We start from the raw sequence: 71,507 nt of genomic DNA, 5'->3' as shown, positions 1-71,507 counted from the left end.
TCGACAAACTTTTTCTACAAAGGAACAGTTAGTAAATATTTTTATAAGCTTTGTAGATCCCATATGGTCTCTGTTGTATATTCTTCGTTTTATATTTTAATAACCCTTTAGAAATGTTAACTAGTGTTCCAAAGGCACAAAAACTGCAGGCCACATTTGGCCCCAGGCCATACTTTGGCAACTCCTGATTTTAGGAAAAGTGAATCCAAGCAAAAAATGCAACGTTACAGAATAAAATATCTAAAAGCGCTCTGATGAGACCAGGCTGCACCAATTAACCAGCATACTGCTATTAACATGATTTCATTAGCTATTTTGCACGTGGAAGGAATTTTAATGACAGGATGCACTTTGATCTCCCAACCTGTAACTAGGGACACAAAAGAAAGGGCAAAGGACGGCTATCATATGCAGAGTTATCCCAGGAGAAATTCCTCACAGCAAAGCATAAAGGCAAAATCTAAGTCCTCCCCGGAAAAGGTGGTGACTTGGATTTATGGGGCCGATCAGACTGAGGAGAATTAGCTGCAGCTCAACTGTGAGAAGTCACACAGACTTGAATTGGGGGCTTCACGAGAAGTTCTGCTACAACCAGCTGTGCGATCTGTGTCAACTTAACCTTAGTTTTCCTACTTACAAAATTGGGGCAGAGGTAGAAAGTCGATAATCTCCAACTCTTTCTGCTATCAAACTATGACTATACTAAATAATGAAACCACTCAGGAAATACCCTACCAGGAAGAGGGGGGAGGGCAGGGGAGAGACAGTGAAGGGAAGAGGCTCACGTTGTCCAGTTAGGGCTAGGTTTTCTCTTTCTGTTCTATCAGCACCTTGCTCAGTACAGGCCATTCCAAGGTGTCGGTATGGCCTCATATCAATAGTCAACTGCACCCACATCCCACAGGAAATATAATGCACAGCTGACTGTATTACTGTTTCCTGGCTGTCTTAACATCACATCTTACAGACATTTAAAACATTATGATTATGTAGGAGGTTTGGGGGAGCTCATCGAAAAACTTTTTTTCAGGGGCACCTGGGTGGCTCAGTCGGTTGAGCTCCTGCCTTCGGCTCAGGTCATGATCCCAGGGTCCTGGGATCGAGCCCCGCATCGGGCTCCCTGCTCAGCGGGGAGTCTGCTTCTCCCTCTCTCTCCCTCTGCCCCTCACACCACCCCCCACGCCCACCCCACTGGTGCTCTCTCTCTCTGCTGTCTCTCTCTCTCTCAAATAAAGAAATAAATCTTAAAAAAAAAAAAAAGAAAGAAAAATAGAAAATTTTTTTTCAGTTCTCAAACCTCTGAACTGAAACGCTGGTTGGTCCTAGGCACTAGGCCTATAATTTCAAATGGATACATCATCCCTACTCAATAGTTAACGAATATTACCTGACTGATACACTTCAAGATTCCCAATGGGTTCAGGTGAAAGATAATGCACCCTCCACCACCCCCAAGAGCAGAAAGGAAATGTGGGGAGATGGGATCTCAGAGAAGGTAGCAGAACCTTAGAGAAATGAGAAGAAAGTACTCATGAGACAGCCGTATCTGTAATCAAAATGACTGTCTCCTTCCTTTCATGATGGCCGAATCACTACCAAACAGGATCTAAAGATGGCAGATGCCTTTTTAAAAAAATGACTTAACTTTGACAAAGTAATATTAAGACTAAACATGTATCTGCACGGGAAGAAACAAGCACACATGCATATCTACCAAATCTCACACACACAAACCTCAGGTGTTAAGAAATGGCTTTTTCCTGTGATGCTGACCTTATCAGGTTTAGTGAGCAAGGCTGTGGCAGACTGTCAAAACCCAGTCAGAAAAGCCCAGGAACTTATACACCTAGGTACCTCAAAAAATAATTATGTCTGCGGAGGAGATGGACCACCAACTCTTACCTCAACAACTTCAGATCACCAGCAGACGGGGGAGAGGGTTGTGGGGAGTGAGCATTGCTGCTAGACATGGGGACACTCCAAGCCTACAACTGCGGTTAGTGAACGTGTGGAACTTTTTTTCACTAGAATGGTGTTAATATTCACCTTCTTTTCCCAGCTTAATTTTAAATGCAAAGCATTAGGTTTCAGGTAAAAAAAATTTTCTGCTGTTTGAAGGCAGTACCACTTCCTGTCGGGCTCTGTGGCTAAATAAGACGCATGGATTTCCCCTCCTCCAGGTCAACTGAAGACACAGCTCATAGCCTCTTTTAACCACATCCACCCCACAGAAAATACAAAGACCAAGATCACATTTGAGACTCATCCCAATTAACGTCTACCTTATGTTCCACACAGTTTCAGGACACTGGTTTTCCTGCCTTCATAGCTGCAATCCTTCACGGAACCAATTTCAATTAAAAAAAAAAAAAAATCCCCAAAAAAAAAATTCTAAACCAAAAAAAAAAAAAAAAATTTTAAAAAAAAAATAACAAAAAAAAAAACAGACACCCCCACAGGAAATGTGGGAAAAAAAAAAAGGCCAAAAAAAAAAAAAAAAGGAAACTAATAAAGCTATTTCAAATGAGCAAAAGTCAGCCAAGGAGCTTAACAGAAACTACATCAGCGAGACTCACTCACTTTTGACACAGGAGAATGCTTCTGGGAGGGTCACACGAAGAATGGACAAAAGGCTACCCACTCAACTTGTTAGAAATTGTCCTTTACCATCTGGACTGCACTATGCATTCAACAATGTAAAAGATTTATTCAGGGTTTTGAAATTAGTACCAGCATCCAAAACTAACGTCCTTTAGTTGCTGTGACAGCTCCCACCAAATCTCTTAGGAATATACTTGAGACATGACATTTAAAATCTGCTTCCTCAGAAAAGAAAAAGTCCCACTCAAGAATGACTGCCAAGAACTTGCAACTCAAACTTCCCTAAACCCAGACATCATAACACTGGGGAGGTTTCAGAGCACTCAATCCATCTGAAAGAGGCCAGAACAAACAAACATAGACTTCCCTATTTCTCAATTTTAAGAGCGCTCTATACTCAAATATTCTTTTTTTTAATGGTAAATTATCCTTAAAACACACAATATTCAAATACAATTGTTACCATAGCACCATAATAATCCCAGAAATTCACGGTGAAATAAGCTATAAGAACCATGTGAAAGGTGCTTAAGTGAGCTACTATTAGAAACCACAAACATCACCCAGACAACCAAAAGCTAAGATTCTTAAGGTACTTAACTGCAGCTATTTAACAAAGGAAATGATGTTAAGGTCACTTGTGCAGGCAGCTTAAAACCAGCTTTGATTTGCTCTTCAGTTTATGCTAAGTTACCGATCTCCTTACCTGAACACAAAGTCTGCCAGGACAAAAGTAGAAAGGACAGCTCCCCGCCAAGATCAGGAAAAACGATTAATCAATTCAAAGTAATTGGGGGGTACACTGTATGTTGTGATTCATTTAGCAAGTAATAATTAAAACCAAGGCAAAACGCATAGGGAGGCAGGCAAAATGTAAGATGAATTCCTCCACTGAGAAGTTATTAAACATTCAAGCCCAAGAATTTACAAAGTTGAGAAGTGATGCTTCTCAGGAGATGGTAGTAAAGGAGTGAACCCTATTTTCCTGACCACACCACTCCCAAGAGTCACCAATTCTCTTAACACCGGTTAAGGCTCACAGAACAATTTAATACTCTGTAGACACTATTCCACCATTTGTACGTTTTGCTCTTTCTCCTGCACTTGAGCCAAAGGAAAGGGAGAGAGAAAATGGTAACCAGGGTTCCCAGTTATTGGAGAAAGTCCTGTGCCCCACGCTTCCTTCCACTTCCTCTCCCTTTCCCATTTTCTCTGTCTTCTGGGCTCAACCTCTGGAGTGTATATTCTGCTTCTCTTTTTCCTTTCTATCTCACACCCAGCTTTCCTTTACTTTCTCACCACCTGTCCTCGCTCTGACCTCTGATCCCCTGAACTCTTCTCCCCATCCTGCAATTTTTGTTTTGCCCCTCCCGTGACAAGAGATACAGACCTCTTGTGGCCAGTGCCCCCCATCCCTCACCTCCTGATCACTCATTCCTCTGAATTCCCTTCCGATTGTTGGGTTCTCACCTCTCTTGTCCCTTGTCCTCTGTTCTTTTACTTCACGTTCCTCCCATTCCCCCAAAGCTTCATTTCCCCCTTCGCATTTCCTTCCTCTTTCCTGTCTTTTAATCCATTTCACACCCACTATCCCCTTCTCTTTCTCCATGAGATTTCGTGTCTCCCGTCCCCCACTTTGTCCCGCTAAGACCCTTCCCTGTCACTCTCCCAACCCTCTCATTTTCCTCAATACCCCTAGTCCTTGTTGCTCTGGTTCTCCTTCCCCTTCCTTTGCCCCCAAGTTCCCTCTTCACCCCCCCCAGCCTCACGTCCCCGCCCGCCCCTCTCCCTCACTCCTTCACCCTCTCCTACTGCCCTCGCCGCCCTGCTGTCCCCAGGGTCCCCTCCCTGGGGCTCCCAAGCCCTCCTCCAGCCCGCTCCCCGGCCCGCCTGCACCCGCCCCCCATATCTCCCTCACTCCCCGTCCCCGGCCGCGGCCCCTCCCTCACCGATGGTGGAGATGAAGGTGGTGTTGAAGGCATCCTCGGAGAAGCGGAACAGGAGGCAAGTCTTGCCCACCCCCGAGTCGCCGATCAGCAGCAGCTTGAAGAGATAATCGTACGTCTTCGCCATCTTCTCGCTCCGGCCCTCTGACCCGGGAGCGAGAGAAGCGGCGGAGAGAGGCGGGGAGGGGGCCGCGGGCGAGGGGGCGTGTCCGCCTAGCCACGGCCGCTCGCCCCGCCCTGCGCCCCGCCCCTTCCCTTGGAGAAGGCCTGCGCGCCCCGCCCCGCGCGGCCAATCCGCGGGAGCTTCGTCATCATCGCCCGCGTCCCAGGGTTAGATGGGACTTGTAGTTCCTTGGAGGAGCCTCGGGCGTGCCCGGCGTCGGCTGTCCGAGCAGCCCCAGGGGATAAAAGAAGATCCGCGCCTTGCTGGGTGAGCGGGTGGATTAGACGTTTCCACCGCTGCTGGGAAGGAAGACTCGGTTTCGAACTCTGCGCGTCGTGCCGCGGGAACTCAACTTCAAGGTTTCTTTGTCTGTGGGCGCCTTTCAAATCCAGACCTCGGAATCTGAGTCCCACGACTCCCGCATCTCTTCCGCCCGGACCCGGAGCAGAGATGCTTTCTTTGCTTCACGCTGCTGTGGCGCAGCCTGTGGACTCTCTGCAGGGTGTATTATCTGGCTTCTCCTCCAGTTCTTGCCCAGCACCACCTCTGTGCCCCCTCCCGCAGCCCCTCAGTTACAGATCTCGAAAAGAATGATTGCCGTTCTAACTTAAACCCCAGTCATGTTCTCTTCACGCCCCACACAGACCAGAGCCAAATACGCTTGGTATTTTAGAGGATCTGCTATGCAGACCACTCCCCTCCCCCTGCAAGACGATGGATAAAAAATCTGGGAATTGAAAATATTAAGGCTTGTGCTACAGGTCTGTGTCCTATAAAGTGGCAAGCATTATGTGAGACAGGAACTATGACCGTGGGAATCTAGAGAATAAGATTTGGATTTTGTGTTGGCTGAGCGGCTTAACGGCTCCATCTCGGCGCCCCAGTTTTCTCATCTGTAAAATGGGTATAAAACAAGCTGTTTCATAGGGTTGTAGAGAACATTGAATGAGATACTTAATATGAAAGCACTTTGAAATCCATAGGCACTGTAGAAATGTTAGTGGTGGTGGTTACCTTCTTAAGCCCTCTGCAGGCTCTCAATGGATGACAAATGAAAGGGGGTGCATCATTGTTATACTCACTCTACTCCTTTATTTACTGGTTTAAACTATTCTTTGTTTTGTGGATATAGTGTTCAGGCCTCTTTCATTTCCTAGTGGCAGAAACCCAACCAGATCAAGTTCTCTGGAAGGGAGATTTCTGGCTCAAGTAAAGCCAAAGGGCAGGGAATGGCTACGCAGGTCTAGGACCAGAAGCTCTATCCAGTCAGGGCTCTGTCTCTCATCTCTTCTCCCTTCTCAGTTTTAATTTCTAATATGCCAAATACTGATTGATAAGACCAACATGAACAAAAGCTCTTCAGAGTCCTCAATAATTTTTAAGAGGATTTTTAAAGGTGTCCTGAAGTAAAAATATTTGAGAATCACTGGCCTAGGCATTTACCTTAGATCTAAGGAAATACCTTCTGGAAGGTTAGAGGAGGTTATTAAGGGAGCCAGTGGACTCAACCATTAGTGGAATAAGGAAAAAACTTGGGACAGTTAGTTAAACAAGACAGGCTTTTCTAAAACACATCTTGAGTGCCTTGTGACTTCATGTATGGTGCCAGTGATATTCCATTCTTGGTCTTGTTGTGGCAGAAGATTCAGTTGGTCTTAGTATTGGCCTTCACCTTCTATGTGGAAAGAAGATGAAATGTGTCATTGACTCACACTTATTGATAATACAGTACCCAGAAAGTTGCTGCTAATCGAATGTCTAATTCCTGGAGCCCACTAGATGGGAACAAAGCTCCTAAGGATGTCAGTGTCAGTTTCTGTCCCCTCAAGAGAAGGGCCCTGCCCTCTGACCCTTTGCCCCAGCCAATTCTTGGACAAGCCTGTAAATTTGGCCTCAACCGGGGCTGAACAAGCGTGAACAGCTCAGTTCTATACCTTCACCTTCATTCTGGAAAAGAAGAGGGAAAAAAATCTTCTGAGACCAGTGAAATCTTTCTTTTATAAAATGTGTACTGATTAGAAGAAATTTCAGCCCCACTATCTGCATGTAACTGTTGGCATTCGTTTTCTGTATGAGTAAGAACACACTGATGTGGTATAGAACTTAAGTTCAGAAAGAAGTTAGAGTTAGGAATTTTAAAGTCCCTAAATTTCCTTAGGGGAATTTTGTTAATTGATGGGAATTAAAAAAAACAACAACAACTGTGTCTTATTTTCACTTCCCTGGTTTTTCTCTACCACCAAGTGTATATAATATTGGGACTTTCTAGGTGGTAAGTCTGTGTATCACTGTTGAACCATTTAAGAATTTTGATATATGGACACTATTTCAAGAAGAATCCAAATTTTTCCCTTTATGCATTATTAATTTTTATATTTGTACAACAGTGTTCTTAGAGATCAGATTTGGTGGTGGTAGCAATACCATTAAATCAAGGTACTTTGCTCAAAGGACTGGACAATAAGTATATTTGTAGAGCTGACGGTACCACACGGAACAGGTTGCTGGTTGCCACCTTCCTTTCTCCAAGTGGCATTGGTGGACCCCCTTTCTAAAAATCCATGCTACTGTGCTCTGAGGAAAACACATCAGTATTTTTTTGCTAGTTGCCCAAACCCATCTTTGAAATGCTACATCACTGCAGAGCACTAGGAAGACCAGAACATTCTGATTCTGTAAATGTTTATTGAAGCCTTTGATAGGGTTAACGTGGACATAGCAGCTTGACTTACAGAAATCTAGATGTTCAGTCGTTAAGCGTCTGCCTTTGGCTCAGGTCATGATCCCAGGGTCCTGGGATCGAGCCCCGCATCGGGCTCCCTGCTCCGCGGGAAGCCTGCTTCTCCCTCTCCCACTCCCCCTGCTTGTGTTCCCTCTCTAGCTGTGTCTCTCTTTGTCAAATAAATAAATTAAATCTTTAAAAAAAAAAAAAGAAATCTAGATGTTCAAGGAGTTGACCCTCTGTGGTTTTTGTCAGGCCAGCACTCTTTCTTCTTGCTTTTGGGAAAGGCTGTGAATCGTGGTACTTTACTCCTCCAGCCAAAGCGATGGACATAGGACCAGGCTGCGTCAATCTGAGTTCTTCCCTGTGAATCTTCTAATGAGGAGCAGTAATGATGCTGAAAGGAGGTCTGAATGGTGGGAGGTTTGTGTGAGCTTCAGGCTGGTTTTGATCAGAGCTTTAGTTCATTTTCCTGTATTCTCTTTCCCTGCCCTCCTCTGCATGTTTACTTTGTTCTCAAGCTGGCTTTCCTTTGCCATGTTGCACAGCTCCAAGGGCATTATTCACTTCTTAGAGTTTATTCATTTGGGGATCAAAGACATCCCCCCAAGAATCTACACATATTCTTGAGAGTCTGTGTGTTCTCTAGGCAAATTTTCAAATTAATTCAAGCATTCTCCAACTGTATTAAATTGCTCTATAAAACTTGCATGTAAGAAAAGTTACCTTTCTTAACTGCTTATATGAAATTAAATTTGGCTGAGACCCCTACTTGTCAAGGGCTGGCAAAACTGGTTATCTATCATTACTGGGGCTTTTCTTCCTCGTAACTGCATCCTATAAGAATCTGGGAGCTTACATGGTCCTGAAAAATTAGGGGCAAAGCAGCTTCTGGTCATCAGCCTGCACCCGTCAGTGTTGACATTTCTGTCCAAACACTCTTGGGTTCTGGTCCTCTGCCATCTGTTGAGCACAGCTGTCCCGGTGGGCTACAAAGATGTCCTTCATGGTGATTATTTTCACTGACTGATGACTCAGCCATCAAATAAGTTCTCTGTTATCTAATAGTTTGTGTACTTCTTTGTCTTCTCCCTTAAAACTTGAGCTCTTTGAGGAAAAAGACATTGCTAATTTCTCACTGTGCCCCCAGCATGCCTAGCATGATGACTTAATTGAGCAGGTACTCAATTAAGTTGTCAAATAAATGAATGAACATCTGACTATCGTGCCGGTTTTCTAGTTTTTTAAATAGCTGGGACACCTTCAGTTTATTATTCGCTGTAGGACCTAGGTATTTTTGACCTCACAAATACCTTTCTGTTTTTTACCTATCTTGTATTTATATGTTATTCATTCTGTAAGTATACTATTCATTATTGTGTTTAAGAAATCAGTGTGATTATATCTTATTTCTCTAGCTTGTTAAGATCATATTGAATGATAATTCCTCAAAAAATACCAATTTCTCTTATCACCTGTGTGTTATCCAAAAACATGCTATTTGTTTAGTGATATTCCAGTGGGATAATTCTATAATCATCTTCATCAGAGAGGGACAAACTGTACTCTTTCCACCCACTGATGTTTCCTGAGTAATCATGGGATGAATAATGTCCTCTCAAACAAATATCCATTAAGCTCACTATGAAGCCAGCTCAGCAAGGCCACTTGGAGAATACAAAGAGATCTATCATGTGGTCCCCTGCCCTCAGTTTGCTTCCCAGTTAATTGAGAGGAGAATCCACAAGTGAAAAGGTCAATGATAAATGGGAGACAGGTATTTGGTTGTATACATTTCATTTGTCCTGATGGGTCAGGTGTTCATTCTGATTGGTTGGCTTTTAATTCAGATTGGTCAGGCATCCATTTTGATTGGTTGGGTGTCCATTTTGATTATTTGGGCATACATTCTGATTGGTCAGGCTTCCAAACTGATTGATCAAATGCTCATGCCAAACAGATTGTTAAATATTTTGCATATCACGACTAGATGCAAAAGTTAAATGACAAATGATATAATACCAAAAATTGCTGCCATAAGTATAGTATCTGCTTGATTAACACATTTCTGTAAACCTAGCTTCTTAGAACAGAGTCAGTAGGTGTGTAACAAAGGTGTGGAGGGGATGAGAGGACATTCTGCATCCTTCAGGCCTGAGTTAATAAACATGACTGAATGGGAGGGCCATCTATAGCATAAGCCCTTAGAATACGGGCAAGGACCATGGCCAATGCTCAGATGAAAGCAAAACTCTTTCTTGGGTGTCAGGAGTGAATACCTAATCATCTAGAATGTGGAGGAAGCCACCCAAGTTGCAACAATTCTGAGTGGCTCCATTTCTGGGTAGGGTCCAGCCGGCAGAAAGGGGAGGTCAAGCTTAGCCTGCATAGAGAGTTGGGATCAATATTTTACTCTACTCGGGGGTAGGCTGTAAGGAATCCATTTGAATACGTCTTGTATTATTTCTTTCTCTGATACAAAGTTTCTGACAATAAAATATTTTACAAAAAATAAGATAAAATATTTTAGTAAAATCCATTCCTTTCATTAACCTAGACATTGCTATGCAGGATTTTGTGTCACATAAGGCATATGCAGTAACTACTATGCATTTTGGGTAGAGTTTCTTATAAGCGTGAGTGATTAAAGAAAGCATTTTGGGACCAAATTTAAAATGGACTCTGATCCATTGGCAAAATGAAGATATGCTGAAACTCACAATCATAACAGATCTGAGATGTTTATGGCAGTAAATAATAGAACACTGGATGGCTTAAATAATGAAAATATTTATTTAATCACGTACTAAAATAATCAGATATAAAACTAATGACAGGTGAGTCATCCAGTGGTTCAAATGACATGCCTGGGACATGGGGTTTCTCTCTCTCATTTTCTTAGCAATGCTTCCTCAAAGTAACACTTATTTCAACAGGCCCGCCCAATGTGGTTGCAAAATGTCTTCCTGAAACTCCCCAAACTCCTTGCTTCCACATTCAACAAAGCAGAATACAGAGAATCCTCTTCCTCAAAAGTTTAAATAAATCCCCTAAAATTGAGTTCCCTGGGACCTGACTGCCCTGCCATGAAATAATCCTAATGTCCAAGAGACTGGCCTAGACCAACTGGGTGGGGCTGAGTGAACGGTCAAGCTCAACCTAAATCATGGGGTCCATTAAAACAGAGAAAACAGGAGACAAGACTACAGAAGCAACAAATGAATACTAGCACGTTTCTGTGTCAAGTACATATCAATATTTGTATTGAGTACTGCTAGGTGGTTGTTTATGTTGGAATTTCTGGAGAAGTCATGGAGCTGATCCAGGAAAATTCTGACTTGTTCTCTTAAACAGGTGGGTTGATGTTGAACTGGGAAGAAGAGCAAGAAGCAAATAACTGCTTAAAGAGGGGCTGGGTGGTCCAAAGCTAGAATTAACATAGGCACTTATACACCTGACTCCTCTCTATTCTACCTCAACTCAAAGCAAGTAGCGAAGGTCAACGATTTCGGCAGCCTTGAACTTTCTTTTTTCTTTTTTTAAAAGATTATTGTATTTATTTGAAAGAGAGAGAGAGAGACTGGGAGGGGAGGGGCAGAGGGAGAGAGAGAATGTCAAGCAGACTACCTGCTGAGCAAGGAGCCTGACAGGGGCTCAATCTCACAACCCTGAGGTCATAACCTGAGCTGAAATCAGAGTTGGACGCTCAATGGACTGAGCCACCCAGATGTCCCAGCCTTGAACTTTCTAAGTTTTGGGGTTTTGTAATGGAGAGAGGACTGGACTAAGCACCAGGTGACCTGAGTTTTGTTCCCAGCTCTGCCACTAACTAGCTCTGCTCTGTGACCTTAAACAAGGACAACAACCTTTCTATGCCTCAGTTTCCTCAACTGTAAAATGAGGGGGGCTGGGTTAGATAATCCCTTCCTGACTATAGAATCCTTTGGCTCTTGAATCCAAACCCCCATAACAGGTGACCCTCCCAGGCGAACCAAGCACCCTGGTGAATCGAGATTTACCCCAACAGCCTCGAGGCCTAGTAGGTCTCTTGGAGGCCAGGCAGGGTGTGGTGCTGGGAAAGGAGCGCAAGACACCTAGTTCCTTGTTCCAAATAGCATTCAGTCCACCCTATGACTCAGTTATCAGTACTTCTCTCTTTCCAAGGAGTGCAACGTTTCAGTCCTCTCTGTGGTGGTGACAACAATTTATGAGGGTGCCAGTCTAAAAGGTTCAGAGAAAAATGAGACTCTGCTTTGTATTTTGAGCCATATCCAGTCATATTCCTGCTTCCAATTCCCACTTAATATGGATAATCATTTCCTGAATAAACATAGACTTTTTTTCTAATTTAACAGCAGCAAGGCTTATTAAATGGAGTTAATCAGGGAACATGTTGAATGCTCTAGAACCTATGATAAAACATCCGATCTCTCTTGAAATTCCTCACTCTCACTGTTCAGACAGAACCGAAGCAGTTAATATGAAATCAAGCAGAATTCTTTGACTACTCATTTTTAAGATTTACAATTATAAGTGATGGTTGCAACATAACAGAATGCTGAAGAAATAGGCTGAATAGGTGATTTTTCGGTGCCAGGATGAAAATTCAGATTAAGAAAAACTGCTAATGAAATCCTAATCACATAGTAATTTCCCACGTATTACTCTATGAAACTCAAGTAGCTATATGGCCTAATTAGGCCTGTTTGGGAGATTATCACAACATCTTATTTTTGCAATGAATGCCATTATTCAGCGTTTAATATTCATTGAGGCTTTTAAAACAGAGAGGTTTCCATATGTCTCTAGAGCAAAACATTTGTGTTTGCCATCTGCTACTCAAGAGTAGTTTTGTAGGAAAAGAATGCAAATTGCTCGGTTCTTTAATTACTTTGGGGTTGGGCTATACTATAGTTGGGACTGTGGGACAGCCAATTCACCGCTAGGAGCATACAGTTGTTTACTTAGCCACCAACTTACAGAATTCTTTACAAGCAAACTGCCTGAAAAGAAAGTGAAGCTTAAAACTATCTTTGTCCTCTAAGCTCAAGGCAAAGTCCATTATGAAGTGATGTGTGAGACTTCTTTTAAGTTAGCATTAAGGAGACACTATCTAGGACACTGGACTTTGAGGTTGGTATAGCAAATATCAGTTCTCTTTTCTTAATCCTGACACCAAAGGAAAATATGACTCAATACTTTAAAAAAAAAAAAAATCAAAGGATCTCCTTGAACTCAGTATTAAAAAAAAAAAAGGAATTTACTTTTAGTTACCCAGGAGATAATTACTTGGGCTTTGGACTCTGTGCTGTTTGTTTCGCTTTCCCCCCTTCTCATTAATTTCTTGAATTGTGGATAATTCTCTGCTTGGTAACATCTCCCCAGCCTATGGATATGCACCATTAGTTTTGCTTAATCAGGAGTCACTTCAACCAAGAATTTAACCCAAAGTGGAAACCCTGGAGCTTAGTGAAAAATCTGCAAATTTCAATTACTGAGGCTCTTTGGAGCCCTGCTCACAGTAAAATTTCATTCACTGGGGTTATTGGCATATGGAATGTGAGAAATTGACAAATGAAAGGGACCTAGTTTGGCCGCTGACTAGCTATGAGATCCTAACCTTATGGACCTCTATCTTCTAAGACTATTTTCTGCTTTAAGATACTATAAAACCAATGAGTGTAGAGATCATTTATTGTTTCCAAAGTTTGTACCTCAGAACATTAAGTGAATCGGTGGGTGAAGCTAGAAGAATGGGTTTCATGCCAAATGCTTTTGAGAAATGCTGCTCTCACAGTGTTTTGATGATACGGTTTCTCCGAATCCTCAATGTGCTGATGTGCTTTGTGACTGACTCTTCACAGTCGGGTGCAGAGTTCAGGCTTCCTCACACTTGTGCTCCGAGGCACCTTTTTGATGGAGCATCTTCTGGGACCTGTGTTTCGCAGAATATATGTTGGGAAACTGATTGCATCTAAACCCTTAGTTTTAGATATGAAGATTGAATTGTAAAGTCCTACTGTCATGATGAAAATCAGCGTGTTTACAGGAAGCTGACAAACTGGACTGGTTTCTCCTGAATCCCAGGGCAGGGCTCCCTCCTGCCGCCTCTCTCGCGACTGCACCCACAGAAAGATTGGCCAGAGGGGAGGGGTGCTGTGATGGCTCCTTTCTCCCCACTTGGGGCAGCTGCCTTGCCCCCAAGTCCTGGGGGACAGACATGGTACTCAATGGAAATGAAAATCACCTCATGTCCAGAAGCTAACTTACCCAGCATTCAAAAAGTGTAAAAAACTAGATTCTTAAATGAACATTCTGGAGGCTGAGTTTTTCAGGGGGAAAAAAAAAGACTAGTGTCAATAATTAAGTTAACATTTGCATTTTTTCTTTTGTATTATTCTGTATTTTTAGTGAGTTATAGGACCTGTTAGAGGGTCACATCACACCCAGGCTAATTTTCTACAGTGATATCTAAAGTTCTGTAAAATGATCCGTATAATAAAATGCTCTTAAAGATAAATTATTTAAATTTCTTGAGGGTATGAATTATATTCATATTGTATCCCTAATGACTAACACAGGGCTTGGCATATATTAGGTGCATAGCGATAAATATGTTTGCATTCATTAAATTATAATCCGATGATTAGACTTTAATAAAATAACTGTTATAATACATTAATAGTACTAATGACATCCTACCTTTTCAAAAATCTCAAAGATAAATTCCTTGACCTGGTGAAGGTTTAAAAGCAGAAGCTAGCTGATACTCTTTATTTGAAATCTTCTATGGGATGTGGTATTTCTTTCAGGGAATAATGAGTGGGATCACTTCTGTGTTTGACTTTTAAATACAGGCACATAGACATAGAAGTGGAATGAATCGGTAGATACCCAGTACTGTCTTCCAGTCATTGTAGAATTCCCCTGTCAGCCAGTTGGTCTGTATTAAACATCCCCAGAGATAACACATGTAATAATAAGCCTGAACCCTGGAGGGCCTGAGTCATCAGAGAAGGATTAAGTCAGTGTTGGCAAATTATAGTTTGTGTTCTATATTTTCATTCATTTAACAAAACCTTTTTTTTTTTTTTTTTAGCACCTACAATATATAAAGCAACCCACTAGGTACTATAAGGGGAATAAAGACGAAACTGGTACTGACCATCCCTTAAGAAGCCTGTGGTCTTGCAGGAGAAGTGGGGTACATGCATACGTAATTACAATGCTGGGTAAAATTATGATATGCCAGTGATGTGCTGTTTTGTTAATTTATAGTTCTTTCCTAATTAGTTTATTTTTCTTTCAAAACTGGTAGTCTATAGGTCAGCATATTCCCCAGTGTATTAGAATGCCCCATTCCCGGACTATTCTGGATGAACAGCATCCAGGACATCAAGTTTTATGAATGGTCATCAGCATCATCTGAAAGCCATGCTTCTTATTAGAGAGCAGGATGGGGCCACCCCAGCAAGATCTTATTGACCAGCACTAAGTCACTTACTTGGACATATGATTCACTTGAACTGGCTGGGTGAGGAGGCTGAATCACAATGACGTGGGAGCCTGGACAGGTGGGGAGGCTGAGGGCATGCCTCCAGGAAGGTAGGTACTTTGGGAGGCAACATCATAACCATTGGGTCATCTAGTAATAGTTGGCTCAAGTTGTCAAGTGACAACCAGAAATGGGGTCAATGTAGGTGCACATATTGTCCTTGGCTCACAGAGTGGCTCTGTCTGAACTGAGTGCATCTGTGGGGGAGAAGGCTGGGGGTGGGGGTGAGGGCAGAAGGAGGATCTGTCTGTCCACACCCCAGAAGTGACCACTACCTGATGGTATGAATTGACTCCTTTTTCTGATTCGGGCTGTGTTTTTATCTCTATTAAAAAAAATTTAAGGAATTCATTTATGTAGCCAACATCCAAAGATCATTAAGGAAATATGTCTTTCATACATTAGGAACCATGGTGTTAGAGAAGGCTGAACTAAAGCCTTTGTCTGAGCCAAGAATCCAGAATCCAGTGCTCTTATCATTGAAATACACAACAACAACAAATTAACATCAAAGTATACATCTTATACATTTCACTATTTACATCTTTTGCCTTGAGAATTGATGACTAAAAATACTTTTTATGTGTGGACATAGTTTTTTTAATTAAATGTTGTAAATCATTAAATGAAATAGGGATATGACTTAACAAAGAAGCTCATAATTTTAACTTTTTTGTATGTCAAGCCAGGACTGAGATCATGACTCTGATTCTGAGGGGAATCATGCGGACGGAGGGATTGGTTTTGTCCCATAGCTCCTTGCAACCTTGGCTGACCCAAGGACTGCTACAAAGAGCAGGGCAGCACACACCCAGGGCCCCAGGGAGTCATGCTTTTCTTCTTGGGGAGGCAACAAAAAGGTCACCCATGGGGCGCCTGGGTGCTTAGTTGGTTAAGCGACTGCCTTCGGCTCAGGTCATGATCCTGGAGTCCCTGGATCGAGTCCCGCATCGGGCTCCCTTCTCAGCAGGGGGCCTGCTTCTCCCTCTGACCGCCCCCCCTTCTCATGCTCTCTCTCTGTCTCATTCTTTCTCTGTCAAATAAATAAATAAAATCTTAAAAAAAAAAAAAAGGTCACCCATGCCAAGATCACCACCTAGAGCTCTGGAATCTGGGTGTAACCTCTCAGTAAAATATTTAATTATGGAGTTTATTCATTTGATTTCTGGCCCTTATACCTACTGGACAGCATGGCTACTGCCCAGAATAAGTTATGTGTGGGAGGAGAGCAGGCAAAACACTTGAAACGGCTCATGCCCATGTGTATTATAGTTGAGGTAGCAATTACTTCTGGTATCCAGATTTGTGCAGGCTCCAGTATTAACTCACACTTTTGGCTTATGTATCATTTGGCCAGATATCATTTGCTCTCTTGTCTTCGCAAGAGGGGCCCCTCCCCTCGGGCCCGCTCTTTAGAGAGCCCTACCCTTGTCCTCTTCGGGTCCCCACGCCCCCCTGGGCGAGGAATCCACAGGCCAGGTGGATGTATTCACTCAGAGCCATGCTGCCTTTCTAGAACCCACTCTAGGTTCCCAGACCCCAGAATTCCCTGCCAAAGACCCTGCTTCCGGGAATGGTAGGGGCCTCTTTTCCTGGCCTATCCTTCTGAGGATACACTGTGACATTGGTGTCGCACCACAGGCGTAAGCAATGGCCAAAAGGGGTGCTGATGTGGCCCAGCTTGAACGCATGGTCTGGGATCCTCTTTGTAGGTGTATGAGGCCCTTCATGGTGCAGGCTTTGCCTGGGGTTGAGAAAGCAGGGCGTCAGCCCAGGCCAGGACTGCTCTCCCTGAATCACCACATTCTGGCTTGGAGCTCTGTGGAGCCAAGTATTCTAAATTTCATATCTCTTTTTTAGGTCATTATAAACGTCTCTCTCAAGGTAAGAAACTTACTTGTTATCTTCATTTATAATTTTTAAATATCTAGACACAAGATATGTGGGCCTGTTTTCACTGTTTTGTTTTGTTTTTTTTTAGATTTTATTTATTTATCTGACAGAGAGAGAGCACAAGCAGGGGGAGCTGCAGGCAGAGGGAGACGGAGCAGCAGACTCCCCGCTGAGCAGGGAGCCTGATGCGATGCGGGGCTCGATCCCAGGACCCTGAGATCATGACCTGAACTGAAGGCAGACGCTTAACCAACTGAGCCACCCAGGCGCCCCCTGTTTTCACTGTTTTCTTTGTTTTTGTTTTTGTTATTTCTTGTTGTTGTTTGTTTTCACTTTTTTTCACCTCAAGCCCCACAGATTGCGGGACTAGGCCTGCTCTTGGAATAGGTTTGATTTTGAGTTTGTTTAAAAGCATAACACAAAGGATCGGTAACAGAGAGTGGAAATGCGGGTGGTGGGTGGGCTGCTTTGTCTGTAAGCCGTGTTCCCGCTACGGCCCCATGTCCCGGCCCTGCTCCCCAGCCTGACGGGAGCAATCGTGTGCGCGCACATGTCTGACATCCACAGGGAACCAGCAGAATATGCTTGGCTGTTTTCAAATAATTCAAGCCCCACATTGCTGCTCTGCTCTGCTCCAGATTGCTATCGTTTCCCTGCCAAGAAGCTCTTCCCAGTTGACTTCCTTAAGCTGCTTGGAGTTAAGAGCTGGGCACCGTGAAGGCCTCTTTCCAGGCAAAAAAGAATGAACTAGAAAAAAGAATTGGGCCAAGCTTCCTTGATTGAAACACTTCACTTCAGCAAATCCCTAAGCCCTTCTATCTGTTTTGTCAGGAGTAAAGTGAGCAGACTAATTCAGTCCTACCTCAGAGGGCAATGAGCAGCAGGTTTAATTAATGATGATTGTGACGGGCTTTGTAATGTAAAGTCGTACATAAACGAAAAGGAGCACTAGAGCGACTTTGTCCAAAGTCTGGAGTGCATCCTGCTTTCCACTGCCACGGTGAAGCCTCTCAGTACTGATCACGGACTGCTGCAGACTTCAGGGGGACAGAAATGTGCACGTGAAATTGAGTTACCTGAACAGAGAGCCGGGTTGGCAATGGGAATGGACACCTCAGATTCCTGGATGGCAGGCAGAACCAAGACCCATTGGGCCCGGCTGGTGGCAGATGACAGACTGGTTTCTGCAATCAAAGTACAAAGAACAGGTGTATCCATTTATGTCTGGGACCGTTCTGGAAAGATTCTTGAGATCTAAAGCGTCACATTGAGTAGAGAGCTCTTTCCAAAGATCTCCCCTGCTCTTCTTCTTATTCTCCCTGCCTTGGTTTGTTGACTTACAACAGCTCACATTAGAGGAGTTTTCCTCAGGAAGAGTGTTTACTGAAAATATGCAACAAGGATCAAGCCTGTTGAGGATGCATTTCTTCCTTTAAAGTCATGGTCTTATTTAGAGGGGTCACATTCCATGGTTCACATAAAGACATAGCTACATGATTTACCAGAAGTCATACTAGTCTTGTTAAACATCACACTTCAGAATTGTTGATTACTTTGGTTAACGTGGGATTTCTGTCTCTCTTCTACAATTCATCTAACAATATTCATATGCAACAAATCATAACTTTTTAAAGATTTTATTTATTTGAGAGAGAGAGAGAGCATGAGAGGGGAATGGGTCAGAGGGAGAAGCAGACTCCCTGCTGAGCAGGGAGCCTGATGCAGGACTCGATCCTGGGACCCTGGAATCATGACCTGAGCCAAAGGCAGTCCCTTAACCAACTGAGCCACCCAGGTGCCCTAAATCATAACTTTTATATAGTAAGTGAACATGATTGCACCTTCCCTTAATCTCCTCTAGACTTTGTTTCTAAGATGGTGTATCATATGTTGAAATTATGTTTATATAGCCTCTTCCTTATTATTAGATGACCTTGAGCTTCTTGAAAATCCCAAGAGGGTCTTAATCATTTTTACATCTCCCTTGACATCAGTGCCTTCTTTATAGGAGACACAAAAATACACTTAAACACATTGAAAATGAAAAGACCTAAGGAGTCATGAAAATGATAAGAAAACCTAATGTTCATTAGGGGGCTTCTTCCTTCCTTCCTTCCTTCCTTCCTTCCTTCCTTCCTTCTCTTTCTTTCTTAGGGTGCTTCATTTTCAAATTATTTTTTTTAAGTAGGATCCATGCCCAACATGGAGCCCAATGTGGGGCTTGAACTCATGACCCTGAGATCAAGACCTAAGCTGAGATCAAGAGTCAGATGCTTAACTGACTGAGCCAGCCAGGCACCCCTCAAATATTTTTTTTTTTAGAAAGAGAGTTGGGGGGAGGTGGGGAGGAGGAGAGGGAGATGGAGAATCAGGGCTCAGTCCCACGAACTTGAGACCATGATCTGAGCCAAAATCAAGAGTTGGATGCTTAAGTGACTGAGCCACCCAGGCGCCCCACCCTCAAATAATTTTTTAAAAATTTATTGTTTGAATCTCTAAGTAAATTATATTGGTTAAGATAAAAAGTCTTGAGCTTTGGGGTGCCTGGGTGGCTCAGTTGTTAAGCGTCTGCCTTCGGCTCAGGTCATGATCCCAGAGTCCTGGGATCAAGCCCCACATCGGGCTCCCTGCTCCATGGGAAGCCTGCTTCTCCCTCTCCCACTCCCCTGCTTGTGTTCCCTCTCTCACTGTGTCTCTCTCTGTCAAATAAATAAATAAAATCTTAAAAAAAAAAAATTCTTGAGCTTCAGCTAGACCTAGGCTTACATCTTAGTTTTGCAAGTTACCATTCATGAAGTCTTGGGAATGATACTTAAGCTCTGTGCCTTAGTTTCCTTATCTGTAAAATGGGAATACTACTACTATTTATCTCATAGAGACGTTGAAAAGATTAAATGAGATAATCCATGTAAAGTGCTTAGCACAGTGTCTGACATGAAATAAGCACTCAGATGATATTATTGTCATCACCATTAGAGATTATAGGGTCGGAAGTCTTGGTTGCTTGCAGGGCCTTAGAGGATAGCTTTCAGATTTAACTGCTTACCCCATAGTTCCCCTCAATGCCGTCTTATAAATATGAAGCAGGAACCCACTTAGGTTAGAAACTCAAAATTTTCTGCTTCTAGCCCCTGCTTGCAGATTTTATTCTTTAGATACTTGAAGTATGAGTAAGATAGTTCTCATTCAAACATAATACGAGGACTGTTTACAAGGCACTTTGTTGGTTGTAAAATACATTGCTAGGCAGTGTGGATCCTTGTAAATGGGCTCATTTCCAATGTACTTGGGATGTCTTTAGTTTAACATGGTATCCCTTGGGGCACCTGGGTGGCTCATTTGGTTAAGCTGAAGGTGAAGCCTGCTTAAGATTCTCTCTCTCCCTCTCCCTCTGCCCCCTCCCTGTCCTCTCTCTCTCTCTCTCTCAAAAAAAGAAAAGGGGGGGAGGGTGTGTGCCTGGGTGGCTCAGTTGGTTGGGCATCTGACTCTTGATTTTTGGCTCAGGTCATGACCTCAGGGTCATGGGACTGAGCCTTGAATCAGGCTCCACACTCAGCATGGAATCTGCTGGTCTCTCTCCTGTTCTTCCCCACACTTTTGCTCTCTAGCTCTAAAATAAATAAAATCTTTAAAAAAAAAATGGTATCTCTCCTCAAATGTGGTCCCTAGATTTGATTATTCTACATGAAAAAAAATGTTATTGCATACATTCATCACCAATTTGCTGAAGTTTGTGGAGAAGGTGTTTTTAGTCAACAAACTATGTCCAGCAAATAACCAGATGCTTCAGGGAGAAGACAGAGCAATAGCGAGGCAGCCTGAGAGGAGGACTTAGCGTGGCCAAAGGTGGTAGTGACAATGGTTTGGAGGGAAGAAGCAACATTATGGGGTCTCTGTCCAACCTCTGCCTCCTTCCCTAAGAGCTTCCCTCACCCTCTTCCACTACAGTGTGCCCCAGGAGCCACCATGGTCCCAAGTGCCCACAGGCTACTGGACTCCACGCTCCTGACCCAAGCTGAGAAAACCAGCTTCTCTCGCCAGGGCATCTGGGACTGGGACACAGGCCTTCTGGTCGGTCACTGTTGGCCCTGAAACGAGGACAGCATACAACAAGGGGCTAGCATGGCCACTGTCACTGTGAGCCCTGAGAAGCAGAAAAACTGGGGTGTAGGGAGAGGAGGCTGAAAGAGTATCAGGGAGAAGTAGAGATGAGAAACCAGGTCACCCCTGAGAGAAAAAGGGAGGTGGCAAGAGAAGAGTTGTCTCCATTCCCGGGGCCTCTCAGGGCTTTGTTCTGACCCCCCTGAGGCCCCGCTGCCCTTCCTGCCCTGGCCCATGTCCAGCACTCTCTCCATTGAGCTCAGGCAAGCTTGTATCTGTTACGTGAAACCCAAGGAGTCTTGGCTGCGTGAGTGGTTGGCTGAGAGAGAGAGAGAGACAGAGAGAGAGAGGCTAAGCCAGGGATTCTGGCTGCACAGGCAGAGTCTGCCTGCTGATGCCCACCCGGGAGATCCTATCACACTGGCCTGCCCAAACCAGACATGCACACCAGTAATGTTTGCTGATGACCAAACTGAATGGAACAGATTCACAGCTACTCCTGAAATAACGTTCTTTGTCACTTCCTGATACACTTTCTTGTGTAGTAGGGAAGAAAGTGGAGTCATGGAGGCGCACCCAGAATGTTCTAACCCTGACTACTTCTGCAGGGGTATGTATAACTGCAGCTGTCATTGGTCATGCATGTTGCAGGGAAAAAACCCCACACTGGATAGGCACTTTAACGTTCTGTCAGTCCCCATTCTGGGCCACTGGACATTCATCTATAGCTTTGGCTCTGCCCCAGATTCAGGGACAAATCCTACCTCTAGCTGAAGGTTTCAAGGAGCCCTGGTTCAGGAGTTCAGGGGACACTGTTAGGTCACCCTGTGACTTGTCCTGCTTCACTAAATGCTCTGGTTCTGGCCTCTGGGCTTCAGCCTCATCCTGGGATTCAGTTTGATTCCGTGTCGCAGGACCGGACTCCTGGATGCCCCAGGCTTCAGCCCCTGCCTCTATAACCCAGCCAGGACCCTGGCCCCTTTAAAATCAGCACTCCGATGTGCATACAGCTATTCTTCCTAGGTAACACATCTGGACACAGACCAAGCTGAGACCTTGCTACCAGCACTTCGTCCTATGTGACCCACACTGCCACTCTGGGTCTCTCACAGGGTTATTTCCAACACCTCCCCCAACTCCACCACCCCCACTTTCACCAATCATCATATTTGCTTCACTTTTGGGACACCTTCCTTTTCATGCCTGAATCTAAGTCACCCTATCACCTACTAGTGCTCTGAGGGTCCGCATGGTCCTGCGGCGCTGCTTGCCTGGAAGACCTCCTCCCTCTAACTTCACCTGGGCACCAATCATGGTGCCTAGCACGTAGCACGGTGACAGGGAAGCAGTGTGGTGGAAGGAACATGGGCATCTTGAGCAGACCTGTGTTCAAATCCCTGCTCCCCCACTTACACAAGGCTCTTAGTTCCTCTAGAACGCCAAAGGATTGTTGAAAGGATTATGTGAAATAATGTGTCTGGCAAGATTTAGTCGTTATTTGATAAAACACATCTGCTTTTCTTTCCTGCACTTATATTTTTTAACAGCTTTATTGATATTCACATACCATACAACCCACTGACAAAGAGTGCAATTCACTGGTTTTTAGAATATTCACTAGATGTAGATTTCTTAAAATGCAATTAGAGCATGAGAAATAAGAGGTTTAGTAACACTTAAAAAGACTTAGGGTGTTAGTCACCTACAAGGTTATGTAAATCAACAGTGTGGTGCCATCACATTGCCAAAAAAGCATATGTGATATGAGGCTGAACTGGTACACATGTGATGATCAGAACAAGGCAAGTAACAGTTCCCTGTGATTCAGAGCTGACAATGCGTTCGGTCACTGGGCCTATTTTAAGAGGGATGTGGGCAAATTGGAGCATGTCCAAAGAAATATAAAAAGGGTGATGAGAAACTGCGAATACTAGGATATGCATCCTGGAGAAGTAAATTCTTTTTTTTTTTTTTTTTAAAGATTTTATTTATTCATTTGAGACAGAGGGAGAGGGAGAAGCCGGCTCCCCGGTGAGCCAGGAGCCCGATGTGGGCTTTTTTATTTTATTTTATTTTATTTATTTATTTTTTTATTCTTATGTTAATCCCCATACATTACATCATTAGTTTTAGATGTAGTGTTCCATGATTCATTGTTTGTGCATAACACCCAGTGCTCCATGCAGAATGTGCCCTCCTCAATACCCACCACCAGGCTAACCCATCCTCTCACCCCCCTCCCCTCTAGAACCCTCAGTTTGTTTTTCAGAGTCCATCGTCTCTCATGGTTCGTCTACCCCTCCGATTTCCCCCGCTTCATTCTTCCCCTCCCGCTACCTTCTTCTTCTTTTTTTTTTCTTAACATATATTGCATTATTTGTTTCAGAGGTACAGATCTGAGATTCAACAGTCTTGCACAATTCACAGCGCTTACCAGAGCACATACCCTCCCCAGTGTCTATCACCCAGGCACCCCATCCCTCCCACCCCACCCCCCACTCCAGCAACCCTCAGTTTGTTTCCTGCAATTAAGAATTTGGAGGGGTAAATTCTAAGAGAAGGTGAAACCCTGTCCTCAATTAGCTCAGAGCTGTCGGTTGGAAAATGAATGACATGTGTTTTCTATGTTCCCTTCCTAAGCCAGAAATTCAATGGGTGAATTTAAAAGCAAGCAGACTTCCACACGATAGAAGGAACAATTAGAGCTGTTGAAAATAGGAATGGATTGTCCCTTCCTAACCTGAAATTCCATATTTAATGTGTTACTACATCATTAGCAAGTCTGAGAAGGAAGGCTGGTAGAGCTCTTATTCTGTGTAATGGGCTGTGCTCAGGTGGATAAAATGATCCAGGAGGTCAACTCTTCTTTATTCAAGGCCAACCATCCAGTTTGTGAGTTAGTCTAGTAGTCCCTTCTTTCTTCCATTATTTATTTATTTATTTATTATTTTTTTGTGTGAGTAAAGCCATAGAAGTTTATTAAGTGAAGATACAGAAAAAGCGCTCCAGAGTGAGCGGGGTCCCGACAGGGTTGCCCTCTCCCATTTTTAAAAAAGATCTATTTACTTCACAGAGAAAGAGAGAGTGCAGGGGGAGGGGCAGAGGGCGAGGGAGAGAGAAACTCAAGCATGACTTGGGGCTCGATCCCACAGCCCCAAGATCAAGACCTGAGCTGAAGCCAAGAGTTGGCTGCTCAACCAACTGCGCCACCCAGGCACCCCTCCCATTTTTCATTCCTGCTTTTGGTGTCAGAGAAAAGGGTGCCCCAAAGTGTCAATATGGATATTTTACTAGCAGTTTTGATGACAGTGAAAATATTCCTAAAATAAGACTTTGGCATTACCTGATCAGGAGGATTGTGCTCCTCTCTTCCCCACTCTGTATGAAGTGACTTCATTTTAGTACTTGAAATTGACCCTGATGCAGACATTCGTGGAAATGAGCAAACACTACAGATCAGCAACACAACTCTCCCCTCGCTCCCAGTATCCCACTGCTTTAAAGTCGGTGCTACACAGTGACCACAGAGCTGGCACAATTCTACTAGATTTTCGGACTAAGTATCTCTATGAAAAATATATGTAGAGCCAATGGTATTTAACTTTCACCTAAGGGCAATTTGGAATTTATTTTTTTTTAAAGATTTTATTTATTTGAGAGCGAGAATGAGAGAGAGAGAGAGAGCATGAGAGGGGGAGGGTCAGAGGGAGAAGCAGACTCCCCGCCGAGCAGGGAGCCCGATGCGGGACTCGATCCAGGGACTCCAGGATCATGACCTGAGCCGAAGGCAGTCGCTTAACCAACTGAGCCACCCAGGCGCCCCAGCAATTTGGAATTTAAATAGTTTAAAATAGTTAACTAGTTTCAGACGAATGGAATATTTAGGAGAAAATATTTGGAGATTAGACTCAGTCTTACATTCACAATTCACAATAACCCCGGTCTGTGAATTTGGAGTTTATTACGCACAGCTGCTTAGGGAGTGACCGGGTAACAGATAAGGGAGACGGAGCCAACAGTAAGGCCCTCTGGAAAGGCGAGATAAAGCTCTCTGCTGGCCAGTGCTTGTCCTGCATGTCAAGGGGCTCCTTGTGTCATCTACTGCACTTTGAAAGAACAATCTCTCAGTTTTTGATTCAAAGGTAAGACTCCAGCAAGTATTTCCTGCAGATGGAACGAATTCATGATCTTCCCTAAGTCAGAACTATTCTAGAAACCTAGCATTTTACAAGTCACCACTAGGGAAATCACCATTAGCCCAATATTTCCAGAGCCAACTGATTTCTTTATAATCAAGAAGCTCTAGGAATTATAGTTGGCATTTACTGAGTATCTGCAGTGTACTATGCACTTTACAAGTATTACCTCATTATGTATTCATATAACCTTATGAAATAGACATACAGATTATTTTCATTTAACAGATGGGGAAACAACTTACAAAGGTTAAGTGGCTATTAGACTTAAAAAGTTTCTGTGCTCCCAGGTAACAGGGCTTACAATGTCTACCACTTTGTGTATAGCAGACATTCTACAAATAGTTTTAATACATTTTTAAATGTGAACAAATAGAGCACCATTCTTCTTAATACTCTGAGCGTGCGGACCCATTAGCCTTTTAATCAGCTTTTATCTAATGGGAAATCAGAATGATTTTCATTTATTTTTGCTTGAACACATTTTCCAAGGGAAGAGCTCACTATAATATCTCATTAACCCTATAATGACTTAGCCTTATTTTCCCAGTTTTAGAAACAAGTTAACTTGGGGCGCCTGGGTGGCTCAGTTGGTTAAGGGTCTGCCTTCTGCTCAGGTCATGATCCCAGGGTCCTGGGATCAAGCCCCACATCAGGCTCTCTGCTCAGTGGGGAGTCTGCTTCTCCCTCTCCCTCTGCCACTCCCCCTGCTTGTGCTCTCTCTCTCTCTGTCAAATAAATAAATAAAATCTTAAAAAAAAAAAAAAACTGCTTAAAAAAAAAGTAAACAAACAAATTAACTTGGACTTAGCCAGAATTCTGTGGTCCTTCAGTCTTTTCATCACACCAAGTTGAGGCAGAGGGAGGACCAAAGGCATGCATCCAGAAGGACCTAGAAAGTTGTGACAGGAAAAGCAGGGTTCTGGGTAAACCAGAGGCAGAATAGTTAGTTCTCAAAGAAAGACCAGCACGCCAGTTACACGGAGTATGGCACTCAGGGGACAGATTCCTGCGCCTGCCCTGCTACTTGGGCAAATTGGGGAATGAGAGTCCATCCTGATCTTAAGAAACCTATGGACTTTTAGGGAAGAGAACACATAGACACATGGACATAAGGAGCGTGAAATTGCAGTACAAGAGCGTGAAAAGAAAAGCCACCCGAGACAGCAGTGGTTATTGAGAAAGGATTAACGTAGGCGGTAAGTGCTTACATTTGCATACATTTTTGCTGACCCAGCATCTTTGTAAAATGCATTTACTATGAGCTGGGGGGAGACAGTGAAGTTTGGGAGAGCACCTGGCCTCTGAGTAGCTCACTTCCTTCCGTGGAGACTCAGGCAGGCTATGAGAGGGTTTGCAGGAAAACAGCTGGGGAGACCAGGAGACCTGGCACCTGATCCTCAAGCCAGGTAGCGCAGTGCTGGGATGCCCCGCCTGGTGGAGCTGAACAGCAATGATTTTATCCCCCCTCTGTATTTTCCCCTCTCCCCACCTTTCAGCGGGAGTAGCCTATAGTTCTTCTGGGCTTTGCTTTTGAAAATGTTGAGCCCTCTGAGGAACTGAGAATAGTAGTTCTCAACCTTGGTTCCTCATGGAATAACCTGGGGAGTTTTAGAAACTACTGCGGCGGGGCGGGGGGGCGGGGGAGGGGTGGCGCCTGGGTGGCTCAGTCAGTTAAGCGTTCAGCTTAGGCTCAGGTCACTATCTCAGGGTTGTGAGATCGAGCCCCACATTGGGCTGTGGTGAGTGTGGAGCGTGCTTAAGATTCTCTCTCCCTCTGCCCCTCCCCACCCCACTCCCCCCATAAACAAACAAGCACACACCATCGCCTGGGTACCACCCCCAAATGCTCTAAAACTGACCTAGGATGCTCCTCTGGTGATTCTAACATGCAACCAAGTTTGAGTATCATTGACTTAAAGGTTTCCTCGACATAGTAAGAGAGAATAAGATTTGCTGAAATGGATAAAACATCTTGGAGAAGGAGGTTGGGGGGGGGGTTGGCCTCCGTTCCAATCTAGAGAAATATCCTTGATTTGTTACCTGGAGTAGTGGGAATTTGGGTTCTGGCTTCCTTACAGTCCCACAGGAAGTTAGGAATACTCCAGAGAGAATGCTGGGATGGTAAATCTAGGGCAGTGTTTCTCACACTGGGATGTGAATGCAAATTGCCAGGGTATCTTGTTAAAAGGCAGATTCTGACCCAGGAGGTCTGGGGTTGGGGCCTGAGTCTGCATTTCCAGCAAGTTCCTAGGTGGTCCCAATGCAGCCCATAATGTGGCAAAGATCTTCATGACTAGGATTCTAGGCTGTCTCAAGATTCCTGTTTTCCATCTCAAGCCATAACCTGTTAAACATTAAGGATTCTATAGTTAGGGACAATGGACATCCCTGTAGTGACCTGGTTGGATTGAAGGCTGAAGGGCAGACGGACCCCATCTACAAATCTACGAAGCCTTGCAGGCTAAAGAGGAGCACATCCTGGCAAGGGATCCCCATGTCAGGGTCCTGGCAGATCACAAAGGCCTATTCAAAAGAGATCACTGAAGATAGCTTCATATAGGTATTATTTACAAGGCTGAGACGGGGTTAACAGAAATCAACAAAAGATCATGAGATACCAGCCCTCAGGCAGAAGAACCAAAAGGGAAGGAAGTAATGACTGGAACCCCGTAAGAGTTGTAGGAAAGGGACACCTGAAGCAACTGTTTCCTTCAGAGTAATACAGCCATATGGAAGAAAAGGGCCTGTCAAGGATAGAACCAGGGGAGTAAATACCCCAATATTTCCCTTCGCCCACCTTGTGCTTTCCTACTGATGCATCTCATTGGCCCAACCCAATTAGAAACCAGAGCACAAGGGAACTCAGCAGGTGCAGTCCGTCAAGGTCAGTCTCCTGGGCACAGAGAAGGGTGAAGGATGGAGAGAGAGCAGATCAGGTCAGGGACACATGGAGAAAACCCAGCACAATCTCCAAGAATGAGGTGAAATGTTCTGCCAGGCCAGCCTGCTTAGTCTGTTCAGGCTGCTATAACAAAACCCTATAGACTGGGTGGCTTAAATACAGACAATTTATTTCTCACAATTCTGGAGGGTGGCAAGTCCAAGATCAATGGTGTGGGCAGATTTGGAGCCCACTTCCTAGCTCCGAATGGAAGTCTCATCACTGTGTCCTTACACAGTAGGAGTGAGGGAGCTCTTTTTAAAATGGCGCTAATTCGGGCGCCTGGGTGGCTCAGTTGGTTAAGCGACTGCCTTCGGCTCAGGTCATGATCCTGGAGTCCCGGGATCGAGTCCCGCATCGGTCTCCCTGCTCAGCAGGGAGTCTGCTTCTCCCTCTGACCCGCCCCCCTCTCGTGTGCTCTCTCTCTCATTCTCTCTGTCTCAAATAAATAAATAAAATCTTTAAAAAAAAAAAATGGCGCTAATTCCATTCACGAGGGCTCTACCCTGATGACCTAACTACCTCTCAAAAGCTCACTGCTCAATACCATCACACTGGGGGGTTAGGATTCAACATATGCATTTCAGAGGGACACAAGCATTCAGCCTATAGTACCAGCCCACTAGGGGCTCAGCTTCAGTCAGAAATTAAGGCGGCATGGAAAAGAACATGACAACAGAGTCTGCACCTGGAGACTCTTACATCTTAAAGATGGGAGCTTACCTGAGCGTGTCAAACATCCCCATGAATGACAGATGGATTTCAAACCCCCACAATGGAGCTTTTGGGACAATGGTTGTGACCCTGTGGAGAACTGGTGAGCAGAGACAAGGAGGGCTTTCAGCAGTTGCTGTTGATTTCAGGAATGTGTTGAGAATAAGCCACACATGTTTTGATTCCTGACAACAGGTGGACCACAGAGGAAGAGAAAAAGAATGTAGCCTTGTTATATAGTTTCCTAATGACACAGATTTCTCTGAGTTTCTCAGAAAAATACTCAGAAAGGCAGGAGTGTGAAAAGTTATCATTAGGGCCCCACCTCACACCCTTGAGTTTCTTAAAACTAAATTTCCGACCACCTTTCTGGGAAAAGAAGGGGCACAAGCCAAAGGCATGCCAACCCAGGGGCAAATAGGGATCTGACCTATTTAGAATTGGTCTTGGCTAGCCTGAAATTTAGCACCAGTTAAGTCCCTGGCTTAGCTGGAACACCTGTGAGCTTTCCCAGTGTCTGATGTTGACAAAGGGGGGAGGGAGCAGAGAGGGCTGCATACGTCTCAGGTGAAGGCACTGGTGGGGAACTGGAGAGAACAAAGGACTTTCTCAGATGTGGCCAGATAGAACAGCTGGGGAGTTCTCAGCAGCATACGAACTCCAACTGGAACTTCATGGTTCTTTGGGAAGCCAGGTGGGATTCCCTGACAGCGGGCTGCCAAGGCAAAGTGGCTCTGGGTCCCTTTATATGCCAGCAGTGCAAAGACCCAGGGACACTGTAGGAGACACTGAGCTTTGGAGGAGGAGGGAGAGTTATAGAGCCCAGGTCTTCCTGACCTTGACTTCTATTCCTCCTGTCTTTATAGTGTCTCAGAAGTTGAGGGTTTTGACACCATCCTGGGCATTAGTAAGGAACTGAAGCAATAACTAGGAGTGATCATTAGAAAGTGTTCTGAGTCTTACTATGCATCAAGTGCCAGAATAAATTCCAGGTGAATTAAAAAGTTAAAGGATAAATATAACAAAAGAATGAGAAGAAAGTTTAGCTGATCCTAAGATGGCAAAGGCCTGTCAAAACACAAAAGCAAAACAGGAAACACCAATAGGTTTGAAATATATGTATACGAAATTTAAAAATTCTATATAGTTTTAAAATCACTCCCCAAATTAATAAGATAGAGTTAATAGGAAATAACAAGTTGGGAAAAATATTTGCAGCATATGTGATTACTGGTTAATGGCCTTAATATGAAAGAATACATAATGGGGGAAGTGCCTAGCTGACTCATTCGGTAGAGCATGCGACTCTTCATCTCAGGGTTGTGAGTTCAAGCCTCACACTGGGCGTGGAGCCTACTTAAAAAAAAAAAAAGATACAGGGGCGCCTAGGTGGCTCAGTCTTTATGCGTCTGCCTTTGGCTCAGGTCATGATCCCAGAGTCCTGGGATGGAGCCTCGCATTGGGCTCCCAGCTCAGCGGGAAGCCTGCTTCTCCCTCTCCCACTCCCCCTGCCTGTGTTCCCTCTCTTGCTGTGTCTCTCTCTCTCTCTCAAATAAATAAATACAATCTTTAAAAGAAAAAAAAGGATACATAAGGAAGAAATGGATGATCATCTCAATAGAAATATGCTAGGTGCCAATAAGCACATGAAAAATATTAATTAAAATAACAGTGGTATGATAAAATACCATACAGTTCTTCAAGATGGATGGACATAGGGAAAAACATAATATCCAGTATCGTCAAGGGTACAAAGAAAGGGGCATTCTCAAACATTTACAATTGGAATGTAAATCGGTTTGATTTTTCTGGAGGGTAATTTGGCAGTTTATATTATAAAGCTTAAAATATGCATAACTTTTGACTCAGGAACTTCTCCTCTAGGAATTTATCTTTTTTTAAGATTATTTATTTGAGACACACACAGAGAAAGAGAGAGAGAGAGAGAGCATGCTAGCACAAGCAGGGCAGAAGGGCAGAGGAAGAGAGAGAAGCAAACTCCCCACTAAGCAGGGAGTAGGGGTCGATCCCGGACCCTGGGCTGACCTAAACCAAAGGCAGACACTTAACCGACTGAGCCACCCAGGCGCCCCCTCTAGGAATTTATCTTAAGGAAATAATCAAGGATGTGCACAGAGACTTATCTACAAGAATATTTACTACAGTGTTATTTTTAAAATGACAAATCCTGGGGAGGGGGTATTGAATGGTCAGATTTGACAGAGTTGGGGAGTGGCTACATGGTCTTCATTACTGTATGTGGTTCCTACTGTAACAAATTACCATAAAGTTAGCAGCTTAAAACAACATAAATTTCTGATCTCACAGTTCTGTAGTTCAAAGTCTGACCGGAGTTTTACTGGGTTACAACTGAGGGGCTGGCAGGACGGTGTTCCTTCAGGAGACTCCAGGTCAGAGTCTATTTCTAGCTTCTAGATGCTGTCCACATTCCTTGGCTCTGGCCCCCCTTCTTCCATCTTCACATTCAGCAACATAGCCTCTCTCAGACCTTTTTCATCACTTCATCTCTTTCTCTTACTCTTCTTTCACTGTCTTCCTCTTCCACTTTTAAGGACTCTTTGTGATCACTTTGGGCCTACCCAGATAATACTCATAATTAGCTAATTAGCAACCCTAATTCCAGTTGCCATGTAACTATAGGTCCTGAGGATGAGGGCATTGAAGTCTTTGGGGGTCATTATTCTGCTACACTATTGTATTATTCCATATACTTATCTTTACAAAATATTTAATATTTTGTCATATTTAAAATACTAAACATTAAAAAACCCAAACCCAATTACCACTTTAGTGTATGGATGAAAGGAGGATATATATTCATAGGATGAATGCTATGTCCACATTAAAAGTCATAATGTAGTAAAATATGTAGTAGCATGGAACAATGTTCATTATAGGTAGTGGGGAGATAATCAAGTCTACAAAAGAATACGCACAAGATGATAGCAATTATGTAAAACCCAAATCCCCAACAAACCTAAATCCACGTAAATAAAAAATGTTTGGAAGGTTATCGGTCAAATTGTCAATAATGTTTATCTCTGGATAGTAATTTTAATTTTCTTCATTTTTTCTGCATTTCCCAAAATGTGTGAAATAAAAGGTGATGGAGAATGTCATGTAGGACATTTTTCTGGTCAAGCATTTCCCTGGTTTCCTAGCTTTTTTTTTCTTTTAATTAACATATAATGTATTATTTGTTTCAGGTGTACAGGTCTGTGATTCATCAATCTTACACAATTCACAGCGCTCACCATAGCACATACCCTCCCCAATGTCCATCACCCAGCCACGCCATCCCTCCCACCCCCTCCACTCCAGCAACCCTCAGTTTGTTTCCTGAGATTAAGAGTCTCTTATGGTTTGTCTAAAGGTTTTATTTATTTATTTGTCAGAGAGAGCCTGGTTTCCTAGCTTTTGATCATATTCACACCCATCCCTCAAAGCTCGTCCTCCTCAAGAATATTTCAAGTCTGGCTCTCGACGCCGTTTTTTTTCAGGCCCGAGTTGTCCGCTCTGGAAGGTATAATTCTCAGAGGCAGGAAGGAGCCTTGCGGTGAACCAAGCTTGGTAGCGAATCCGTGCTTCTTAAAAACTTTTTCTGGGCAAAGCAAACCCAAGGCAGAGCCGCATCCCCCGAAGAACTTAACCAGTTTCTTGGAAGCTGGATGCACAAGTATACGAAACTTTCATAATTTCGCGGCCACGGATTAATAGTTTTGATTAATGCTACTGGTTTTAATAAACGAGCGGACACCTGCTGCACCGCAGAACCGCCGCAGAGCTGGGGCCCGGCGGCCGGGACCGTGGAGGGCCGGTCCGAGGCGCCCGCCGGGTCCCGCTACGCGACCGGGGGCGGCCGCCGCCGCTCCCTTCTCCGCGGCCTAAGCCCCAGGCGGCTTCCCAGCCGGGCCACACCGCCTCAGCCTGGTCCCGGGCACCACTTGTCCGAGGCGGAGCCCTAGGGCCGGCGGCCCTCGCCCAGGAGGCCCCTCGGCTCGCACGGTCCGGGCCTTCGGAACGAGGGCGCCCTCAGACACCCCGCCGCCCGCGCTCTGCGGCCCCGGCCGAAGCCGACCCCACCACCGAGAGGAGCGCCTAGAGCGGACGGGCCCGCCTGCCCCGCCGCTCCGCTCCGCCCAGCCTCCTCTATCCCGGAAGTTGATACCGCTCGCCCGATCGCGTGCTGCTCGCTAGGGGTGTCGCCTTAGAGATCGGGACTGGCTGGGATTGCGAAAGATCAACATGCCTGTGAGTTGTTTACTTCTGGCTTTCCGTTTGTTTCGGGCTTCTCTGTCGGGGGCTCGCGGGGGCGCGTTCGCCCGACGCCTCGGCGGGCCCGGGGAGGGGTCCCTGCCGAACACGGCTCGGTGGCTCGCAGCCGCGCAGCTCCTCCGCGCGTGGCGGACTTGTTGGGACTTGCCCGGGCAGCGCGGCGTGTCGGGCCCTGTTCTGGGCGTGGAGCGGGGAGGATCCGGGGCGGCCCTGGGCTCAGGTCTGGAGTCAGTGGCTAGGAGGGGACAGCTCCTCGGGTGACACTCAGCCTTCTTGGGGTTTGGTGGGCGCCCGTGGGACTAATCTTTGGAGTCTTTTTGCTTTTCTTGCGCTGGTTGGTTCTCGCCCCCTCTCGGAAGCGATTTTCTGCGGTTTCCTTTTTAAAAACTGTTTTCGCAGCTGCCTTACATGTTAATTCCGTCAAGGACAGTCACGCTTCAGCCACTCAGAGTTCCTGTCAGATCAGATGTTGAACCCCGGGGGCAGGGAGCAGAAATCACCCCAGCGTTGGCACTCTCGGGTCTACCTCAGCGATTTCTGCTCTCAGCGGGCGCAGGGTTGGGGTCAAGTTCTTACTTAGCACCACAGTGTTGTTTTTATTGGAGACTAGTACTCAGTTGAGTAAAGAACGGGATTACGCGTACCAGAGGCTTCTTGATCGTCATAGAGTTCCTTTACCGGGACTTGGAGAACACAAGCATTATAAAAAGTATTGATTAAAGTTACTTAACAGGCTAAATAGATAACATCTGGCGTGTTGCCTCTGCTGAGTATGACTGTTATCCCTTGTCTTGCATGTATATTTCACATATGGTTAAATCTGCCAGCAGTGTGGATTCCTTCTAGCAATAATAATATGCTTTTTTATTCAGTTGGCTAGAGATTTACTACACCCGTCCTTGGAAGAGGAAAAGAAAAAACATAAAAAGAAACGGCTAGTTCAGAGCCCAAATTCCTATTTTATGGATGTAAAATGTCCAGGTAAAATTTCAAATCTTAATTCCTTTCCCAAGGAAAATTTCTGAAGGGATTGCTAGTGTGGTGTGTATGTTTAGATAGATAAGTTAGGACCTTTTGTGGAGTAGAGGTGGGATCACAGAATTGGAAATGTCAAAAAGGATATTTTCCTAATAAACTATCCAAACCACTGTAGAAACATTTGGGGGGAGGGGTTGCTGAAGATGAGACTCCAAAGGGGATAAGACATTTGACTTACTAAGTCGTTAAGCTGTTCAGATGATTAGTTTTCTTTTTTATGGTGCAGTGAGAAGTATGTTGATTCTTTAGTGTTAAGCTGTGCTGCCCAGTGTGGTGGCCATTAGCTATACGTAGCTACTGAGCACTTGAAATGTGGCTAGTCAAAGTGGAAAATATTCTTAAAGTGTAAAATATACACTGGATTTTTAAGATGTAGCACACACATAAAAACCATATTGATTACATGTTGAAATGGTAATAATATTTTGGAAATACTAAGTTCAATAAGATATATTATTAATTTCACCTGTTGGATTTTTAAAACTTTTTATGTGACGACTGGAAAAGTTTAAGTTAAATATGTGGCTTGTTATTGTACAGCACTAATGTTCTTCATCTATTACAAGGTCTTTACTAGAAATATGGTGAACAATAGGCTTTATTTTCTTCTGCTTTTCACTTTTAACGTTGTCCTTTTTCTAGGTTGCTACAAGATTACCACGGTTTTCAGCCATGCTCAGACGGTGGTTCTTTGTGTAGGCTGTTCAACAGTGTTGTGCCAGCCAACAGGAGGAAAGGCCAGACTCACAGAGGGTATTCGTTTGGCATTTTCTAACCCAGTGATGAGGTTTTAGGATTATAAATGTCCACCTTATTAAAAACCAGTTTAAAAGAAATCATAAATTCATTATTACCAAAATAATTTTATCTTTTGTTGTATGCTCTTTCAGTAAAGAGTGCCCTGCTCAAATGGATAAGTTTATACCTTTGATTTTGCAAAGAACTCCTTTAACTATTGTTTTTCTTGGTCTGGAACACCTAATTCTGTGTAGTTATTTAGGCTGCTTAATTTGGAATATTAAACATAAGTCAGAATGGAGCAAAAGAATAAGTACATACAATAGGACATAAGGGATTTCTAAAACCATAGAATTTTTAAAATTCTCTTGTAAATATTTTGTTTCATATGTATTTGACACATTTGACTGAAGACAGTTTTTATCATTGCTAGCTAGGCAACAGATAACTAAGGTATAAATTAAAATGCCAGCAGTTTGATTTCTCAGAGCACCTACTTAATGGTTAAATAAAAATCCCATTTTATTTATTTTTTAAAAAGATTTTATTTTTAAGTAATCTCTACACCCAACATGAGGCTCAAACTTAAAATCCCTGAGATCAAGAGTCGCATGCTCTACCAACTGAGCCAGCCAGATGCCTCTAAAAATCCCATTTTAATTCCTCTTTCACTTTTGTGCAGTAAGAAAAAAACAGTAATTATGTATATTGTTTTCCATAGTAGTACTTACAGATTTGTAATTCCGTAATGATATTTGAAATTTGCTTGTGATATTTTGGGGGTGTTGTGAATTCCATGTTGTTCTCACCAGAAGAGTTTTAAGTAGATTGGCAACAAATCCAACATCTATTTTGTGTGACCTGGTGAGATCTAAGTACAAAGTCACTATATGATATTTAAGTGCAGTATTTCTCTCAAAAGTATACTTGTAAGATTTTTTAAACCTTTATATCATGTCATGATCTTGGAGTTTTGTGCCAATGGATGATCAATAGGGTATTAGAGTTTTCCTAATAGATTTGAAGAGAATTCTAATCAAAATCAGTTTCTTAGGAAAGTAATTCAGAATAACTCCTAAAAATTAAGATTGCACTTTCTGACAGCTTGGATTAAAGTCTTAACTGTTGAATTTAGGCTCATGGTCTTACATAGACTCTAATATAGCATTTGAGAAACAGGAATAACAGTTATAGTCACATCAGAATAAATTCAAATATACAAGATTTATTATAGTAAATTTCTGGCATACAAGGATAAATAACCTGTATGTGAATATTATTCTAATATTCCTAAAACTTAGGGTTTTTTTTAACTGAAAAAATACTTTTTGTCATTAAGACTATAGCAGAGATAGTGTACACTTGTGTTTAACATGTTCTCGTGATTCCTTTGCAGGGTGTTCATTTAGAAGAAAGCAACACTAATGATCCACACAACCTCTTGAATTTGTGTTATATCGCAGAAAGCCTTATCAGTTCAGTAATTCCAGTTATCTACCAAGATAATGTAATTATGCTTAATTTTGTAAGGTTTACAACAGTGATGTCCTATTTTGGTGTCAGTTTTTCAATAAAGTTTTGATTATGGGCAAATTTCCCTTCTCTCTTTTTTTTTAGTGTGTGTGAATATGCTGTATGTTTATATATACCGTGTGTGTGAATTTGGTATAAACATTTAAAAAAGTGTATTCTGATTAGTTTGTCTCATTTCAGGAGTAGAAACCGTAAATACTTGATTATCAGTCCTTTTCCAAATTGCTGTGAGTGGGCTAAATAATTAAAAAATGGAAAGAAGTCCGTTATTTGTTCATTCTAAATACAGTTTTGCCATTGTAACTATGGAAACACATGTATAAAAGTACATATTTAATGCAGTAACATTCAGTATAATTAAACAGTAATTACAATGTAATGCCATGGATTTATGTGGCCCTAACATACTGCAAAATTTAGTAGATAACTGCAGCTGGGGTCTTAATTATAGGAAGCACCTTTTGGGGTAGGAAATTTGAGAGGAGGCATCAGGAGTAGCTTGATTTACCCTCAGGATGTCCTGGCTGAGAATGGTAGATGACATGGAATTCTCTGGTCCAGACACATGAGCACTCATGACTACAGATGTGTGTTGAGTGGCTCTGGTGTACTTGCTTTTTATCACAGCAATGGCCCCGAACCCAGCTTCACAGGCATGTGGTGCCATATAATGTAACTGAACTACCTGGAACTAGAATTAGGCATGGTATCCGAAAGGTATCAATTATCAATGTTTTTGCTATGGTGCCCCAACTCACCTCAGCTTGCATAGTTTAGGAACCTTGGCCTCAGGGAGAGCCAGTGGGGATGACAGGCTATTGATAGGGAAAGGGGCAAAACCTATGATGACTAACTTAGAGGGCAAATCCCTGAAAATTTCCTTGGAAATATTAGTGAAAGAGGATTGTACTTGGAAGAGCATATCTAAGGATTAAGTTATGCAGATACTTGCCACTGGGAAGTGAATGGTGTATTGAGTTTTATTTCATTATTAATTTAAACAGTATTACTGGGCTTGAAAAATAATAGTACACTAGGACAAACTTCACAGTCTGCCACACACTTTGTTACTTACTAATTGTTTTTCTTTAATACTATTATTTATACTGATTTTGTTTTTTTCATGTAAACACTTTATTAATATTTTATTTTTAAGTAATCTATGCCCAACGTGGGGCTTGAACTTAAAGCCCTTAGATCAAGAGTCACATGCTCCACCAACCAATCCAGCCAGGCACCCCAGACATAAACATATTTTTAAAGAAAACTTAATCTCTTCTATAAATAGAAAGTCCAGTTACATAAAGATAACTAAAAAATAAAATGGAATTCTTGGCTTCTGACCTGATCAGATGACAAATGGTTTCTTATCTGGTGTTCCTGGAAATCATCAGAAAAGGTTCTTGTTCTTGATCTTGTTCTTATTCCTATTCTTCTTCTTCATATAATGTAGATATCATAAAATTCAACCTTTTACAATGTAAAATGCAGTGGTTTTTAGTATATTCACAGGTTGTGCAAACTGTCACCACTGTCTAATCCCAGACTGTTTTCATTACTCCATAAGGAATCTCCGTATTTGTTAGCATTCACTTCCCCTTCCTTCCTCCTCCCAGCTCCTGGCAACCACTAATATGCTTTCTATCTCAATCAATTTGCCTATTCTGGACACTTTATATAAATAGGGTAATATAATATGTACCCTTTTGTATCTGGCTTCTTCGACTTAGCATAATGTTTAAGATAACCATCACACTGTAGTATGTATCAGTACTTCATTCCTTTTTATGACAATAATACTCTGTTGTAAGAATACACATTTTGTATATCCATTCATCAGTTGATGGATATTGCATTGTTTTCACTTTTTGGCTATTTTGAACATGAGTGTACACTTTTTTATGTAGACATATTTTAAGTTCTCTTGGGTAATATACCTAAAAGTAGAATTGCTAGGTTATAGTAATTCTGTGTTTAGCTTTTTGAGGAATTGCCTATTTTCCAAAGAGGCTGCACCATCTTAAATTCCGACTAGTAATACGCAAGGGTTACAATTTCTCCACTTCCTCACCAACACTTGTTTTTGTCAGTCTTTTTGATCATAACCATCTTAGTATGTGTGAAGAGCTATCTCACTTTGATTTTGATTTGCATTTCCCTGATGATTATGTTGACCACCTTTTTATGTGCTTACTGGCTATTCATACATCTTTGGAGAAATGGATCTATTCAGATCCTTTGCCCATTTTTAATTGGGTTCAGTTTTATTGTTGAGTTGTAAGAATTCTTACATGTTCTAGATACAGCACATATATACGATTTTCTCCCATTCTGTGGGTTGTCTTCATCTTTGTTGAATACCATCCAATGGTATAGAGAAGTGCCATAATTCATTCAGTATTATCCTGTTGATGGGCACTTTGTTTCTGTTTTTTTTCCACTATAATCAATTGTCATAAATATATTTAAATATGTTCTTAATAATGGTGCTTTTATTTCTCTGAGTTAGATTTCTAGGAGTAGGATTGCTTGTTGGAAAGATAAACATGTATCTTTAATTTTGACAGGTAATACCAATTGCTTTCCACCAGCAATATAAGAAACATTCTCCCCTTCCTCCATCTCTTCCATTAATAAATGGAATCTGATTTTTTTTTGCCATTTTGATGACTGTAAGATTATACATCACTGTTACTCTAATTTGTGTATCTGCTTACTGAGTATGTGACTGTAAAGAAGGCAGAATAAGCTGTTATCTTCCTAGAATTCCTTCTCATTTGCTTTTTCTTAACAAAAAATTCTCCATATTAGAAGTATGGCTAAAAATAGTTGGAATATAGTTTCCTGTTGCTGCTGTTAACAGATTAGCACAAATTTAGTGGCTTAAAACAGCATAAACTTAAAGGATCATCTATCTCTCTAAAACAAAACAAAAAATACACACACAAAAAAACAAAGAAACAAGGAAAACAGAAACTTACTATCTTACAGTTCTGGAGATCTGAAGTCCAAAATGGCTAAAATCAAGGTGTCAGTGTGGCCATGTTCCTTCTGGCGGCTCTAGGAGGAGATCTGTTTCCTTCTAAGAAGCTGCCTGCATTCCTTCGTCCGTGACCCCACATCCTCCTACCTCTACTTATGTCTTCACATCTCCTCTGACTCTTGCTTTCTACCTTCCTCTTACTATTTTTTTTTAAAAGATTTACTTATTTATTTTAGAGAGAGAGAGACTGTACACGTGAGCAGGGCGAGGGGCAGAGGGAGAGAAATCCTTAAGCAGACTTGCCACTGAGCACAGAGCCTGACCTGGAGTTCAATCCCAGGGCTGATTTTGGCTCAGTCAACCCTGAGCCAAAATCAAGAGTTGGATGCCCAACCAACTGAGCCACCCAGGCACCCCTTCTTTCCTCTTATCAGGATACTTGTGATTACATTGGGCTCACCCAGAAAATCCAGGACCATTTCCCCATACAGGATCCTTGATTTAATTACATCAGCAATGTCCCTTTTGCTAAGTAAGGTAACCTATTCACAGGTTCTGGGGATTAGGGGGCCATGGTTCTGCCTATCACAGAATACCAAGTTTTAAAATGCTATCCCAGATTTGAAAACTGAGATCCTGAAAATATGAGGTTATTCATTCCCTAATCCATTCCAATGGCTAATGGTTGTGTGACCTCTGGCAAAATAAGAATAATTTCTACCTAATAGGGTTGTTTTGCAGATGAGATAATATACAAGGTGCTTAGCACAATGCCTAACACATAATAAGCAAGTTGTTAATAGTATTTTTTTTTAATAAAAAAGGATACTATTAAATATCAAGTACTTTCAAGTTCTGTTTTTCTTTTCCAAATTATTTACCCATTTCATTACCACACTAGAGGATAGTTAACTATTTTTTTAAAAGAGATTTTACTTTTAAATAATCTCTACACCCAACATGGGGCTCAAGCTCACAACCCTGAGACCAAGAGTCACACGCTCCACCAACTGAGCCAGCCAGGCACCAGTGAGCATAGCTACGTTAACTACGGCTGCAAAGTAAGCCACCCCCTAATGTAATGACTTAAATTAATGGTGATTTATTTTTTCTCATGATTCTGTGGGTTGGTCTCACCTGGGCTCACTCATGCAGCTGCATTCAGCTAGAGGCTCTACTGGTCTGGAAGGTCTAAATGGCTTTAGTCACAGGCCTGGCAGTGGGTGCTGGCTGTCAGCTAGGGCATCTCGGTTCTCCTTTGTGTGGCCTCCTGTGCTCCAGTAAACTAATCTGGCTTCTTTACAAGGCAGTTTTGGGGCAGTATTCTCAGAGGGGAAGCTGGAAGCTGGAAGGGCTCTTAAAGCCTATGTTCTGGAACTTACACAGCATCATTTCCACCATATTCTATAGGTCCAAGCAAATCACAAGGCCAGCCTAGATTCAAGAGAGTCGAGAAACAGGCTTCACCTTTGGCTGGGGAGAAAGGTAAAATCACATTACAAAGGAGTACACACAATGGAACAAGAGGAATTTATGGCCACTGGAAAATTACCACACTTTGGGAGAACTTTGAGGTTACTCATTTCCTAATCCATTAACATGTCCACAATAAATTCTTAAAGAAATGCTTTATTCATTTCCCCTATTCCAGATGAGCACAGAATATAGGTGGGAAATTTCTATTAGAAGAAATCAAAATGGCTCATAATGAGCATATGAAAATATGTCTAACTTCACCAACAATACGTAAATGCAAGTAAAAACAAACAGATACCATTTTCCATTCATCGTATAGTCCAAAATTAAAAGTTACTGTTGGCATACACACAACAGAATTAAGTTCAACCATAAAAAATTGTCCCTACTCAAATATTTTTGACCTACAAAAACAATTTCATATGGTTCAACCAAGAAAAGGATGTTCCTTACAGCATTGCCTACTAAAAAAAAAAAAAAAAAAAAAAATCCGTCAATAAGAAAACAGTATGAGATAGTCCTACAATGTAGTATTTTATAGCAGTAAAATACGCTGACCAGATCACAAAACAATGTTAAATTTAAAATGGAACGTAGGAAACATGTATACTGTGATGCTATTTGTATAAATGTAAATAATACAAATTAATACTATTATTAGATATGGATACATACATGGCTGTGAGAGAACTAAACAAGGAATAGGAAGGGTATACACCAACTCCTGATAGCTATTGCCTGTAAGGCAAAAGGGCTGGAACTTTGGGTGGCAGTTAAAGGGGTCTTCAGCTTTATCTCTTATGTTTTATTTATTATTTTTTAATGGGGAAAATGTAACTAAATGTTAACATTTTAGGGTAGTGAGACTATACTGAGTATGTGCCATGTGAATCTTTTGTGCTTTGTGGTATTTTCTTTTCAATTTCACAAAATAAAAGACCAGTTTGATACAGGAAGGTAAAGCAAAACACTTTGTAGCTAATGATTGCCTTGACAACTTGTAAATTACAGAAAAAAAAAAAAACCCAAACACAAGAAACTTGTGCCAAGTTCTTTCCCCCAATATTAAGGATCAGCCACACCAGAGATACAACTTTGGGAGATACGTAAATTTATCAATACCGTTTCTAACAATATTAAGTGAGAAAAGACGTTATCATGGCAAAAATACCTGAAATGGGAATTCTTAATCTAGGGTCTGTAAATCCCTGACATTTGCCTATCACCTCATTTTGAGAAAGTTCCCAGCTCTTCTCAGAGCTTCAAGAATCCTTAAAAAGATGAAAAACAACGAAAGCAACTGCCTTGTTCATAATACGCATTCACTAAATTTACGGGGCTCTTCACAGTCTGTGGACCCTCCCACACCTATAGTTCAGTCACGGTGCACTTCTCCCTGACACCCAGATAATGCTCTTGCCTCATCTTTTTCTCCCAATTTAAATGTCCCCTCTTTGGAGCCTCCGAGCAGTTCACTCTGTGGTCTGTGCAAAAGTTCAAAGTTTATATTGATATCACATGATCAAATTAGAACCATGGCTCTCTATCAGAAACACTTTTTAAATTATAATTCTAGGGCGCCTGGGTGGCTCAGTTGGTTAAGCGACTGCCTTCGGCTCAGGTCATGATCCTGGAGTCCCGGGATCGAGTCCCGCATCGGGCTCCCTGCTCGGCAGGGAGTCTGCTTCTCCCTCTGATCCTCCTCCCTCTCATGCTGTCTCCCATTCTCTCTGTCTCAAATAAATAAATAAAATCTTTAAAAAAAAATTATAATTCTATTTGCTTTTAGTCAGAATATATTTTAAAATGTAAATACTAAATTTAATCTAATAAATTGAAGCAATGACCTTTTTATGTTTATCAAAAATGGCACGGATGGAAAACTTTGACAAATATGAATACAAGACATAGAGATCAGAAGCCAGAAAGAAATCAGGAGATGAAGTGGATCTGTTTTAGGGAGCTGCTTTCTCTGCACTTCAACCAACTCAGAATTATCCATCCATTTACCTTTATAGATCAAAGTGGAAAGTGAAGAAATAGGCTTAGGGCTCAGAAATACAGGAAACCCCTCCTTCAGAGGAGTGTAGAAAAACTGATTTCTTTTTGAATTTTCCTGAATACAGTATAATCTCCAATATACTCATCTATGGCTGTTACAACAAAATTTCCTAAGTTGTCAACACTCTGACAAGCCATCTGTGGACCAGTCTCCCACACTGAATCAGGGTGGGTCTGTGTGATCACGAGAATTTGGTGTAAGCAATGGTGTATAACTTCCAAGGCTAGAATATAGAAGACATTGTATTTGCCTTGTTCTCTCTTCAATTACTCAATCTGGGGGAAGTTATGGGACAGTCAAGCAGATCTATGGAGAGGTCCATGTGGTAAGAAACTGAGATCTCTTGCATTAAGCCAGCAAGTAATGGAGGCCCATGGGTGAACCATATTAAAATAAGATCCTCCAGCCCTAGGCAAGCCTTCAGATGACTGACATCTTGTCTGCAATCCTAGGAGAGACCTTGAGCTAGAAACATTCAGCTGAGCTGCTTCCAAACTTACGAAACACAGAAATTGTGAGATGGGCTAATTTGTTACACAATAGACTCCTGATGCATACTGTATTAGATGAAAGAAGCCAGACACAAAGGGCCACATACTGTAAGAGTCTATTGATATGAAATTTCCATAATAGGCAAATCCAAAGAGACAAAAAGTAGGTTGGTGGTTTCCAGGGTCTTGAAGGAGAAAGGAACAGGGAACAAAGCCTAATGGGTAGAAGATTGCTTTTTTGGGGTGAAGATGTCCTGGAATTGAATGGATATACACCTTATAAATCTACTAAAAACCACTGAATCATATACTTTAAAGTATATGAATTTTGAATTATATCTGAGACATGTATTTTTTACATTACAGATTTGTTACCTAGAAGTAGAGTGAGGCCATAACAAAAACCTAAAACATGGGGGAATGGATTTGGAACGGAGCAAGTGGTTGGAAGTTGGAGTGAAGTCTTTTGAAGAGAGTATTAGTGAAAGCCCAGGAGCCTTGAAGAAACTGTTTAGAAGTATGATGGCCTTTCTGGAGGCTGCAGGTGTGGACCTAAAGGAGAGTAAGGAAAATCTTATTGGAAACTGGAGGAAAAGGAATTCTAATTTTGTGGTGGTGGAAAGTTTAGCAACATTGTTGCCTGCAGGGACAGGGAAAAGTAGAAAATGTGCCCAATGAACTGGGTGATCCAGCTGAGACGTCCAGTGTTGTGTTCAGTGTGTCTCCTGGATTCTTCCTGCTGCTTATACCAAAATGCACAAGAGACATAAGCTAAAGGAAGGACTACTGGACAAAAAGAATCAATAATGATGGTTTAGAAAATTCCCAGACTCTCCAGATGGTGAATGAAGCTAAAATGGCTTCAAGGCAAAGATAAAATTTAGGGCACTTCCAGGAAGACATGGTCTAAAATGAAGCTGAAAGGGCGCTTGGGTGGCACAGTTGGCTAAGCGTCCGACTCTTGGTTTTGGCTCAGGTCGTGATCTCAGGGTGGTGAGATCGGCCCCACATCGGGCTCCAGGCTCAGTGAGGAGGCTGCTTAAGTTTCTCTCTCCCTCTGCCCCTCCCTGAACTCACACACGCTCTCTCCCTCTGTAAAATAAATAAATCTTTTTTTTTTAAATAAAAAGATAAAATGAAGCTGAGGGTCTGACTAAAATCCTTTGACTGCTGAAATTTCCAAGATGGTGCCTCAGAGAGCAACAGGGTTTATTAGAAACAAGTTTTTTCTCCAATTGTCTTAGCAGAATCCCAAGTTACAGAAGCACTTTCTTTGAAGAGATTTGGTGGTATGCTTTTTGTTTACTAACATGAACCCCAATGAGATCTGTAGGAGCCTCGCCAAGTTTAAACAAATCGTACTGGCAGGAACACTATTCCAACTGAAAGGAGAGAGAGAGTCCCAAAGAGGCCTTTGAACCTCCAAACTTATACAAGCAGAAAGCAGGCTGAGAAAACCGCTCAGCTACAAACACATGCTACCTTTCATGAAAAAATAAGAGGTCAGAGGGCAGAATCAAGGGCCCAGAGAATATAGCCCAAGAGCCAAGAATTATCCCCAGGCCTTGAGTACTAATCAAGGAGCTGCCAACCTGTGTCTGGTTGGATTTCAGAATTGCTAAGATATGTCTTCCATTTCCCCCCTTTCTACAGAGGAGGGTCCGTAGCCATCACTGCGTAGGTTGTGCCATTGTCTGTTGCACATGTGGGGAGCAGATCACTCGCCTTGAGTTCACAGGTCTTCAGATAAAGAAGAACTATACTTAAGGAACTACCCCCAAGGAACCTCATCCACACCTATACTTACGCGATAGTTTTGAGCTGATACTATAATGGAATGAAATTTCTGGAAAACTTGGGAAGAGGGAGGAAGGACATTAATCATTGGTGGACCAGAGGTCAGACTGGTAGATGACACCCAATGATCTCCACCTCCTGATATGCATACCCTGTGTAAGACTGTTATCAGGGTTGGTCTGTGAGATCTAGAGAATATAGCAAATGTGATGGTATGTGATTTCTGAGGCTAGGTTATAAAAGACATTGGCTTCTGCCTGGCTCATGGATCTCCCTCCTGCCCTCCCTCTCTCTGTCCCTCTCTCTCAATGTCTCTTGAAATCACTTGCTCTGGGAAAAGCCAATTAACATGCCACTAAGATACTCAAGCAGTCTTACAGAGAGGCCCACATGGAGGGAAACTGAGACCTCTTGCTACTCACAAGCCAGAGGACTGATACTTGCCACCAGTCAAGTGAGTAAGCCATTTTAGAAGCATTTCCTCCAGCCCCAGAGAAGTCTTTAGATGATCACAACATCTTGTCTGCAACCTCAGAGAAGGGCATCAGATTCACCCAGCCATGCTACTGAATTCCTGAGCCTCAGAAACCATGAGATAATTTTTTCTTCTTTTAAGCTGCAATAGATAACTAATAGACAATTTCTCATAAACTTGTTTCTGGTGTCATATTAAAATAACAATATTTGAAGTTTCCTGTTGAATATTTTCTTTATATTACATATTCAAAAATATATTTTTTATCAGAATATTTTATTTCAAGAATTAACACTTTTTTCAAAAAGTAAAAATAATATAATTACTTCCCTGAGTATAAAGAACTAATCCTACAATAAAAGACAATTACAAAATTAAGCAATTAGAGGTACATAATTCTCTGCATTCAATTACACCCTATTACAAATCTATTTTTAAAAAATCTCATGTATTTTGGGGCTTTAATGTTTCAAACAACAGCAACAACAAGAACAAAACAGCTCATTTTGCACCTGCAATGTTAAGATACGTCAGATCTGTCTTTATCAAATTCCAGAGCAATCTTTAAAGCAGTGCTATTGAGGCCAACAGACTGCATGTTGCAGATGATAGAGACGACTATTCCTCTTGGGGGAACCTTGTTATTTATAGCTTCCGCATCCAGTTCTTCGGGAAGGACCAGCAGCACGCTGCTGGCACCCACCGCACCTCCGGTGTGTGAGGCATAATGCCGCTGCTTTCTACAAGAACCATACGTTTGCTTCTTTTCCACAACACCCCAAGCCATTGCGTATTTACCCTCTTTATCCCAAGACATCTCTGTGTTAGGGACTGGTGTCCAAATCATAACCATTGTTTCTGGCTTGAGATATCCGGGTAAAAGATTTTCATGTGAGTTCTTAAAGAGCCCAACTTGGTAACCATACAGCATCGCATTCCCAAATTTCAGAAGGTCACCCACTGTAGACAGAAATCCACCACCAGCCCATTTATAGGAGTTATCCACGTATGGTGTGTTGACAAGACGTCTCTTTTTATTGTAAACATAAAATCTAAAATGAAATAAGAATGGTCATTAAAAACTTAAAAGTCTATTATGGACTTTACATATGAGAACGAATAGGAAAATATGTACACGAGACAGGTTGTTTCAATGTAGTGATCATACATTCTGAGAAACCATTAATTTTCAGTATGATTCAGATTCTTTTTTTTTTTTTTAAAGATTTTATTTATTTATTTGACAGAGAGAGAGATAGCGAGAGCAGGAACACAAGCAGGGGGAGTGGGAGAGGGAGAAGCAGCCTTCCTGCCGAGCAAGGAGCCCGATGTGGGGCTCGATCCCAGGACCCTGGGATCATGACCTGAGCCGAAGGCAGACGCTTAATGACTGAGCCACTCAGGCGCCCTATGATTCAGATTCTAATAAAACACAGATAATCAAGAAATTAAAGCATAGAAAGTGGGTTTTTTTTTTTCCTACTGGCACGGCTTGCCCATTTTAAGTGTATCAAACTTTTAATACCTGCAAAAGTGAATTGATTAATATTACACATGATACATTTGCCCAGTGCATATGCAGAAACACTTACTGTTTGGTAGATATTCCTAGTCCTTGGGCTCAGTGAATCATGTGTCACATGTGAGTTTTATAATGAAAAGAGTACACATTGAGATGTTTAAGATTAATATTTGTAAGGAGACTACATCTCCTGGTTAAAAATGCCATAGGAATACTATGTGTAATGATGTGATGTGGGACTCCTTGGTGTAGTGAGAGAAGCTGGAGCTCACAAACCCATTTGAATCCTAACTCATCCTTACTAGCTGGTAAAATATGCTTTATTTGATTGACACTTACACAGTTCTTGCTACATGCCAGGCATTGTTCTAAGAACTGTATCAGTATGAACTAATTTATTCTTGTAACACGGTTCATAGGTAGGTACCACTATAATTCCTATTTCACAGATAGAAAACGGAGGCACAGAGAGTAGAAATAACTTGTCCCGGATCATACAGCTTGTAAGTGGCAGAGCTGGATTCAAACCAGGTGCTCTGTTGCCTCTGATTCAGCATCCTAATGTGCGAAGTGGTGACAAAAATATCTACTTTGCAGAGTTAGGAATATTTGTATCAATCACTTTCCATATTTCTGGTAGCTTCCTAATAAATGATAGCTGTTGTTTACTCATGCATTCAACAATTACTGATGGAGCACTTACTATGTGGGAGGCACTGCTTGAAATGCTGGAATAAAGTGTTAAACAAAAGAGACAAAGTGCCTGACCTCATGAGGTTTCTATTCTAATATCAGGAAACTGAAATGAAATCACAAAATAATTAAACCAAAAATGAAACGTGGCCCATGAGAATCCTTTCTTTCAAGATTCATAATAAAATGTGTTCTGAGGTTTTCAGTGTACTGTCCCATCTGTAATGATTGATCATCGTCTTCATCCCACCGTGGGATGTTCATAAGCACTGTCAGACTGAGTCTCACCATCACTTTCAACCGCTTTATGGGTAAGGTCTCAAACTCAGACATTTCTTCCTGGGACTATGATTTCCAATTCTGCCAACTCTCCAACTGAACCTGCTCTCTGCCCTCATTGTAACCTCCATCTAATTCCCCTTGACTCTTCCCAATTTTCCAGGTCTTCTAGTTCCTGATTTCACCCAATGTTCTGTTCTAGCCTCAACTGTTTCAGCTGTGGTCTCACTAGCACTCTTGTGACAGTATACCAATCTGCCAATCCTGAATAAATCTAGGTACCCCTTTCTTTGGCTCCTTATGTGGGGAGAAAAGCTGCAGATAGTCACATAACAAAGAGGACTGGTATCAGTTCATACGCTTGCTAAGGGTCTTCACTGCTGCTACCAAATCTCATTCTTTTCCTGGTTATTCCCTGGTATATTCTTTCCAATATCTATTCCCAGTCTCTTCCAGTCCTCTACCTCACTCTGGCCAAGGGGCAGACAACTATATCCTTTGTTTTACTGAGAAGATTCCAGTGTGCTTTAGATGGCCTCAAACTCCCATATTTATCTTAAAATGTATTTACATTATAATGCATTCTTTTTTCCTTCTCTCCAGTCACTTAAGAAAATTTCCTATTGGGGCACCTGGGCGGCTCAGTCAGTTAAGCGGCTACCTTCAGCTCAGGTCATGATCTCAGGGTCCTGGGATGGAGCCCCATGTCGGGCTCCCTGATCAGCGGGGAGCCTGCTTCTCCCTCTCCCTCTGCCTCTCCCCTGCTCGTTCTCTCAAATAAATAAATAAAATGTTTAAAAAAATTTCCCATTGTTTTTATGACTAATTCTACTAACCTGCATCCCTGACTGCCTTTTTGCCTCTACAACATTCTTCCACCAGTTATACTTCCTAGATCATTTTATCTCCTTGCAGTCCATTCTCCGTGCAGAAGCCTGAGATTGTGTCTTACCCTTCTTCTATTTGAAAACTTCCAATGGTTACCACTGTAATGAGGACAAAACCCAAATTTCTTACGATGGCCTACAACACAATCAATGGTCCTCAACAGAGGCAGTACCAACTCCTTAAGGGAAATTTCTGGAGGCATTTTTTTAGATGTCACAATTATTAGAGATAATGTCTTATGACATTCAGTGGACAGGGGCTCAAGGTTCCTAAATGTCCTATGATGTGTGGAAAAGTCCCACACAGTAGTGTATTCTCCCTTACCGTGGACCACCTTCAACCATCCTACCAGATAATCATTTAAGTAAAATATCTGTTTATAATGAGCTGAGACTAGAACCCTCTCCATTTTATATATAAACACAAAGCACTTTTTGGACATTTTTATTCTACAATAACTTTTTCTTAAAAGTAACCACTGTGAAAACTGAATAAAGACTGCACTTTATTTTGCTCACAACTTTAGCCAGAGGTGGCCACCAAAGGCATGAGTAGAAGCACCAATATGATATATCTGTATTGGTCTGCATTTATAGTTGTTACATTTATGATGCTTTTATGTCTTAAGTCGCATCTGACTTTATCATGTCTTCTAATGTTGTGAGTAAACTTTAACATATTGAAATATCTATAATTTATTATAAATTATATTTCTTTTATTTTTTAAAGATTTTATTTATTTTACAGAGAAAGTGAGAGACAGACAGAACATGAGTAGGAGGCAGAGGGAGAAGGAGAAGCAGACTCCTTGCGGAGCAGGGAGCCTGATGTGGGGCTCGATTCCAGGACCCTGAGATCATGACCTGAGCTAAAGGCAGACCCTTAACCAACTGAGCCACCCATGTGCCCCTTATTTTAGTTAAGAGTAGTGAGTATAAGTTATATGATCTATAACTTTCATTTCAGGAAACTAAAGGAGGTATAAAATATTTGTTAAATTAAGGGGCAGGGGGTCTAATGGCATTGAGATTCACTGTGCAATGCGATTTAGCCCCTACTTACTTCTCTGATCTCATCACTTACAACATCTTGCCTTGCTTCTTTTCATGCCAGACTTATTTCTGTATTTGCAACAAGGCAATTTAGCTTTCCTTATCAGTCGTGTCTAATTTTAAATAGATCCCCTACATCCTCTCCCTGTTACTCTATATAATATTGCTTTGTTTTATTTTATTTTTTTAAAAGATTTTATTTATTTGACAGAGAGAGACACAGCGAGAGAGGGAACACAAACAGGGGGAGTGGGAGAGGGAGAAGCAGGCTTCCTGTGGAGCAGGGAGCCTGATGTGGGGCTGGACCCCAGGACCCTGGGATCATGACCTGAGCCGAAAGCAGATGCTTAACCGACTGAGCCACCCAGGCGCCCCAACTTTGTTTTATTTTCATATCAGTATCTGAAATTCTTAGTCTACATGTTTGTCTCTTTCCATAGAATATAAGTGTCATAAGGGCAGGAACCTTACCTATCTTGCTCTTTGATGATTCCCTACCTAGAACAGTACTTGCCATCCACTAAGCGCTCATTAAACAAGTTTTTGGAGGCGCCTGGGTTAAGTCTCTGATTTCGGCTCAGGTCATGATCTCAGGGTCCTGGGATCAAGCCCCTCGGCAGGCTCCACACTCAGTGGGGAGTCTGCTTCTCCCTCTCCCTTTGCCCCTCCCCCGGCTGGTGCTCTCCGTGTCTCTCCCTCAAATAAATAAATAAAATTAAAAAAAAACCCAAAAAACAAAAACGAAAAAAAATGTTCAATACATGAAAGCATCATTTGTTGGCCAAATATTTAATGGAGACACCTTCCAAGGCACTGGAGAGACTAGTTAAACCATACACTGTAGCTGCTTTCAAGGCACTAACAGTCTTGTCAGACAGTTCTAACTTGCAAAGCACTATATGAATCACCTGGGGATTTTGTTAAAATGCAGATTCTGCTTCAGTAGGTCTGTGAAGCGGGCACGTAATTCTGCAATTGTAACAAGTTCCCAGGTGATGTCAATACTGCTGGACCCTGGACCACATTTTGAGGAACAGGTTGTGGGGTGACTACCAAGATGGGATGGGAGGAATCCTGAGCACTAGTGAGAGTGAGCCTTGTTCAAATGGCAGAGGCCAAGCTGGGGAGCAAAGTAGTTCCATTTGGCTATAGCAGAGAGCTTGAGGGGTAAGTGGTAGAAGGTGATGCTGGAGGAGTGGACAAGGGACAGGTCACAAAGGACTTCCTGTGCCATGCTAGGAGCTTTGACTCCTTCACCTTAGTTAACAAAATGCTCTATGTTTTCTGTATCCTAAGGAAAATAACAACTTTTATCTTTTGATCCTTGTTACAGCTTCCAGCTGCCAGTCCTTTCTCCCATTACTGCCAAACTATACAGAACAGCCCACACCTTCTGTTTCCGGGAACTCACCCTCTCCAGTCATTCAACTCCTTAAAATCTGGCCTCTGGTCCCCCATCACTAAACAGCTCTCTTGTGGGTTTTCAAGGCTCTTCTAATTCCCTTGTATAGTTGAAATCCTATTTGCCTCCTGCAGCACTGTTAACCAGCACTTCCTTGCTACCCAACCTTGGGCCAGTCTGCTGCTCAGAGCTCTCTCTTCTGGATCTCAATCCTATGATTCCCTATATGCCTCCAATCACTGCAGCCCCACCTCCCCAGGTCTTCTCTTCCACAGAGAAAACTATAGGTCTGCATCAGTACCACAACCCCTGTTCCAATTACAATCAGATTTTTTACTAGCATTAATAATTCTCAAATCTGGTTTTGGAGAAGGGCAGGAAAGCTGTTTATCAGAATCACCTGGGGTACTCCTCTCTCTCTCTCTCAAACTGTACCCTTCCCTCAAAATTCATAACTTTGGAGGGCTGTGGGCCTATATAATTTGAAAAATTACTCCTTTCTTCCTTCAAGAATCTTCTATGTCCCCTAAAAGTCCAAGTCATAATACTGGGTGAAGCAAGGGTGGCCAAAGGTATGTGCTTTGAAGATTTAAAAAAAAAAGCAAAAAAAGCACACAGAGAATCTTAATATGCCCTCGAGAACCAATAATTTGATATGTGTGTGGTCTTCTCATTTCTCAAAATAAACTTGTCTGTTTTTGTTGTTGTTGTTGTTGTTTAAGTAGGCTCCATGCAGGGCCTGGACCACATTTTGACTCTCTCTCCTTCTGCCCTTCCCCTCTTTAAAAAAAAAAGTGTAATCAGAGTTCAGGCAGAAAGTAATGACCTAAAATATGGGAGAGGCCATAGGAATGAAGGGAGGGAAAAAGGTAAGTCACAAAGCAATGACATGACTCCAAGATCAAGACCTGAGCTGAGACTGAGTTGGACGCCCAACTGACTGAGCCACCCAGGCGCCCCTCAAAATGAACATGTCTTAAACTAATCTCTTCCAAACGTTCTTCTCTCCATTAAAACCTTGGCTGAGGGCGCCTGGGTGGCTCAGTCAGTTGAGCAACTGCCTTTGGCTTGGGTCATGATTCCAGGGTCCTGGGATAAGGTCCCACATCAGGCTTCTAGCTCAGCAGGGAGCCAGCTTTTCCCTCTGCCTGCCGCTCCCTCTGCTTGTGAGCACACACACACTCACTCTCTCTCTCCCTGGAAATAAATAAATAAATAAATAAAATCTTTAAAAAAAAAATAAAACCTTGGTTGACTCTTTTGCCCTCAACTCTCACATCCATCAAGATACTAAATCCTGGGGCGCCTGGGTGGCTCAGTTGGTTAAGCGACTGCCTTCGGCTCAGGTCATGATCCTGGAGTTCCGGGATCGAGTCCCACATCAGGCTCCCTGCTCAGCAGGGAGTCTGCTTCTCCCTCTGACCCTCCTCCCTCTCATGCTCTCTGTCTCTCATTCTCTGTCTCACAAATAAATAAAAAAAAAAAATCTTAAAAAAAAAAAAGATACTAAATCCTATTATTCAACCTTTGCTTTGTGACTTACCTTTTTCCCTCCCTTCATTCCTATGGCCTCGCCCATATTTTAGGTCATTACTTTCTGCCTGAACTCTGATTACACTTTTTTTTTTTTATTTAAGAGGGAAAGAGCAGGGAAAGGGCAGAGGGAGAGAGAGAATCTTCAGCAGGCTATACACCCAGTGGGGAATCCTATGATGGGCTCAATCTCACAACCCTGAGATCATGACCTGAGCCGAAATCAAGAGTTGAAAGCTTAACTGACTGAGCTACCTAGGTGTGCCCCCATTCTGATTACACTTCTAATTCCAGCCAATCAAATCTAAAAGAAACCACATAATAAAAATACATTTTCTCACTGACAAATATATTTGTTACAGTGAACTCCAAGTTTGCAAACTAGGAGAGAACTACCAGTATATTTTGGCTGATAATCAGCTTTGTGTAAATTTCTTTTAACAGTAAAGCATTCCAGGGGCACCTGGGTGGCTCAGTCATGAAGCGTCTGCCTTTGGCTCAGGTCATGATCCCAGGGTCCTGGGATCCAGCCCCGCATGGGGCTCCCTGCTCCACAGGAAACCTGCTTTTCCCTCTTCCACTCCCCCTGCTTGTGTTCCCTCTCTCGCTGTGTCTCTCTGTCAAATAAATAAAATCTTAAAAAAAACCCCAAAGAGTAAAGCATTCCAAACCACTTATATCAAGGCTGGAAATTAGGACACCCTCAGTCATTCCTCCTTTAAAGTATAAAAATGTGGAGAATTCTAGACTTCAATCTAGAATTTTAAACTTTAAATAAACAAATTATGTGCTTTAATCTCTTGATTCCTTTTCACAGAGGACAAGTTAATGGCTTTTCATGAAAATAATTTTGTTCAGCTAAAAGATAAGTTTACTATTCCAAATTCTTAAGGCATTTCTGCTCTAAAAAGAATGCAATATAGACACGAGTTCTTAAATAAGTTACTGAAACATCTCTGTAACTGAATAACTGATGGAATGATGCCAGATAACAAAGAGCCTCTTACTTATTTAAGAATCTCTAGATTCTGCACAAGAGCACTATATAACTACAGAAATCTACATCTACAAACTTAGAAGTTCAAAATACTTTTATTTTTACAATGCTTCTTAAATGCCTTTAGAAATAATTATGTACTGTTTGTGTTTTATTGTTATGAGAAGTTTAAAAACCCACAGAATTTAAAATGCGTATAATAAAAACCAAGCCCACTTTAACATTTAGCATTAACATTTGGATTGAACCTATTACTATCGAGTCTATCAGCTAATGGCATAGAAAAGAGCTTCATAAAGAACAATGCTTAGGGCACTTGGGTGGCTCAGTTGGTTAAGCATCTGCCTTCGGCTTGGGTCACGGTCCAAGGGTCCTGAGATCAAGCCCCACGTCAGGCTCCCTGCTCAGTGGGGAGCCTGCTTCTCCCTATCCGCCCCCCCCCCATCCATGCACTCTCTCTGTCAAATAAATAAAATCTTTTTTTTTTTTTTTTTAGATTTTATTTATTTGACAGAGAGACACAGTGAGAGAGGGAACACAAGCAGGGGGAGTGGGAGAGGGAGAAGCAGGCTTCCCACAGAGCAGGGAGCCCGATGCGATGCAGGGCTCCATCCCAGGACCCTGGGATCATGACCTGAGCCGAAAGCAGATGCTTAACGATTGAGCCACCCAGGCGACCCTAAATAAAATCTTTAAAAAAAGAACACTGCTTAATTTTAGAAGACACTTTAGCAAATAAAGATAATAAATAATAATCATAATGATAATAATAGAAAGTAAAGACCATATCTGTACTGTCAAAATACAGCAAACACTCCAGGAAACATCCACTGTATTTGCTTTTGGTTCCATCCAATTATAAAAGACATTTTTTTGCAAGTATTGTGCCAAACACAGAAAATATGAACAGAGTCTAAAAATAAGCTGATGCATTGACCAGGGATTCCGCTAACAACAGAGTGTCTTTTAGTGGCAAGAATATTCAGTCCACTCCCCCATGGGTATTTGCTTAAAGGGTTATTTAGTTTACTTGCCTATACAATATACTTGTTACATAGAATCAATATACCTATTTGTGTATACTAAGTCAATTCCTAGTCTTCCATTTAAGAAAATCCCAGTTTTATTCAGGACAACACTGTACCCAGCTACAAACTAATTTCTCTGCATCTCTTAGAGCTAAGTGTGGCCTGTTGCTAAAATTCTGGCCAGAGAAATGTAAGTAGTATTTTGGGTCAGGATTCTAGGGAAATACCTTAAAAAGGTGACAGACATTGGGACACATTGTTTTAAACACAGGCACACATAGAGGAGCAAAAAGATGGTAAGTATTTACTCTTGGGTTACAATAACTCTAAAAAGCCTAGGTTAGGATAATACAAATATATTTAATTTATGATAATTATCAAGGAGTAAGTAGACTAACAAAGCTGCAAACTTTTGCTGGAAATTTTATTTCCTGCAAAATGATGAACATAAACGAATAGAAACATATGTATTTACTAAGTTTTACTTTAAGGTTTTTTTTTTTTTAAATATATGTATCTTTGAAGTTTCCTTTTACTCCCTGAACTCCCTTAAAAAGCTGGCACCTTTAAGCTCTTTTAAAATAATTACTAACAAAAAATCAGAGTTGAGTTTTAGAGGCCCAAGTAGATATTGCATCAAGTAAAATAAAAATGAAGCAACTGGACAGACCATTTTCACAGATAACATTCTTTCTTTCCTTTTTCAGTCACCTTTTCCAGCAGCCCATTTAATGTAACTAAAATGAATTAACTACCCCTTTAGCACCACTGGGTGCTTCTAACAAACTCAGAGCTGATAGGAACCTTTAGCAGAAGAAATGGAAACCCACTGCCTTTTTTTTTTTTTTCTTCAAAGAATGGGAGATAAAATGAAATTAACTCACCATCATATGTCATATTTTGATTTTTGTGCAAGTCATAAATTACTCATTAAGAAAACAGCAAACTGCCTTGCAGTTCTGTACATTCAAAGAGTCTTAATTTTCAATTTAGAAAAGCAGCTCAGTGATTATACCTAATGTTCTTCTCTCCCTTACATGTAAGTGTAGACATCTGCTCTCAAATACCTAGATCTAAATCAAAATAAGGTCATGTATCTATGCCATCTTTACTAAAGAATCTTTTTTAGGTTCAACTGGCAACCTCTGGTATTTGTCAATTTTTCTTATGCTTTCCAGTAGAATGTAATGTTGGGCCTAAAAATAATAAACACTAATTGAGATGGTTTGAGAACTACAGGCCATTTTAAAATTAAAATTCATTGCTTGCTGCTAACCTAATTTCTTTTAGGTCCCCAAAAACTCCTTCAGGCTGATTTGCAATGCATATTTAATCCTTTTAAATAAACTGGTAATTTAAAAATAGTAATTTAACTAAATATAACAGAAGACTGAACAAAACTAACGGGGATAAGAAGATAAAGCTAAATAATAATCCCACCATTATATTTCAAGTACCATTAAGCCATTTGCAAAGCATGTACTACGAAAAATATGCAAAGTAAAAGTAACAGTTGATTTGTTAAATGCCTTACCTTTCTAGTGAAACAAATAATAATGAGTAAAATGGAAAACATAACCATATAACTCATAATTGTCATTAGTCTCAAAATTCTCTCCCAATGCCCGTTTTACAAATCACTAGAAAAAATTATGATAAAATTTTAGTTTGATATATTTCAATGAAATGACTTAAACTTTTACAGGGGGGAAACCTAGCAGGTACCACTTCAACAAAGCAATTAAATCACCACCACAAGTAATGGGACAAATCGACTTCATGTGACTTCTGAGAGACATTACAACTAAATGTACTGTATGATCCTGGACTAGATCCTGAAGCAGAAAATTTTTTTTTTCCTTTTCTTTTGCTATAAAGGACATTATTGGAGGAACTGGTAAATTTGAAGAGGGTCTGTAGATTTGATATAAGTATTGTGCTGATATTAGTTTCCTGAATGTCCTTATTTTTAAAAAACACACATTTAATTATTTATGGGTAAAGGGGTACCATGTCTGCAACTTATGTCCAAATGGCTGAGAAAAAAAATAACAGAGAAAGCAAATGTGGTAAAACAATAACATTTGGGGAATCTGGGTGAAGGCTATATGGGAATTCTTTGTATTTAGTCTTATAATTTAAGTATTAAATCATTTCAAAATTTAAAAAAAAGTTAAAATTAATAAAAGATAAACAAAGTATTAGCTACAATATAAATAAAGGGATGATGGAAGAGCAAATTATAGATACCCATGATAGGAGCAATTCTGGTTTAACCATGCATGAGTTTAAATTATTATTGCTGTCTTTCATCCAAGGATCCTGGAGTGCTTTGTAAATACATTCAATTTCCCTTACTTTATAGATGGGAAAAACAGACATGTAGGAAAGCTCTCAAAATGTGGCAAGTGTAATTTTGGAATGGAGACAAGAAAGTTTGACTTTTAATGTACAACACAGTGTTAAAATGTGATATGGCGAGACACACCAAAGGTATCATTTACCTTGCTCTATTGTAAATCACTGGCTCATTTTCTTCCTGCACAGTTGTCAGCATATCCAAGTCATGGAATATTTTCTGCATATAGTCCAAATATTTATATCCTGAAGCTCTTTCTACTATGGCTGCCAGTAGGGTATAGCCAAAAGTTGAATACAAAAACTGACTACCTTGAGACATCATTGCAAAGGAGGGGAAGAAAAGAAAATGCTTCATTATTATTTAAAAACATGCAAAATATTTCCCACTGAAAATTGACATATCTTTACCTTTTTACTTCAGCATTTAGAAACAGATCATGGATGATATATTAATAAATTTAGTCAACTTTGCAATGGCCCTGCTTATTCCATTATTTAAAGATGATCAGAATGTGAATCTACTCCTTTCCATAATAATGAAATAAGCAAATAAACCCTGCCTCAAAACTAAATTAAAATCCTTCAAACTGGTACCAAAAGAGGAAGGGAAAGAAAAGCAAATTTGATTTCTTGAGTTAATGGTCTTGTTCTTAATATATCTAATACCCAATGTGTAAGGCATAAATTAGTTGTGCACATTCCTATTTTAAAAAAGTGTATGTAGGTAGAAAAACTGTTTCAAATATATATTAAAATACAAATACATATTCAAATATAGATACTATTTCAAATACATACCTGTATATCATTTGGGATTCTGGAAACACAGAGTATATGATGTGTACTAATAACTGGAACCTTATATTTTAAGACAAAATCCATAAATATATTTCTTTGCCCTTATTAATTTTACCTATTATCTATTCATGGTAAAAAACAACTTTTAAAATGAAAATGGAATACAAGTACATAAACCTATGGTAAATTGAAAGATATTAAGTGGTGTTGGTAGCCATCATACCAAAAAAATATGTTTAAAAAATATTTTTCTAGATCAGCTTTTTGGCAAATAAATGGATGAAACCCAATTTCTTTAAGGAATGAAGGCACAAAATAAGTTGAGCAATTTAAATACTAAATTAAACACTAACTAAATACTGGCATATTAGCAATATTTTATCATGCCCTCTTTGGTCCAGATTTTATTTGAAGAACAATTATTACAACATTTCTCCATAATTTTCCACAAATAGCTTGATCCGGAAAATCCACTAGATGAATGATGAGGCTAAATCTAAACAACTGGCTACCTGGATGCTAGACTTCTTCAAAAACTACAGACAAGAAGGCACACATGGGACTGACAACAAAACCCATGCCACAAGCATCAACCACATTCAGTGCCCTCAGACTGGGATCATTTCAGATTTTCTGAAAATTAATACCTCAGTAATGATGACTTTGTTAAGAGAAGGAATTAACACTCACCGGGTTTAAAAAACAAAGGGTCATTTTTAAATAATCTTAGGGATTCAATTGAATTCTCAAACTTTTCTTTCAAATACAATTCGCCTTGTTCAAAATCATTCTTTTTCTTGCCAGGTTTTAAGTTCCGGCCTTTGGCATCAGTATCTTGCTCTATCTTAGCTTTAACAAAGTCACTCTTTTCATTACTTTTGCCTCCTTTTTCTTTGAACTCTTTTTCTTGGTCAGATTCCATTATCCCTCTCATCATCTTCAAGGCTTTGTAAGCTTTCTCTTCTTTCACCTTTTTCATGTCTTTTTCATAATGACGAATTCCACTTAAATGGGAAATCAGTAATCTTGTTGTGACAGAAACCTAATTGTAAAAACATGGAAATTCAATTACAATATTAAACGTTATAGTAAAAAGTTAGTAGGGGCACCTGGGTGGCTCAGTAGGTTAAGCATCTGCTTTCAGCTCAGGTCATGGTCCTCCAGTCCTGGGGTGGATCCCCATGTCAGGCTCCCTGCTCAGGAGGAGTCTGCTTCTCCTTCTCTCTCTGCCCCTCCCTCCCTGCTTGTGCTCACTCTCTCTCTCTCTCTCTCAAATAAATAAAATCTTAAAAAAAATTAAAATAAAAAATTAGTTGCATTGGAATAATGTCTCAGTAATATTTTCCATTTTAAACTGCTGCTGAAAAACATGTCACGTACATATCTTCAGCTTTAAGTTTCAGAGAAATACTCAATCGATTATCACTTGAATTTTAAAAAACCCCTTGAATCCATTAACAACAGTTAAAGACAAACCAAAGACTCTTATGAAACCTTTTAAACCATTTAACATGCTGTTAGTAGAATGAACTGTGAGTTTCGTTACCTTTTCACCTTCATATTCTTTTTCTGGGAATTCAGGAACATAATGTTGTACTGGAATATCAAGATCCAGTTTTCCAGCTTCCCACAGTTTGGCAAGAGCAACCATGGTGAGGCTTTTGCTGATACTGGCAATTCTCATAACTGTCTCTGGTTTGCATGGTACACGGTTCTCAACATCAGCATAACCTAAGCCTTTAGTGAAAGAAAAGCAAAAAATTACTAATAACAAGCTTCATGGTCAAAGGAGTCTTTAAAAACTGAAATAAAACTATCTTAGAACATCCCATGTGTTTGTCGAAAGGAAAAGATATTACACTTTTAATTAAGAGTGGATGAGAGTCTTAGTAACACTGACAACAGCAAGCCTAACAACTTAATCTTTTAACCAAACCGAAATTGCACTCTGTGCACAATAATAATTTTCTATTGGTTCGGATACTAATTTTTCTTAGTTTATCCAGACAATTTAGTTATCCCACATTTTACGTAAGTTATTTTATGTTCTTTAAAGAAAACATCATTATTCTTCAGATTATATTTACTCTTGATTCTTGAGTTTCCACTAGATTCCTTAAAATAACCACCCAATAAAAGTTAATGTGAAAAGGTGTCCTGCACACCCAATCTAGGTAATCATCAGTTTACCTCAGCTGCAAACCAGAAAAAAAAAGTACTATTAATTCAAAGTTCCTAGAGAACTTTTTAAGTCTGGTTTCATCATCTGGAGGCTGAAAGTGTGAAAATCTAAGCGATAAGAACTGAGATCTAAAAAGAACGAAAAGGCATACAATGATTGCTTTTAAACTGTAAATATAGATTATGCTGAAAAATATTTGCAGAAAAACAAAGCCCTCACCTGTAAAGCTGACATTTACATAGTTTTTGATTACAGTTATTTTTCATAAATTGGGTATACTTGGGGGAAGAATCATTTTTCTTTAAATTCAAAACCTTATTGCTCCCATCAACTTCTTTTAAAGGTACTAATTCCTTTAAATGATGCCTGAAACATTTCCTAAAAGTAGGGTTCCTAAAAACCTGGGATGACCAGTTGGACCAATTTGTGTGCAATGGGTAAGTAAATCAAATTATAAAATATGATTTGATAAAATTATCATAAAATGATTAGAAATCTCTTTCCCAAAGCTTCTAACTTTTGGTATGAAAAACATTAATGACACCTCTGCCCGGTAAAAAAAAAAAAAAAAAAAGTAATAAAGGAGATCGTAAACTCATTAAGACAAGGAACCATGAATGGCCCTAGTTCTTGGTACTGTGCATTTAACAGATAGGGGACTCAGTAACTTGTTAATTAAATTGTTAATTAAAAAAGAAAACAAACTTCTGACGTTTTATCTAGTAGTAAGGGTTATCTACAAATATGCAGGTAACAGATTGTTCTATATATAACTTTCAGAACAATAAATGCAGTCCTTAGAAACAAGCCATCTTGAAGACTCCAAGAGTCCCATTTAAATCTTGCTGTTTACAGAAAGCCCGATTCTTTATTCTGTTAGACATGTTTTCTCTACAATACGTACGGCTTCACGAAAACTGAACATTTCAGGGGATCCACTCCTAGCAGTAAAACATCAAAATTTCATTCATCAACTGGCATAAAACAAGCCAGTAAATAACACTTTTCTGAGCCCACCTTCTGACCAGACTTCTTTTCCATCTACAGAGACTCCAACCACTATGCCGGGGGCGCCCACCTCATCCTAAGAACGGAGGGAAAGGACAGACAGTTCAAAGACAAGCCGAAATGCCTCGCCCAGCGCACAGAGCGTGGCTCTGGGGCCTCCCGCCCCTCCGCCGGGCCCCGCCCCCCTCGGCTGCGGCAGGCCCGGCGCTAACGGTGAGGGGCGTGCCCGGTCTGCCCTGAGGGCGAAGGGGAGGTTCCCGACGGTGTGACCTCCGCCCCGACTTGGGCAACCCGCAGGCGCTTCTGACCGTGGCCGGGCGGTTGGGGAACGGGAAGTCCTTCTCGGAAGCCGGCCGCGGGCATCCCACCGCCTGGGGTGGGGTCCGCTCGGGCCCGGGAGATGACCACCAAGTGGCCCCATTCCGAGGGGACGCGGGCAGTGGGGCGCCAGGTTCCCGGCCGCCTACGCCCCCGTCTCCGCACCTTGATCCGGTGCAGCAGGTCGCGGCTGCTGTCGATGGCTCTGGCGAAGCGCCGGGAGGGGGGCGGCATCGGGGTCTGTGCAGACCACGGAGCCAGAGGCTGCTCCTGCGGCGGCAGCTGTTCGGCCTGGGGCGACGCCTCGGGGTCGGGGGCCGCTGGGGGCTGCGCGGGGCCCGCGCCCCTCAGGCCGTCCGCCAGCTTCACCCCGAGTGCCAGCCCCAGCCCCAGCCCGAGACCCCCGACCCAGCCAGGGCCGAGCGGCGGCAGGCCGGCGCGCTGGTGGGCCCCGCGCCCTCCGCGGCCCCAGGCCCAGCCCCCGGGGGTCGCGGCCCGGGTCATCACGGCTGACAGGAGCCGGTACATGGCGTCTGCCGCGAGCCGGCAGCCTCAGAGCTCGCACAGGCCGGGCGGGCGGTGGAGGCGCGGGGAGGGGAGGGGACTAGATGGAAGGGAGTGGGCGGTGACCGCGCGCAGACCTTAGCAGTCGACGCCGCATGCCGGAGCGTCGATCTCATCGAGCCCTTCCTCTTTTCCCTTTCTTTCCTTGCCTTGTCTCATTCTTGATGTTCATTCATCTTACCCCTCACCGCTTTTCTCCCCTCTGCCAATCCTCCGATCAAGTGTCACCTCCTCAAAGAAGGCTTCCCAGTTGCCATCCCAATGGGAGTACTCGCCACACCTTTTTGACCCGCCAGTGCGCACACCTCCTTTTTTTTTTTTTTTTAAGATTTTTTTTATTAATTTGACAGAGAGAGACAGCGAGAGCAGGAACACAATTAGGGGGAGTGGGAGAGGGAGAAGCAGGCCTCCCGCCGAGCAGGGAGCCCGATGCGGGGCTCGATTCCAGGACGCTGGGATCATGACCTGAGGCACCCAGGCGCCCCCGCACACCTCCTCAGTAACACTTTAACACTTCATTTCATTGAACTTACTTGCTTCCTTACCAGACTGTGCCCTCCTTAGAGAGCCGTGACTTTTACTTTTGGATCCTCAGCTCTTGGAACAGCACTGGCACACAGCAGCCTCTGAGCATCTCCTTTTCCCCTAGAACTCCCATCTTGCCATCTCCTTTCCTTATGCCTCGTTTCAGCTCCTTCCATTTCCCTAAGGCCCTTTTAAAATCTCTCACTTCTGGAGGTCCAGTGCCACACCACATCGAACATTAAGGTATATGCAGACTTATATTAAAAACAATTTTTTTTTGCTGTAAACATTTAAAAAATTTTTTGCACTTGAAAATTTTTAATCCAAAAGTAATTAATATAGTTTATAATTAGCTGATTTCTGACATCTGTAGACGATCAGAGATTCTTGTGAAATAAGAAACCTAACCTCGGGGCGCCTGGGTGGCTCAGTTGTTAAGCGTCTGCCTTGGGCTCAGGTCATGATCTCAGGGTCCTGGGATCGAGCCCCGTATCAGTCTCCCTGCTTGACGGGAAGCCTGCTTCACCTTCTCCCATTCCCCCTGCTTGTGTTCCCTCTCTCGCTATGTCTCTCTCTGTCAAATAAATAAATAAAATCTTAAAAAAAAAAAAGAAACCTAACCTCAAATTGCTACAAAATGTAAAATGTGTACAATCCTAACTGAACAATTAATGGCAATGTTAATTTTGAAGATAAACATCCATTCCAATTTTACAACATATATACATACATATATATACATATATATATAGAGAGAGAGAGAGAGAGAGAGATTTTTGAAAGCTTCTAGTCCTTAAGTACAAGAGCAATATACCCAATGTATAAAATGACCCTGTCTTTCCTTGCAGGTGGAATATATACATAGAGAGTTCACAGATTTGAATTGACAAGATATTGTCAGGAGAAGAAGCTGTAAACATCTTGAGTTAATAATTGTTTAATTATTTAAAAGGCAATAATGGTAACCACACCTAGTTGGGAGGTACTGGGGCTAAATAATTATAAGGTGTTCGGGCTGCTAACAAAGCCACATTGGAAGAGATCAGGGTATCCTAAGATTCAGGGGTTTGGCAACTGAAACTCACAGAGGTTTCTGGAGCACCACCTGCAGTTAGAGTGGACAGGTGCATTCTATCAAGATGGTATTGTTGGTTCCCATCCCGGGAGCCCCACTACTCCAAGCTCATGACAGCAAGAGGAAAGTGTAAAAGACATAGCTAGTGGTGGTTACAATGAGTGCTCACTTTATCATTCTTTTAAAAATTGTACATATATATTTTATGTACTCTTCTGTACCTCTCCTTGGATGAAAAAATGGAACAGAAGCACAGAGCCATGCAGAGAGCAAAAACCAAGTTTCTGGTGGACTTCCACCAGTTTAGAAGCAGGTAGAGGCCACCTGAAGTATGGCTTCTGTGAAGGTAATAGAATAAATGTTCTCCATGCAAGCCAAGTACCTAGGAGGCAACCAAACCAACCAGCCGGCAGGTGTATTGGCTGGCTCTTTACTAGCACCATGGGGCAGGAGCCCAGAACTCCACTATTTTAGCTTGCTCTGGACTGGGAGTCACAGAAACCAGACAGAAGAAAAGTAAACAACTACACAGGGAGGGGAAGGGGAAGAAAGGAAGAGAGGAAAAGGACAAGAAAGAAAAGGATGAAGGAAAATATTTCTAAGAAATACTGGCAACAAAATCAATAATCAAAAAGTGAAATCATGGGCAACGCTCTTGGGTCCCCTCCCTCTTCGGGAACTTTGTACTGTCAATAAACTTTGCTTTGCTGTCCACCAAAAAAGAAACAAACAAACAAAAAAAGTGAAATCACCTCAAACAAATGAAAGCAGTAGAACAATCTATAGGAAAAGAGAAAAGAGGCCATTCTCTGGCTTAAAAAGAAAACAACCCCCCCCCCCAAAACACAGTGGGTTGACAGAAAACAAAATATGTGTTTTTTTCAAAGAATCCTCAAAGAAATGAAGGCATAATAGTCACAAAACAAACCAGGGATTATGAAAAAAATAGGAATAAATGAAACAACATAAAGATGTAAAAAAGAATTTATCAGAAATTGTGGAAATAAAACATCATGAGAGATTTAAAAAGACTATCTTTTCTGAAATTGGAAGTATAAATTTGGTGGGCTGTCTCTATCTGAGGTCAGCTTTCGTTTTCCCTTAATGTTTACTTTTGCAGGCTAACCTTCTCCAGCTCCTCTAATCATTCTTCATATCTCAAGGTTTCCAGGCCCCAGATTGGCTCTAAGAACTAGACAGACACAGTGCTTGAGGGTCCACCAGTAAAGTGAGCCCATCACCTCCTCTCCTCTGGACAGTTAGCATTTTTACCAGTTGAATCACAACATTGGTTCATAATGAATATGTGGTCAGCAATCAAGTCTTTTTCTTTTTACATAAACAATATAGTCAAACCCAGCTTCCCTTCCATATCATGTATTTGCAAGATTGATTAACCTTTCTCTTACCTGTTTTGGCTTAGTATTTCCATTGGTATTATTATTATTGTTGTTGTTTTAGAGAGAGAGTGATATTTTAGAGAGAGAGCTCAGGTGCACTGGGGAGGAGCAGAGAGAGAGAGGAAGAGAGAGAATCCTTAAGCAGGCTCCACGTGCCCCCCGCGGAGCCCGACATGGGGCTCAATCTCATGACCCTGAGATCATGAGCTGAGCTGAAATCAAGAGTTGGACGCTTAACTGACTGAGCCACCCAGGCTCCATTGGTATTATTTTTAACCTAAATTCTGACATAGTCTATATTGTAAACCTTTTAACTTTCATATCATCTGCAAACAACATGTCTTGTTTGTATATGTCTTGTTCAAATATTGAATATGTCTTGTCTTGTTCAAATATTGAATATGACTGGACCTCCTATAGAACCTATTGTACAGCAATAGAAACTTTCCTCCAGGGGATCAGAGATCCAGTAGCCAGTCCTCTTGAATTGGTTGTTCAAACAGAAGCCCATCATTGCCATCTGTGACAAGCTAGTGCATGATGTCCTGAAAGTACTTCCATTTCCTCTCCTGTTTTCCTCTTCAGAATGTTTCCCATTGCACTTTTAATCTCAGATTCATTAAAGGCTTTCACAGAACCCTACTCTTAAATCATCCAACACATATATATGGATATCTGCTCTTTTTCAGACAAAGTTGGTGCTGAGGTTACAATGCTTATTCAAAAAAGACACATGCTGAGCCCTGCTAGAGATTATGAGGCTGGAGGGTAATATATTCATAAATCCCATAAACGCACAAGTAAAATGTAAAATTCCAGCTGTAATACGTGCTGTGAAGGAGAGATGCATCATGTGTTGAGAAGTTATGATGGTGAGATTTGATCTAGTCTGGAAGATTAGAGAAGGTTTTTCTATTGAGGTAAAATTAGACCTAAGACCTTAAGGATAAATGGGAATTAACTGGGTCGGAGTACAGACAGATAGAGAGAGGAAGTGTTCCATGCAGAGGAATCAGCAAGAACAAAGACCCTGCAGTAGGAGGGAGGAGGTTTCATTCAAGGAGCTAAAAGAGGCCATGGTGGCTGCCCCGGAGAACAGAGGGGAGTGGAGTGATAGATGAAGCTGAGAACTGACATTCAGGACCTTATCTCCCTCTTCTATTTCTTTGGAAGAAAGAATACTCTCCTAGAACTGCTTCCTGCCACGAGTCCTATTCTACGATATCTCAGTATAGTATAAACTATACATACCTAGTATTATTTGTTTTCTTGGGATAATCTCAAAATTACTTCATCATTCATACTCTGTGCTTTGGTGTGGAGATATCAGAGGTCATAAATATTACTGTTAAAAAGCTTCCTGCCCCCGCTTCCAACCACAAGAATTCAGAGCACTTCCTCTTTCGTGTTGCGACATTCTTTGTTACATTTGTTGCTCCATACTTTTAATGTTTTGTTTGGGTGGTTTATTCTTTTATCCCTTAAAATTTAGTTGAGGGTACACTGACTTTGGATGGCAGCTTGGGAGTGTCTATTAATTGTTGAAGAAATACTTGTAACGTATGGCCCGGCAATACCATTTTTAGGTTATATACTCCAGAGCTGTGACTTTCAAAGTATGGCACTTGGACCATCATCATTTGCAGGACCTGAGTACTTGCTAGAAATGCAAATGTTCAGGTTTTGCCCAGATCTACTAAATCAGACACTCTAAGAGGGGTACCCAGCAATCTGTGATTTTTTTTTTTTAGAGAGAGAGAGACAGTGCTCAGGGGGGAGTCTGCTCAGGATTCTCTCTCTCCCTCGACCTCTGCCCCTACCCGGTTGCTCACTCACTCATGCACACGTTCAATCTCTCTTAAATAAATGAATAAATCTTTAAAAAAAAAAAGGGCAATATGAGAAATCCTTGTGGTGACGGAACTTTTCTCTATCTTGACTGTATTCAATTGTCAGTATCCTGGTTGTGATATACTATAGTTTTGCAAGATGTTACCATGGGGAAACTGGGAAAAGGGTATACAAGATCCACCTTATTTCTTGGAACTGGGTGTGAATCTACAATTATCTCAAAATTTAAAAAAGCTTACTTAAAAATAAAAGATATATTATGAACCAGTATGAATATTCTGAAACTGAAATAGAGTCATGTGTATCCCCTACTTAAATGCTTTAAAGCTCCCTTTAACCAATAGCAGAAAGTCCACACTCCTGTGGTTCATCATGAGGTAGAATAACCTATTGAGAAAAACTTTCTATTTTTTTTCCTTTTTGGAACTGGATTCACCACAAAGAAATGAACCACATCTCCTTTCTTGCCAAGAGGGCAACCAGGCCTCAGAGTCCTGAAGGTCTGGGCTTTCCTTACCTCCCAGGGGGTAGTTAACAAGTGCAGGTGGTTGTTGGAGAGGTCTCAACTCACCCAAGTATATACAGAAGGTTTTGTCTTTCCCAGCTATCTACTTTGCTGGGCCAAATCCCTTTCCAACTGGGTAGAAAGGAACTTTAGTGACATCTCTATCTTGTCCAAAACCTTTTCAGCCACGTTTGCTATGAAAGTAGTGTAATATCAAGGAAATATTCAGTTGCTCTAGGTACTATTTCCTTTGCCAAGTGTGATTCAACACCCTCTCTCCAGGAGCTGGGCAGGCTGCCTCTTGCATGAAGGCCATGGCAGGGGTTGAAAGGGGGCTTCTGCTTGCTTGCTTTCACCTTCCTTTTCCTTCCTTCCGGTCCCTTGCCCTCACACTCACCACCAGGAGCAGTTGTGGGGACAGTGAGCCCACAGGAGGATAGTGGTTGGTGCAAGTTCTGAGTGTGGCCCTGCGTCTGGGCCATGCAGCCGGCAGAGCCTTAGAGAGCCTGCCCCTAGAAGGCATGGTTGCCTGGGTACATAGAAAGCTCGGTTGCCTGGGTACATGGAGTACAAGCCTCCCAAACCGGTGGCCAAGCTCAGGGAAGACCTCCCAGGACTATGTTGGGTACTGATAGGGTTAAGTGTCCAGAGAGGATTCCCACCTGCAAGTAGCCTCCACAGACCTGGGGACCCCCACAGAGCCCACACCAGCAACAGCCATAGACAGAGGACCAGCAACACGACCCTACAACTTTCTGGGGTTCTTGTTTAATACTAAGGAGGTATAAGGAGTCCCTCCCCTACAAAGAAGGTCAATATAGTGCTTTTTACCAACCTTGATGGGTGGAGCTTCCACTGAATTTGACTTGATTTATGCAAATGAAAAGATAAGGTGTTATTTGCATCTTCAGCCCCATGGACACTGCCATTTTTTAAAAAAGACTTTATTTATTTACTTGAGACAGAGAGAGAGAGAGAGAGAGAAGGGCACGCACAGGCCAGGGCCAGAGGGTGGGAGGGGCAAAGGGAGAGGGAGAAGCAGACTCCCTGCCGAGCAGGACCCTGGGATCATGACCTGAGCCAAAGGCAGATGCTTAACCGACTGAGCCACCCAGGCGGCCCAGACACTGCCATTTTTATTGAATAAACAAATGAGTGGAATAATACATTTTTGTTACATTCTTCAGCCCTGAATCAAGGTGTAGTGGATATTTGTCATTCCTTTGGGCCCCTTCAAAACACTTCCTTTCTTTGAGAAAATTTCTTATCTTATGAAGGCTACCTCCCTAAGGAATAACAACAGTAATAGCAAAAGCTCACATAGTGCTATCCTGTGCCAGGCACAGGTCTAAGCTCGTTACACGTCATTTCATTTAAACGTCATGCCAACTCTCGAGGCTGCTGGTGTTCTTATCCCTGCCATCTTGGACAGGAGGAAACAGAGGTACAGGGAAGTGAAGTAATTTGCCCGAAGCCTCACAGCGGGTAGGTGGTGGTGTCAGGAATTTATTCTCCTAGTTTCCCTTCACTTGGTGGCAGGTGCGTGAAGAAGCCTCCTCCAATCAGAGGTGCCCACTTTAGGAAGCTGGTAATGCCATCAAGGGCGCTTCCTGGGCAGCAGTGACAGGGATTCTCGTCCCGCACCAGCACCTCGGGGGGCGGCAGGACTGCCCCACTGCAGGCCTGGGCGGGGCTCCAGGCTGCGCGGTGGCTCTCAATCTCCCAGCCTCAGGGAGTGCCCCCAGTTAATAACTCCATGCGTGTCTCCTGCACATCTGCTGTCAGGCATAATTAAAAATAGCGCCCTTGGGGCGCCTGGGTGGCTCAGTTGGTTAAGCGACTGCCTTCGGCTCAGGTCATGATCCTGTACTCCCGGGATCGAGTCCCGCATCGGGCTCCCTGCTCGGCAGGGAGTCTGTTTCTCCCTCTGACCCTCCTCCCTCTCATGCTCTCTGTCTCTCATTCTCTCTGTCTCAAATAAATAAATAAAATCTTAAAAAAAAAAAAATAGCGCCCTTTCCCTCTCAAATGGGGCGCAAAAATATATAGTCATCCCACCCAGTATGTTTCAGTAAATTCCTTTCCACTTGAATGGGCTCTAGGGGTCTTTGTAATTGGCAGCTAACATTATGCCCCCTCCTTTCCCACCTTCCTCATCTCCCACTTCTCACCAGGACTCTTGCCTCAGTTCTCTGAAAACAGGCTGCTGGATGCCTCCAGGCCTTTGCACAGACTTTTCTTCCTGGAATGTTCTCATCTCCAGTGTTCCCCCGGCAAACCCGGCCCTGGAGGATGTTAGCTGCTCCCTTCCTGCCTCCATCTTGCCCTATAGTCCCCTCTTGTGGCACTTAGCCCTGTGGTACAACTTGACCCAACTTTTTGGATTTGCCAATGATCTGTGAGTTCCTTCACAGTCCAGACTGTTTCATCTGGGTTTAGCCCTAGTGCATGGCACATGGTAAGCTTTCAACAAGTATGTATTGAAGACTTTATATGAATGAATGGAAAACTGTACTTAATATAGAAAAATAGTTGCAGTCTGCTACTAGAGTTTCATTTTCTGAAGGTTTTCACTTGTCGGTCTTGATTTTGAGCTTGAGAGAATCCTACTAGAGCACTGGAAAATGGAATTCATATTGGGAGAAGACCTCAATAGCACTGGGCTATCTCACCCCCTTAGGGAGGAGAGCTCACCATTATTAGACTTTATTATGTGCGGGCTACTTCATACACATTTGTTCATTTAATAGTGGGCATTATCTCCCAGACAAGTAAGAAAACTGAGGCTAAGAGAGGCTAAGTCTTACAGAAATAAAGTCAAATGGAAGAACTGGAATTAGGGTTTGCTCCGGGGTCCACCCATTTCCTTGCTTTGCTCCCGGGGATTTGTACAAAGTGATTCAGGCAAGGGAGTATGCATTTGACATGAAGACTTACAGGGAAGGAAGGGCCACAACCTCCTACATCCTCCATTCCCTGTCCAACATTTCTGCATACTGTCTTTTCAGCCTGTTTCTTTGGCTCTGTCTTCAAATGGAGACAAAACAGCCTGTGGTATTACTGTAGGATTGCAAAGCTGAAAGCCATTTTAGACATTATCTAGTATGATGGTTTTCATGGGATGGGGCATTGGGAAAGGCACTGAGCTATTTTTTTTTTGCTTATCCTAATTGGAGGAAGGGAAAAGGGGTCCCTGGCGTTCAGTAGAAGGGAACCCAGGATGATTTTAAAAGCCCTTCAACCTGTGGGAGAGTTGTGCTGGCAAAGATTTTCCTCCCTGACCAAACTCTGGCCGGCCTCCTCTGAGCCCTCTTCTTGACTTGGCCTCAACCTTGGCTGTAAAAAATGCGAACCGACACGAACAGTTTCTAAGGTGCCTGCCTGACAGAATTCAAGGCTGCTAAAAGCATTTATGGTTTGTTTCAGTCAACACCTAAAAACAGGCCATCTGTCTCCCAGTTTCTGGGGGTGGGTAGGAACCTAACTTCACACGGACAAGCAACCTCACGCAGATTTTAGTAGTTTTCCCTTCCCTGATTCTGTTCATTCTGCCCCCTTGCTGCTCCCTCATTCTTCCTTTAAAACACTCCCATCACCTCTGCACAAATCAGAAATTTGAATTTCCCCCACTGTCGGTAGTTCCTGAAGAAAATCTGTTTTCACCACTTTCACTGACTCCCTGCTATGTTTATCTTTGACAGTGCACAGTGGATTGTTCAACCCAAAATACTACCCTTCAAAAACAGAGATCCTTGTTTTCAAAGCAAGGCCTTATGGGTGTGTTCACTTTGTGAGAATTCAT

The 71,507-nt window shown here is 42.1% G+C and overlaps 3 protein-coding genes and 1 long non-coding RNA gene across 5 annotated transcripts in view; 1 reads left to right on the top strand and 3 right to left on the bottom strand.

The window, feature by feature from the left end:
* Positions 1-4,734, bottom strand: part of RAB8B (RAB8B, member RAS oncogene family) — a 58,525-nt gene extending 53,791 nt beyond the window's left edge. Inside the window, exon 1 of the mRNA XM_021693700.2 lies at positions 4,551-4,734. Within this exon, the coding sequence (XP_021549375.1) occupies positions 4,551-4,674 (124 nt within the window). The 5' untranslated portion in view covers positions 4,675-4,734. The remainder of the gene's footprint in view (positions 1-4,550) is intronic.
* An 8,436-nt stretch (positions 4,735-13,170) lies between these two features.
* LOC110584022 lies at positions 13,171-28,948 on the bottom strand. The gene is made up of 3 exons (XR_002480550.1): positions 28,845-28,948; positions 17,957-18,064; positions 13,171-13,367 (listed from the first exon to the last, which is right to left on the bottom strand). It is a non-coding gene; the product is annotated as an uncharacterized LOC110584022 (long non-coding RNA).
* Positions 28,949-33,009: 4,061 nt separating this feature from the next.
* On the top strand, positions 33,010-36,491 carry RPS27L (ribosomal protein S27 like). Its single transcript, XM_021693877.2, has 4 exons — positions 33,010-33,107; positions 34,004-34,112; positions 34,812-34,922; positions 36,304-36,491. Exons 1-4 carry the CDS (start codon positions 33,102-33,104, stop codon positions 36,330-36,332), a joined length of 255 nt encoding a protein of 84 aa, XP_021549552.1. The 5' UTR covers positions 33,010-33,101; the 3' UTR covers positions 36,333-36,491.
* A 9,499-nt stretch (positions 36,492-45,990) lies between these two features.
* Positions 45,991-62,322, bottom strand: LACTB (lactamase beta). Of its 2 annotated transcripts, XM_021693879.1 has the most exons (6): positions 61,951-62,322; positions 61,477-61,543; positions 59,824-60,014; positions 58,968-59,319; positions 57,623-57,788; positions 45,991-46,776 (listed from the first exon to the last, which is right to left on the bottom strand). In XM_021693879.1, exons 1-6 carry the CDS (start codon positions 62,311-62,313, stop codon positions 46,245-46,247), a joined length of 1,671 nt encoding a protein of 556 aa, XP_021549554.1. In that variant the 5' UTR covers positions 62,314-62,322; the 3' UTR covers positions 45,991-46,244. The 2 variants fall into 2 exon arrangements, with proteins under 2 accessions (XP_021549554.1, XP_044773890.1); XM_044917955.1 differs by lacking the exon at positions 45,991-46,776 and having other exon boundaries at positions 57,504-57,784.
* Positions 62,323-71,507: the final 9,185 nt, after the last annotated feature.

The sequence above is a fragment of the Neomonachus schauinslandi genome, chromosome 9, assembly GCF_002201575.2.
Source record: "Neomonachus schauinslandi chromosome 9, ASM220157v2, whole genome shotgun sequence".
NCBI lineage: Eukaryota > Metazoa > Chordata > Mammalia > Carnivora > Phocidae > Neomonachus > Neomonachus schauinslandi.
This window is presented reverse-complemented; position numbering and strand designations above follow the sequence as displayed.

Bases quoted from the DNA above. Each gene is read 5' to 3' on its own strand.
- RPS27L (XM_021693877.2), top strand. The intron at 34,113-34,811 runs GTAAAATTTCAA...TCCTTTTTCTAG, and splicing joins TATGGATGTAAAATGTCCAG to GTTGCTACAAGATTACCACG. The intron at 34,923-36,303 runs GTATTCGTTTGG...ATTCCTTTGCAG, and splicing joins AAAGGCCAGACTCACAGAGG to GGTGTTCATTTAGAAGAAAG.
- LACTB (XM_021693879.1), bottom strand. From the start codon at position 62,313: ATGTACCGGCTCCTGTCAGCCGTGATGACCCGGGCCGCGACCCCCGGG. The intron at 61,544-61,950 runs GTGCGGAGACGG...CTCCGTTCTTAG, and splicing joins ACCTGCTGCACCGGATCAAG to GATGAGGTGGGCGCCCCCGG. The intron at 46,777-57,622 runs GTAAATGATACC...ATTTCATTTTAG, and splicing joins GTGATTTACAATAGAGCAAG to ATTTTATGTTTACAATAAAA.